At 36.5% G+C, this 72,089-nt stretch overlaps 1 long non-coding RNA gene across 1 annotated transcript; it reads right to left on the bottom strand.

The window, feature by feature from the left end:
• Positions 1-22,703: 22,703 nt before the first annotated feature.
• On the bottom strand, positions 22,704-27,057 carry LOC122425426. The gene is made up of 3 exons (XR_006264844.1): positions 26,932-27,057; positions 23,747-23,749; positions 22,704-22,724 (listed from the first exon to the last, which is right to left on the bottom strand). It is a non-coding gene; the product is annotated as an uncharacterized LOC122425426 (long non-coding RNA).
• Between the last annotated feature and the right edge of the window lie 45,032 nt (positions 27,058-72,089).

Raw genomic sequence — 72,089 nt, 5'->3', positions numbered from 1 at the left:
CCAGGACAGTGTCTGTTCTAATTCCAGAAGTTAATTTGACAGAAATGTTTTAGGTATTGTGTATAAGAGAAATATGGTGACCTAGAATAAAAATCACAGTGGGAAAAAAAAGAAGCTTTGTATCAATTTCCTTTCCAGTACATGCTTTGATTAGACAAGCACCAGAAAGTCATATTTGGCACACTGCTGAAGTTCCTTGTATATAAAAAGCTAAAAAGGTTTTCTGTTCATTGTTCAGCCTAGGAGCTAGGTGCGGATATTCAACTGATTTCTTTCTTTCTTTTTTTTTTTTTTAATTTTGAGAGTTCCCCTTGTGAATAAGCTCTTCTGAATCACAAAATTCTCTGATGAGCAAATAATAAGAGGGGATAAGGTGGGGACAGAGTGGCAGAAGAATGAGGAACAAAGAGGAGAATCTTAATAGGTTTTAAGAAAAAAATGAAAGTGTTAGTGGCTTAGCCATGTCCAACTTTTTGCAACCCCATGGACTGTAGCCTACCAGGCTCCTCTATCCATGAAATTCTCCAGGCAAGAATACTGGAGTGGATTGCCATCCCCTTCACCAGGGGATCATCCTTATCCAGGGATTGAACCTGGGCCTCTCACATTACAGACAGATTCTTTACCATCTGAGCCACAGGGAAACAATTATTCTCTAAGTCCATATTAATTACTATGTGTTCAGTTAAAAGCAAGTGCAACCTCAATTAACCAGAGTTCAATTATCAAGAAATTCATATATAGTGAAACAATTTTGGGGGAGCATTTCTCTGTTAAAAATCTTATTTCTTTTTGGCTGTACTGAGTTTTCCTTGCTGCATGTTTAGGGCTTTCTTTAGTTGCAGTGAGAGGGGGCTGTCTACCTGTGGGACACGGGCTTCTCATTGAGGTGGCTTCTCTTGTTACAGGGCATGGGGCTTCTGTATTTGTGGCCCATAGCCTTGGTTGCTCCATGGCATGTGGAATCTTCCTGGACGAGGAATCAATTGAACCTGTGCCTCTTGCATTAAAATGTGAATTCTTAACCACTGAACACCCACTGAAGTCTGAAACTTTTTTTTTTTTTTTTAATTTACTCTAGTTCCTTGGATAAGCTAAGGATATATATATTTTTTTCTTTCTTTCTCTTCTTTTTTTTTTTTGGTTGGAGGATAATTGCTTTACAGGAAATAACAACAATAATGACATCAACAAAACAGCAGCACCATCAGCAAGATTCTGGTTTTCCTTTACTGCCATCTTCCTTGACACCTCCATTTTCTACCCTGTTATTTCTCCTGGGAGGTTGACCCAGGTGACTGTATCACTCAGACATCCTTGTTCTCATGACATAAGTGGGTTCCACCAATGAAAGTTTCTTGTTGTTCATTGTTCAGTCACTAACTTGTGTCCAACTATTTGCAACCCCATGAACCGCAGCATGCCAGGCTTCCCTGTCCTTTTCTATCTCCCAGGGTTTGCTCAAACTCATGTCCATTGAGTCACCGATGCCATCCAAACAACTCATCCTCTGTCAAAGAGATGTTGCTAGCAGGTGATTAAATGGCAGGAAGAGAGTCACGTTAGGACACTTTCCCTCCTAGTTCTTTCCCTACGTCACAGTGATTGCTGCATTTGGTGCCTCTTTTATGGCACAATTTCTGTCAGGCAGCGTCTCTTCTTTGGTCCAACTCTACAAACATTATTAGTCTTATTTAGTCTTATTGCTTTCTTCTGCACTGTTTTAACATTCTTGTAAGAAATACAAGTATGGTTTTCATCAGGTTCTTAGTAAATAAGGTATCTTTCATCTCTATTAAATATCTTTATAAAAAAAAATCAGGCTAGAAGGAAGAAAATGTTAATTCTCTATTCAGTACTTCAAGGATACCAATCCCATTAAAATCATGTTTTCTCAATCTTCCTGCTGTAAATGGGGAAGAATCAATGTGTCCCAGCTCCTGTCATGGGATAGAGAGCCTCTAAAGATGGTCAGACTCTCCACCCCACTCAGTATGTACTTGCAGCTTTTTTCATGTTGAAATCTAAACTGTGTCTGTAACTCCTTTGACTAACAATGTAGAAAAAGTGATCTTTTAGGACTTCTATGCAAGGTAAAAAAAAGTTCTACTCTTCACTATGTATAAGTTGCAGACTATCCTGGTGGAGAGAGAGACCAAGTAAAGAGGACCTAGAAAGTGAAATATGTCATAAAAATAGAAGGCAACCAAGGAACTCTGAGGTGCCAGATGTCTAGCCATCTGGCAGTGTCTGCCATTTTGCTCTACTGTATGAGAAACCTTGAGAAAGACTAACAGAGAAACCTCCAAGCTGGCTCCAGCCAACACACGAATTTGTGAGACATAATAAAATGTCTATGGTTTAAGCTACTACACTTTGGGGTAACTCATAATGCAGCATTAGGTAACTATAGCATTATATATTCCACTTACTAGCTGTGTGACTGTGAAAGGTATTTCTGCCTCATGAGGCTCAATTTTCCCATTTTCAAAATGTGAATGACAATAGTTAAATATATTATAAGTTACTTTGAGATCTAAGCTAAAATGAAGTAAAATTTTTAAAGTAATCATTCAGCATAGAGCTTAGGACACAGGAAAAACAATATTTTTTCTTGTTGCTATCATTATCACTACATTTTTTTTTTTCATTTTTTACCTTTTCTACCTAGAAAAGGAGGTCTTGGAATTCCCATGTGACTTAGTGGTAAAGAATCTGCCTACCAATGCAGGAAACAAAGGAGACTTGGGCAGGATCCCTGGGTCAGGAAGATCTCCTGGAGAAGGAAATGGCAACCCACTTCAGTATCCTTGCTGGGAAATCCCATGGACAGAGGAGCCTGGTGAGCTACTGCCCATGGGGTTACAAAGAGTCGGATGGGACTGAACTCCTTAGCACTAGCATGAGCAGGGAGGTCTTCGGGTTAATAACAAAGTACAAGTGAATTAAGATAGTCATAGTCCAACAAAGGACTGCGGGGATAGGAAAAAGGAAGTGAGTAAATCTAAGGCAGAAGTAAACAGAAAGAAAAACAAACAAACAAAAAAAAACTTATGTAAAATGATTTTATTGTTTTGTATTTAGTCATTCAGTCTTTTCTGAATTTTTGCAACTCCAAGGACTGCTGTCCTCCAGATTCCTCTGTCCATGGTATTTCCCACACAGGAATACTGGAGTGGGTTACCATTTCCTACTCCAGGGGAGCTTCCCAACCCAGGGATAGAACCCAGGTCTCCTGTAAGTTTCCTTAATTGCAGGTGGATTCTTTACCACTGAACCATCTTGAATCTACTTAAATGAGACTTCAATGATGATAGTTTGATTGGGAAAGACAGGTCTAGGGGGGAAAAAAAAAAACACCGTTGACAAATGTAGAAACCGGGACTTATGGATACCAATGCATGAGATATTTTGAATGTTAAAGGAAATGAGTGAAGTTGTAGGTAGTTGGAGAAAAGACATGAGGGATGGGAGTATGCGTGTTGGTAGGAGACCAGGTCATAAGAAGGCTGGAATGATTTTGAAATTTGTATATTTTACTCTAGATATTGGAACATATCCTGGAAGCACAGAGATGTTGCAAAGTAGGTAAAAGCTCTCAGCTGTATGAACAGTGGCTAGAACAGAAAGAGATTAAAGATGTGGAGGTAAGGGTAACAAGTAGAGAGTATCTGGAATTAAAGCAGCAGAAAAGCAAGTGGACAATGATTCTTGATAATCAAACATATTTTGAGGTAACATTGGTATAATTTGATAACCACTGCATGAAGAAGATAAGCAAAAAGGGGAAGGGAAAGTGGCCCTCAGTTTTCCATACTGTGGCATTTGCTAAGACAGGAAATGCAAAGGGAGGGGTAAGAATATCTTCTAATATATAAGAAGGGTATGGGTAAGAAGGATAAAAGAGTCATCATTCTTTACTGAGTACTTAATATGGGCTAGATACTTTTACAAAAACCTTTAAATACAAAAGTTTTTCTAATTATGTAAAATAATTATATGGATAACACCAGTGTTTCAATTAGATTATTACTTGAACAAGATATATATGGCTTGAATGGCAAGGTTTTATAATTTTGAAATCCATATATATTTCTTATTTAGAAGTTGGATATAAAACTCAGAATAAGAATGGAAAGGCAGATAGATATAGAAAATGTTGTTGCAGCAATCTTGGGAATAGGTGAGAATGGGTAGAGTAAGAAATGAGGATCTCAAGGACAGAATTCTTTCAAATATCATCAGTTAAAAACTCAGAAGCAGCTGAGTTATGGTATAAGTGAAGGCAGTACTGACCCAGAGGCAGAGATCAGCAGAGAAGGAAGCCTGGTGTGATGGGAGAGGACTAGAAGAGGGCAAACCAGAAGAAGGGAGCTGACACATAAATGATATACAGTGAGGAGGCCAAGGAATGAAATGTGACCTTTAGGTTGTTAGCTAGAAGATATAAATAGTTGGAACCGTCTGGAAAATCTTAGTGACCCGTTAGGATCCCCTACCCACTTAATTAGCTAGATTTACATAGCAGGGAGGAAGGAAGAGGACACTCCAGTTTTGGGTTGTGGCATTAATAAAGTTACAAAAGTAGAAAAGCAGGAAGAAGATAAGGAGTTGTGCTATTACAAACTCATCTTCTAGGCAGGCAGGTTTTCACCATTCTGGTTTCTGTTTTGCTTTGAATCAGGTGACTTTTTCCTGCATGAAGAAAGACCACATTGTCCACCGAAATTATTTGACTGTAGTTATGCAGGGTTAAGCCATGTCGAGAATGTGAAGGGCCTGAGACTTTCCCCTAATTGTAAACTTCCAGTTTTGACTGCCACTCTCATGTGGATGTCGGCAGAAGACATAAGACTCTTGGGTCAAAGGCAAAGGATCTTCTTAAATATGTTAATAGCAATAGTTAGAATATCAGCATTTTCTTATGCTAGTTCCCTGAGCCCCAGTTTCCATAGGACACTGCAAAGAGGGCCACGTGACTCTGTGTATACAGTTGGCCACATTTCAGTAAAGATGTTCTGAGTTTAGGGAATTCAGATGTTTTATAACAGGTGGTATGTACCTATCTTTTGTTTCCAAAGGGAAACCTTAATTCATTGTACTGAGCAATTTGCCTCCAGAAGGAGATACTATATCTCCCAAGGCAGAAAGCAAATCTGCTCTGAAGTAACACATCCAATCTTCTAAGGCTGTTGAACAGATAGTCTGGAAAAAAGGTACTCAGCCCCTCTCCTTGTAAAATGTACAGAAATATGAGAGACCCATGGAGAACTGTCTCACAACAAGCTGATGAAGCCCCCAATCCTGAGTTCTTGGTTGTGCCAAGTAAAGAAAATGACTATCCGTGCAATTTTTATATATAAAATTCATATGGATCCAGAGACTCAATATCATTCATATACTAATACATCTACTCTCAGCATACAAGCTAATTTGTATAATTTGTTTACAAACCCTGTACTTCTGTGTTTTAAAATCTTTTGCATTCATAAGTGTTTCATATTTCATTTGACAGTCCAAAAATTTTTTGAGGTCTATATGGGGAAATGGGCCTCCCAGGTAACAATGGTGGTAAACAGTCTGCCTGCCAATACAGGAGATGTGGGTTCAGTCCTTGGGTGAGATTCCCCTGGAAGAGGAAATGGCAATCCACTCCAGTATTCTTGCCTGAAACATTTCCATGGACAGAGGAGCCTGGCGGGCTACAATCCATGCGGTCACAAAGAGTCAGACAGGACTGAAGAGACAGCATGCACATGTGCATGTAACTGCACAATAAAAATGATGCTATGAATTAAAATTTTATTCTCATTTTGTTGATTTGGTTTTGGCTATGCTGGATCTTGGTTGCTGGGTGGGCTTTTCTCCAGTGTGGAGAGTGGGGTCTGGTCTGTAGTTGTGGTGCAGGGGCTTCTCATTGCGGTGGCTTGTCTAGTTGCAAAGCACAGGCTCCATAACACACAGGGTTCAGTGGTTGCCCCTGTGGGCTCAGAACTTGCAGTTCCTAGGCTCTCGAGTACAGGCTCAATAGTTGTGGTGAAAGGACTTAGTTGCTACACAGCATGTGGAATCTTCTCAGACCAGATATTGAACCTGTGAGTCCTGTATTGGCAGGCAGATATGTTACCACTAAACTCTTATTCTCATTTTAAATGTTAACACTTTTCACTTGAGGCTCATCATGGAGAAATGGCATTCCAGAAAATCCTGTTTGTTTTTACTTGTCTCCATCTCCAAATACCTTCTTTAGGCTCCTATTTCTAGAGCAATGACTTATTGAAATATTTTTAAATGCCAACTTTAAAGAATTTCCATTTTTAATATTTCACGTAAGACCAAGTCAAATTTTATGACTCAAAAGTTAAGGAGATTTTGAGGTCTCTTTAAAATTCAAATACTTAAAAATCTAACTTAAGTGACTTTGTTCTTTCAGTAATATCATATACAAATAAAGTAATGGTAGTTGTCCTCCACATCATGAGGAATGGCTATTGTCCAAATCCTTAGACAGGCATATATGCAGCTATCAATATAGAATCTATATTTGGAGACCACAGACTTATGAAAAGGACTTTTTCTAAAATGAATACTCTAGTGTTCTACAGAGACAGTTACATCATTGCAAGCCTCCTTCCTTCCTGCTCTATTTCCTATGACATACTGGTTCTTGTCTGATAGTCCTAAAAATGCCAGTTGCCTCATGTCATCACCCTACTTTCCAAATGTCTCTAGTTCACCATTGTTTACCTAATAAAGCTCAAGCTTCACAGCCATTCCCATCACAATTAGCACACAACACAAGCTTATCCTGTTGGACTTTCTAACTCTGTATCCTCTTTTTCATGATGTGGCTTCATTACAACACGTAAATTCACATTTACAATGTTCAATCAAACATCCATCTTTATTTTCATGCATAGGAATACTATCACCCATAGTCCATAGTTATGGGGATTTCAACATTGTGATAAATCATTTTCTCCTCAAGAGAGACATCTCTTCTCTTGACCTGTATTTACTAGCTGTCTACTATAATCTTAAAAATAATAATTAATCAGTTTATGTATGCTTTTGGTTTAAAACTCTCTCCTGTATTACTGATTTTCTCAGCTGAAGTCATTATCACCCATTAAACAGCTCAAAATAGCTTTCTAGCTTAATTAACACAGACTTCTGAAAACTTATTTTACTTTTTTTTTTGTTTTTCAACCTATATTAAAGTTAAGTAAATATACATAAAAGTACACATATTACAAATCTTATCTTAAAGTTTTTTCTCACAAATGAACACACCCCAGTAACCAATTCCTAAGATCCAGAACATCGGTACTTCAGAAGTCCTCTTCACATTCTCTTCCAACATTTCAAAGATAGCACCCAAAAATTATGATTTTTGTTGTTCAGTCACTAGGTTGTGTCAAGATCTTTGCGATCCCACGAACTGTAGCACACCAGGCTTCTGTGGACCTCACCATCTCCCAAAAGATGTGTGATTCCTTTCAGAATGAATAATAATAGCCAATTCTGGGATGTCTTCTTCCACTTCCCCTTCAAAACTTTCTTTATTCAGTTTTCTGTGTTTTATTTCTTTCTGTAATTCATACAGAAGTGCAGATTTTTTTTTTGTCTCAACTTTTGCTTTATACTTTGGAACTTCTTATCTTTTATTTTAAACTTTGGAGAATAATTTTTTTTGATACTTACATTTTATTACACTTCTTTAAAACTAGTAATTGCATTTTAATTTCAAAATATTTTATTGTTCTTTCATTCTTTTCCTTTTGCATCATGTTCTTTTTTATGGGATGCCCATATATTCTGAAGTCTATATGAGAATACGAAAAGAAATATGTTTTTAGTATTTTCAGTTCTTTTTTTAACCTCACAGATTTACTTTTTCTTTAAAGGGTCACTTTTCTATTGTTTTACTCATTCCTTTCCCCACAAATATTTTCTAAGTTTTTCTTAATTATATTTAAGGAAATAAGTAAACAACAGTAGAAAATCTACCTGTGATTTAGACCAAAATTTGTTGAATAACTGATTTTCCTTCAGAATACATAGACCAGGAGCTAATATTTCTCATTTCAGATTCTTAATTGCCAGAAATGTATAAATATGCTTTGCATCTAAATGCCATCACCAGAGAATTATTTTATGATCTGATATACAAAATTTACTCTACTTATGAATAAAAGAAACATCCTTAGGTTTTGTTATTGTAGCAGTGATAAGTTTTTTTAATGTTTATTTGTCTTGTTTTCTTTTTCTTGAGCAGCAACCCCTGATTGAAGTTTCTAATTTCCTCCGCTCCTGAAACTGCAGTAATTTCAGTGCAGGATTTTGATGTGTTAGAGCCACCAGGTACCTGGCAGAAGCAAACAAAATTTTCTTTAAATAATAATTATAATAATGATAATAATAGTCCTAGACCCCAATAATAGTTTCTATAATTTTACACTGAGTGTCTGACACAGTCAAGAATAATCAGATACATAAGAAAAAACGGTGTTAAATTGTATGGAGCTAATAATATAGCCTCAAAATAAAAGAAGTAAATATGGAGCCAGAATTAGAAATAATTTCATGCAATTACTCATAGAGTAACCAAAGAAAAAATATTATTAAAAGATAGAAGTTTTAAAGAACACATTTAGTATATTCAACTTTTGTAACACTGTACTGGACAACTACAGAATAGACATTTTTAACAGGGACATAAAGTAGGTTTTAAAATTCTCAAATAATTTAAATCAAAATCTTGGTAGTGTTTTCTCCATGTATGTCTCTGTTATACACAGTTTGCTATATAGTTATTTGCTGTATACAGTTCTAAAACTTACATGGGTATGCAAAGCAGCAAGAATTGTGGAGACACTCGAAGAAGAATAAGGAAAATAAGGAAACTTGCTCTACCAAATATCAGTAATTATTGTAAGATTAAGGTGATTGACCATTAATGTCATGATCCCAACATGGGTTATTCATGTTTAATCCTATTCTCAGTTTCTATGTGTAAGCAATATTCTTAATAGAGAATTACAGGAGGACAAAAAAAAAGATGGGTATAATAATAGAGGAATAGAGAAATAGAATAAAATAGAGACCTCACAAAGAGTTATTTAACACCTGATTTAAGAAAAAAGTGGAACTTTTGAACAACAGAAAAATACAGTAGTTCCATCAAATGGTGCTGAAATTATTAGACAGTCATGATATTTACTTCATACCATATAGAAAAATCAATTTCATATTAATATATTTAAATGAGCACACAAAACAATACACCCTTTGCAATTAAATAAGAGAAAATCTCCAAATCTCCAAGGTTTTGATATAGAAAAATACTTTTTCAACAGGATGCACACAATACTAACCATCTCTCAGCCCTAAAAGGAGACTGACATATGGAACTAAATCAAAAGTGAATGTATCCATCAAAAGACACAGTTAGAGGACAAAAAGACAAAACACAAAATGGAGAAAGACCATCAGGAACACAATAACCACAGAGGACTCAAGTCTGAATAAATAATACACTCCTACACGTTAATAAAACAAATCCATCAAAACAAAAACAAGCACGATAATTAAACAGACATTTCACAAAATATATTAAAAATTTCCAAAAAAGGCCAAAGCTGCTCAATTATAATAGTCATCAGACTTATTCAAACTACACTCCCAACAAATAAATTCTTTGATAAAAATGATATTTAGAGCACTTTTCTGTAAGTATTATATTCCTGAATATGAAAACTTTTCATTAAAAAAGGAAAACAATGATACAAAATTTTCCCCTGCTATTTATCAGTATGTAACAATGGGCTCATTGTACACTCATTGTACACTATATTTTACATTGTCTTTTAAATAAAAAAAACTTATATTGGAATTTAGTTGATGAACAATGTTGTGCTAACAAGTGTACAGCTAAATGATTCAGTTTTACATATACATGTATCTATTATTTTTCAAATTCTTTCTATTCCTTTATTTTAGATTTGAGCTCATCATAAACACTTCTGTGCTTGTTGAAAATATTAAACAGGATTATTTGCAGTAAGTGTTAGGTAAACATGTGGATTGAAACGGGAAAATAGAACAATGCATCAAACATTTATCCCTTTTCTAATTTTATTTTATGTTAGTTTCGGTATTTTATGCTGTTTGCAAAAGAGAAGGGAGGAAGATAGGATGTTTAGAAAAAGAATAGATGCAATTCTTTCATGGCTCACAATACTGATAGTTCAGGGTTCAGGTTACATTCTTTAAAGCCAAATTTTTAAAAAGTCTTATAAGTTGAGGGTAAAATAATATTGTCAAAAGTGGCACTGCAAGTTCTTGGACACCATTTGATATTAAAGAGTATATCAATAGGAAATCGATATTTAGCTGATGTCTGTTCCTTTTAAATATATATATATTTACATCAATATATATATCAAATATGTTTATCATATATATATATATATTTACATCAATAGAAGCCAAAGTATTACAAAACAAGAAAGTTCATTTGCAAGAACTGTATCCAAATTTATTCGAAAAATTAACAAATACAATAGCAGCAAGTTCTTTGCACTTCCTTTCACTTCTTATCCCTCTCAGTATATTTTTTTTCCTCATGAAAATATTGAAAATTATTTCTTCAGCCGTGTTGTATCCTAATCAAGATCTATTTCTCTTCTTTAGGATTTACTATATTGAGTTTCTAAAAACAAATGATAATGATAGGATTATAATAATAAATGTCATATTATTGTTAATAATATAATCAAGAATACCAAAAACAATAAAACATATATAAAAGAGTTTCAGACAGTGATGACTGGCTGGTCATTCTGGAATACCAAGAAAAGAATTATTTATTACCTTAAAACAGCTGAGATAGAACAAAGCTTCTGAGAAGGAGGACTTAAGGGGTCTTTATTTGGGTTCCTGAGTCTGGCTTTCCTGCAGCTCTATTCTCTGAAGCAATTCACTCCCACATCCTCTGTGCACACTCTTTATGAGCACCTGATACCCCAATTAAGTCCTACACCTGCCATGGCCAAACTTCCATCTCACAAATTGTCACCTTTAACACTCTCAAAAGCTCAGGGGAACATCTGTGCCCAGAGAATCAACACAACATGGCAGCTGTCCACAGGCGTCTGAATTGCTAAGACAAAAGTACCATTTTGCAAAAACACATTTATCTTCCTCTTCTTGGGGTTAGTAGGGCATCCGTTGTCAGCCTGACTAAACATATTCACCTGTGTGGGACTAGGTAGAAGAGCTTCTTTCCCCTAGATAATGATCAGTGACTGAGAGGGTTAGAATAAGACACACAGGCTGCGATTATTTCGTGTGTTTCTTTTGAAACGGGACATAGGTAGGGGAGGGCAGAAGTGGGGCTGGGAGGTGGATTCTGCTCTGTATTTTATAGGACCAGGACGGAGTGTTAGAGAGCTGTTGCTGGATCATGCCTCTTTTAAAGTCTAGAACGGACGGTCATGAGAGCCAGATCATTGCAACTGTTTCAGATCACAGCCCGGCCATGTGTATTTTCATTATCAGAAGACTACCACCGTCAATACGACAGACCATAATCGTGTCTAATTCAGATGAAAAATGGGACTATTTCATTTAATTTTTTAAAGTGAATTCATAATACTCTTTAGTTATGGTCCACAGACTATGGAGATCTTGTGTAAGTTATCACCTCTAATCAGGGACAATATCCTAAGAAATTAAATCCTAAATTGTGAGAATTTCCAAAATTTGATCTGTCACACCAAATTTGCACTGATGTGCACCAAGTTCATTCCTGTATTTTGATAACTCTAGTCTTGATGAAAGTGAAAGAGGAGAGTGAAAAAGTTGACTTAAAGCTTAACATTCAGAAAACTAAGATCATGGCATCTGGTCCCATCACCTCATGGGAAATAGATGGGGAGACAGTGGGAACAGTGTCAGGCTTAATTTTTGGGGGCTCCTAAATCACTGCAGATGGTGACTGCAACCATGAAATTAAAAGGCACTTACTCCTTGGAAGGAAAGTTATGACCAACCTAGATAGCATATTAAAAAGCAGAGACATTACTTTGCCAACAAAGGTCCATCTGGTCAAGGCTATGGTTTTTCCAGTGGTTATGTATGGATGTGAGAGTTGGACTGTGAAGAAAGCTGAGCACCAAGAAATTGGTGCATTTGAACTGTGGTGTTGGAGAAGACACTTGAGAGTCTTTTGGACTGCAAGGAGATCCAGCCAGTCCATCCTAAAGCAGATCAGTCTGGGGTGTTCTTTGGAAGGACTGATGCTGAAGCTGAAACTCCAGTACTTTGGCTACCTCATGCAAAGAGTTGACTTGTTGGAAAAGACCCTGATGCTGGGAGGGATTGGGGGCAGGAGGAGAAGGGGACGACAGAGGATGAGATGGCTGGATGGCATCACCGACTCAATGGGGATGAGTTTGAGTAAACTCCAGGAGTTGGTGATGGACAGGGAGGCCTGGCCTGCTGCGATTCATGGGGTTGCAAAGAGTCGGACACGACTGAGCAACTGAACTGAACTGAACTGGAGCCCTCTAACTTTTTCACTTCTTATACTTTTTCCTAGTTTATTGAATTGAGACAAAACAATGCAATAATCAGCAAAAATACTTGAGTTATGTTATAAACAGTAGTCATTTCTGAAAGAAATATGTATATATAGCCAGACTCTCTGTATTGTTTTTATTGCTATCTGTGATTTTGGACACATTTTCTTAATTCTTTTGATTCAATTTTCTTTCTTTCTTTTTTTTTTCTTTCAACTATAATATGTGTTTGGAAATACTATCTAACATAGAAGATCTTTGTGAGGATCAAAGTAGATCATTCAGCATAGAGGCTGACACTTGTACCCATAAGTTATTGCTGTTGTTCTTATTATCATCACATAATTCCACATTCATTATTAACTCAGATCTCCATTCTATGTGTCCTACATTTCCTAGTTCACTTTCTTTTTTTTTTTTTTTTTATGTTATCAAAGGAGAATCACATAGTCAAATCATTGGATCATAACTGTGTTGAGCATGCTTACTAGGGCTAATTACAAGGAATAATGACTAAATTAAAATGGTTAAATAATAGATTAAGCAAAAAAAAATTTGGCAAAATATTGACTAGCAATTTCTTGGTTAGTAGGATTCTGGTTGCTTTTAATTTCTTTCACTGTATTTTCCTGCATCTCATTATTATTATTATTATTTTTCCCAGGAGTTGTATTTTTTTTTAAGGAAAATAAAGAAAAAAACAGCACTTTTTATAAAAGAAAATACATGTAGCAAATGGCATGGGATTTATAACATTACTCAACTTATCCTTTGGAAAGAGTAATAAATTTTCCTAGAAGTCAAATTCAAGGATAAGATAAAATGCACAGTATTCTAGGTAGAACTAATATCCATTTGCAAAAGCATGTGAATTGAACCACAGTTTTTATTTAGAAAGTGAATATATATTAAGTCAAAATTTGAGAAATAAACTAAATGGGAATTTTCACTCTTCAATATTATTTCTGGTTGTTTTTGGATAGAATGTCATCATGTCCCCTGGCTTCTCTTGGAAACTATATAAAAATATTTGTACTCAATTGATAGTTTATTTTGTGATGACTACAGGTCAGAAAATTTTATTTCTTCATAAATAAAGTTGATCAGTTTCCTATTCTTGCATCCCGCATTTTATTTTCTGATTTATTTTATTGTTTTGATGCCTGCTTCCAAAAGAATTTATGGAAACAATATTGACTTGTGGATTCATTTGTGTACTGACTACAAAATTATGTATTAAATACCTTTCATATTCCAGCCACCATACCCAGATGTTGAAGAAAATAATAATGTTCAAAATACATACCCTTTAATCAAAAATTTAATATCAAATGAGTTATAACAACAAATATTTAAGTCACTGAGATGAATCCCAATAAGGTGATTACTACCTCCTAAAAACACAATGTCTCTAAAAATTCATTTGCAATATTTACTATAACATTTAAAAGCAAGAATAGACCTTTGAGATTTAAAACCCCAATTAAAAAAAAATCTTTTGATTTGCATTTAACTTCACCTTGAAATTTAGACAATTTACCTAAGGGATTTAGAGACATAATTTATAAATCACTCAATAATTTCTCAAATTGTTTTGTATGGAATATTTATATGAAGCAATTTTTTTTTTCTGAAAGTAAATAAAACAGGAAACAAATTTACACAAAAGTGAAGTTTGATGAGTCATACATAGGCATTTCTTTGTTTCCACAAGATAATTCATCTTAATTCAAATATTTCAGTGTACCCCTTTCACCTATATTCCCAAACATCTTCTAAGTGTCCTGAGTAAAAGATAGTAAAAATACATTAAAATTTAAATGAGATCAAAACATTAAATATTGGCCACTTTGAAACAACTGAAGATATTATAAAATACTGCACAGTAGAATATCTCCAAGTGTCAACAATATTAGAGAGATTAATTACTGGGTTTAAGGAAAATTACTGGGGAAAGTTGAGATGAGTCTTGGTCAATTAATTCTATTTCTATACATGTTATAAAGGAATCATGTCTCTGTTGTCATATCCCTCTCTTTAACAAAAGGTCATTTGCTTTCCTATATAACCTTGATTTCTGAAACACTCTGCTTATATCCAGGAAAGATTGCTCATCTGCTCTATACACTATTATAATTCTTTCAAAATATTTCAAAACTGTGTCTATCACAGGGCTGAGTTAGAACATTAGCCAGACTCAGAGGAGAGCTTGAATTTCCATTATCATGTTTCTCTTTACATGAACTTGCCGACAAGCTCTCATTACGAGAAAGGAGAGACGTTTGCTGCCATAGAATGATAAAATTTTTTAACCTGCAGTCTTTATATTTTGTTTCTTCCCTTCCTCTCCCTTTACTTATTTGGGAGCATTTCATCTAAATCATTGCTAGTTGGACAGTCCTTTGTGAATCATAATCTGCTCTGATACCACTATCAGTGAAAATGGTCCTGTCAACATTTATGTCAACGCTGAGGTTGTGATTTCTGACAGTAATGTTTCTGGGCTTGATCTAAAACTCTCTGTTCAGGTTGACAGAGCTGCCTGTCAGAGTTCCTTCTGCCTGACACTTCTAAGTGACTACGGACTTGGTGGGACTCACTGTAAGAAAAACATCTAGGTCCATGGCTCATCTGAAAACACTGTCCATGTTACCAACTGAGAAATGAATAAATAAGAGCAAGGACTTGGGTCAGCCAAAAGTTTTTGTATAATGTTCATAAATATCTGTGGAAACAAAATACACCAATGGTGATTTTTTTCCTGAAGGTTGGATTGTGTCACAATCCAATGCATAAATCTGAAACCCCTTTGAAGAGCATTGGTTTTGCTTCTCTTTCAAACAGTAGTTTATTTCTTGCTTCACATTACAAAATTATATGCTAAAATTTTATGATTTTTATGATTAATGTGCTTCATTTGGAAACTAATGCTATTAATGCTCATCACTATACCCTAAATGTGTTGTGTTCCTTCTTGCATTCACGTTTTTGGTCAAATATTTCATCCTCCAGAAGTACTTCCACGTCTCTGTAACTTTTAAATTAGCAAAATTTAAGGAACTATAAGATTACCAAAAGACTAGAAATTGGTACGTTCATATATTACTTTTGACAATGTAAACTGGTATAAGCCTTTTCAAAAGCAGTTCAGGATTATAAAACAACAGCTGGGAGGGTGGAATGTGTACATACACTGTATACACACCCACAAATTTGCCAATAATTCTACGCCTGGCAATACATTCTAACAGGATAATTCAAAACAAGATAAAAGTTGTATGCACCAAAGCATTCATTGCAACATTATTTACAAAGCCAAAATTGGTTATAAGAAAATATCCAATAAAAAAGGGCTAAGCATGTCATATTATTTTAAGCTGATGAAATCATAGAAAATATTAAAAGGCATTAACCTCAGTTTATTATTTTTTCCCTCTGTGTCCACACCTCCTCAATCTTTCTTTTGAACTGCATTTTCTGGTAAAGTCCAAATATAAACATCATCTAACTATTATGAACTATTCTGGGTTATGCAATACCACTGAGAATCATTCCATGATGGTACACTTCCAACTGTATTATGAGAATGACTTGAGTAGAAACACAAACCCTTTGTGGATAAGAGCTGTGTCTTTTATCACTGTATTCCAGAGCCTAGCATATTATAGACTATTAGTAAAACAATTACTCCACATTGGACACAAATGGCTCTTGTTTTTTGGTAAGTAACAAAAACAAAATATCAAAGAATATTTATATTATTATAAAAGATTTAAATGTATTAATTATAAGAGCATGGAGTCAAGATGTACAAAGAAGAATGAAAATTGTACCAAAACTAGATTGTTGTGATTATCAGTAGTTTATATTTATCATTTCTTTCACTGTTGTTATAAACAAAAATTAAAAAATGATACTATGCTCAATAGTTAATTGTGTATAACAGATTTATGAATTATGAGTCAAATTGTCTAAAATAAAGATGCTATTTAACATTTTTTTTAAATTTTCATTTTCTGTAAGTCTAAAAATTTGGTCCCTTGACTAAATCAATAAATTCATTTTAGATCTAGCTTCTTAATATACGTAATAAAGATAATACCAGTGGGACACTATTTATTATAGTAGTAAAAGTATTTACTAAATGTGCACTCAAATAGCATGAAGGAGCTCTTAGTAATACAAACTCATCCAAGAAACAAGAAAAAAAAAATTCCAAGTAAACAGCCTAATCTTACACCTAATATATCTGAAAAAAAAAAAAGAACAATAACAACAACAGCAAAATCAAGGTTAGTAGAAGGAAAGTAGTAGTAGAAAGAAATAAGTAGTAAAGTTGAGCACAGAAATAAATAAAATAAAGATTAAAAATATAACAGAAAAGGTCAAAGAAACTAAGAGCTGATTTCTTGAAAAGATTTAAAAAAAATTAACCTTGGGCCAGACTCATTAAAAAAATAAAAGACAAAAGAATCAAGCAAAAAAAAAATATGTATATATATATGTATATATATAAAGAAAAATTACAATGGACATCACAGAAATACAAAGGATCATAAGAGATTACTATGAGCAATTACATGACAGGAAAATGGATAACAGAAGAAATAGATAAATTCCTAGAGTACCAAGGATGAACAGGACAAAACACAAAATGAGAACAATTTCATGACCTGTAATGAAATTGAATTAGTAATACAAATAAAACAAACAAGCCAAAAAAAAAAAAAAAAAAGCAACAACAAAAACAAAAGTTCAGGACCAGATGTTTTCACTTGATAATTCTATCAACAATTTAAAGAAGAGTTAACTACTATTTTTCTTAAACTATACAAAAAACGAAAAAAAGGAAGAAATGCTTCTGAATTCATTCTAAGAGACCAACATTATCCTGATACCAAAATCAGATAAAGAAATTTCCAAAAGAAAAAAAAATTATAGACAAATATATTTGATGAATGCGTTACTATATGAAACATCCTTAACAAGACAAAAATCCTTAACAAAACAAAAATCCTTAACAAAGCAAAAAATCCTTAACACAAATAAAAAAAAATCCTTAGCAAATCTAATTCAACAATATACCAAAAGAATCATACATGATGATCAAATGTGACTAATTCCAAGGATACAAAAATGGGTGGATGAAGCATAAACTGGAAGCAAGATCGCTGGGAGAAATGTAAATAACCTCAGATAAGCAGATGATGCCACTCTAGTGGCAGAAAATGAAGAGGAACTTAAGAGCTTCTTGATGAAGGTGAAACAGGAGAGTGAAAAGCTGGCTTAAAACTCAGCATTCAAAAACAAAGATCATGACATCTGGTCCTGTAACTTCATGGCAAATAGATGGGAAAACAATGGAAACAGTGACAGACTTTATTTTCTTGGCCTCCAAAATCATTGTGGATGGTGACTGCAGCCATGAAGTTAAAAGATGCTTGAGAGTCCCTTAGACAGAAAGGAGACCAAACCAGTCAATCTTAAAGGAAATCAGTCCTGAATACTCATTGGAAGGACTGATGCTAAAGCTGAAACTCCAATACCTCACTGTTAAAGACCCTGTTTCTAGGAAAGATTGAAGGAAGGAGAAGGGACCAACAAAGGATAAGATGGTTGAATGGCATCACCAACTCAATAGATATGAGTTTGAGCAAATTCCAGGAGATAGTGAAGGGCAGAGGAGTCTGGTGTGCTGCCATTCATGAGGATGCAAAAAGTCAGACACAACTGAGCAACTGAACAATACAGCAGACTGTAAATCAATTAATGTGTTACACAACATTACCAGGTTGAAGAATAAAAATCTTCTGATCATCTTCAATAGATTCAGAAAAATCTTTTGCTAAAATTCAGCATTCATTTATTATAAAAACTCAACAAGATGAGTATGGAAGCAGCATGCCTCAACATAATAAAGATCATGACAAATGTACAACTAACATCATGTTCAATGGTAAGAAGCTGAAATCATTTCCTCTAAAATCAGAAACTAAACAAAGATACTCACTCTCACCACGTTTACTCAACATAGTAGTGGGAATCCTAGCCGTAACAATCAGACCAGAAAAAGAAATAGAAAGAACCCAAACTGGAAAGGAACAATAAAACTCTCACTGTTTACAGATGACATACTACTATATATAGAAAATCATAGAGATGTTAAAAAAATTAGGACTAATAAATGAATTCACTAAAGTTATAGAAAATAAAATTATATACATAAATCTCTTTCATTTCCATATACTAACAATAAACTATCAGAAACAGTTTAAGAAAAAAATTTCACTTACAATCACAAAAAATAAATAGCAAAATACTTAGGAATAAACCTAACCAAAGACAAAAGACTTGTACTCATAAAACTATAAAACATTAATAAAGGAAATCAAAGAGGACACACATACACACACAAAGGAAAGATATACCATACTCATGAATTGGAAGGATTAATATTATTAAAATTATCATATAATCCTGCAAAAGCAATCTGCAGAATCAATTAAATTTCTGTCAAAAAAGAATGGCATTTTTCATACTTCAACAAATAATTCTAAAATTTGTATAGAAACACAAAAGACCCTGAATAGCCAAACTATTCTTGAGAAAGAAGAACAAAATTGGAGATACCAGCCTCCCTGATTTCAAACTATGCGTCAAATCTACAGTAAACAAATGGTATGGTATGTTCACTAAAACAGGCAAACAGATCAATGAAATGGAATAGAAAACCCTGAAATGTAACCACAGCTAATCTATGACAAAGTAGACAAAAATATACAATTGGAAAAACAGTCTCTTTAATAAATGTTGTTGGGAAAAATGGATAGCTATATGGCAAAAGAATCAAACTGGATGAATTTCTCATACCATATACAAAAATAAAGTCAAAATGTGTTAAAGACTTAAATGTATGACCTGAAAACATAAAACTCTTAGAAGGAAACAAAGGCAGTATACTTTTTAATATCAGTCTAATCAATAATGTTTTCACTATGTCTTCTCAGGCAGGAGAAACAAAAGCAAAAAATAAACAATGGTCCTCCATCAAATTAAAAAGCTTTTCCACAACAAAGAAAACTATCAATCAAATGAAAAGACTGCCTATTGAATGGGTGAAGATATTTGGAAATGGCATACCCAATAAAGAACTAATATTCTAAACATATAAATATCTCATATAACTCAACATCAAAAACAAACAAACCAAAAGCAACCCAACTGAAAAGCGAGCAGAGAACATGAATAGACATTCTTTTTTCAAAAAAGACATAGAGATGGTCAGCAGGCAATGAAAAGATGCTCGTAATGCTAGTCATCATGGAAATACACATCAAAATGACAATAAGACATCACCTCAAATGTGTAAGAATGACTATTATAAAAGAAAAAAAAAAGACAATCAATAAATAACAAACTTTGGCTAGGATGTGGAAAAAAAGAGACCCTAGTACACTGTTGGTAGGAATGTAATTTGGTGCAGCTTTTATGGAAAAAAAAAACAAAGCAAAACTATGGAGGTGCTTCAAAAACTAAATAGAGAACTACCATATAATCCAGAAATTCCACTTTCTAAGGAAAATAAAAACTAAATCTAAGAGATATATGAATGTCTATGTTCATTGTAGCATTTCTTTTTCATAAAAATTAAGATATGGAAGTAATCAAAATGTCCATCATTGATGAATGGGTAAAGGTGTGGTAAATATATATATACACAATGGAATTGGACAGTATCTTACTAAGTAAAATAAGCCAAACAGAGATAGACAATTTTTCTGTTGTTTCACATATAAATGGAATTAGTAAAACAAATCAAGTGAATAAATAGAACAGAACCATAGATATAGATAGCAGGTGATTGCCAGAGGAAAAGTAATGGAGGGAAAAGAAATAGCTGAGGGAGAGTAAGAGGAGTAAACTTCTAGGTAGAAAATAAATGAGTCAAGGGGATGAAATGCACAGCATGTGGAATGTAGTAAATAATACTGTGATATCTTTGCATGGTGAAGGATAGTAACTAGACTAATCAAGGTGATCATTTTACAATGTATCAAAATATTGAATCACTATGTTCTGCACCTGGGACTAAAATAGAGTTTTAGGTTAATTTTACTTAAAATAGGGCTTCCCTGGTATCTCAGGTGGTAAAGGGTCTGCCTGCAATGCAGGAGACCCAGATTTGATCCCTGGGCCAGGAAGATCCCCTGGAGAAAGAAATGGCAACCCACTCCAGTATTCTTGTCTGGAAAATCCCATGGATGGAGGAGTCTAGCAGGCTCCTTGGGGTTGCTCCATGGGGTTGCAAAGATTCAGATATGACTGGGCAATTAACACTTACTTACTTATTTAAAGTAACCCAAACAAACAAATTTATAGAGAAAGAGATCAGACCTGTTGTTTACCAGAGATGGAGAGTAGAGGGAATTAAGTGAAAGTAGTTAAAAGGCACACTTCTTGGTGTAAGATATATAAGTACTAGGAATGTAATGTACAACATGATTAATACTATTAAGAACACAGCTTATTATATATGAAGGTTGTAAGAAGAATAAATACTAAGTTCTCATAAAAATCAATTATTTATTTCCTCTTCTTCTGCAAAGGCTCCATTCACTTTGCAGACAAGTCACTCATATTAGGGATATTACTCTATGCCTAAATATGTATTTAAGGTTTACTACATAAAGACACTGTGTCAGTTGCTCAATAAATATTTGTTGAATGAACTAAGGATAAATATACAGAATTATGCATTCTAAATAAAATCTACAACTTGCAATAAATAATTTAAATATTTCATATCTAAAAGCTACACTGGGACTTTTTACCAAGTACTAATGGCATGCTAGATAGAGAATGATTGAAAAAGTGAAAAACATAGTCTCGGCCTTCAAGGGTTTGAGATTTTCATTGGAGGACACACATACGTGAACCAAAGGACAAATTATGCTGTAAAACATGTTACATTATATATTGACGCTTGCACAAATGCAATTATTGACTATAACCCTGGGAAATGACTTCACAGCAGAGATGAACTATAATAGGGGCATGTTGATTGAGATATTAAAAAATCATAATTTCTTTTTTGAGTGCAAAGGAAAATGGGACACAAAAATCAGCATGAGAAAGACATTGAGAGAAAAAGGTGTTAATCAGGTCCTGGAGAAAATAAAAAGAAAAAATTCCTGTCACCCAGGAGAGGAAAGTAATGGAGGTTGAATATGGCAGTAATGCCATTCTTCAGGTGACATACAAATATAAGTGGCAGGGGAGGTTTCTCAGGTGAATAGAACACAGAGGCAGGGAGCTAGTGCCAGTAACACTTAAAACAGCAAGCTGAAGATGGGTTATGTTGGGAAACACTCCAAGGAACAAAAGAGTGAGAATAGGACTGAGAGATAAATATCAGTTCTGCGGCAGGGGCGGGGGGTGGGGGCGGGGGGAAGGTGCGTGCAAAAATCTTATCTTTGATTTTAGTCAAGATGAAGATATAGGTATAGCATTACTGGGCTATGACACTGCAGCTCTGGGAAGGGAACTAATTTTGTTTTACTCGGTCATTGAAAGAGGATGAAGCTTGAAAGGACCTACTGTTGGGCTTAGCTGAGGGAAGCCATTTCCCCATTTATTTGCCATGAAATGATGGGACCGGATGCCATGATCTCAGTTTTCTGAATGTTGAGTTTTAAAACAACTTTTTCACTTTCCTCTTTGTCTTTCATCAAGAGGCTCTTTAGTTCTTCTTCACTTTCTGCCCTAAGGGTGGTGTCATCTGCATATCTGAGGTTATTGATATTTCTCCCAGCAATTTTGATTCCAGCTTGTGCTTCTTCCAGCCCAGCATTTCTCATGATGTACTCTGCATATAAGTTAAATAAGCAGGGTGACAATATACAGACTTGACATACTCCTTTTCCTATTGGGAACCAGTCTGTTGTTCCATGTCCAGTTCTAACTGTTGCTTCCTGACCTGCATACAGGTTTCTCAAGAGGCAGGTCAGGTGGTCTGGTATTCCCATCTCCTTCAGAATTTTCCACAGTTTATTGTGATCCACACAGTCAAAGGCTTTGGCATAGTCAATAAAGCAGAAATAGATGTTTTTCTGGAACTCTCTTGCTTTTTCGATGATCCAGCTGATGTTGGCAATTTGATCTCTGGTTCCTCTGTCTTTTCTAAAGCCAGCTTGAACATCTGGAAGTTCATGGTTCACATACTGTTGAAGCCTGGCTTGGAGAATTTTGAGCATTACTTTACTAGGGTGTGAGATGAATGCAATCATGTGGCAGTTTGAGCATCCTTTGGCATTTCTTTTCTTTGGGATTGGAATGAAAACTGACCTTTCCCAGTCCTGAGGCCACTGCTGAGTTTTCAAATTTGCTGGCATATTGAGTCAGCACTTTCACAGCATCATCTTTTAGGATTTTAAATAGCTCAACTGGAATTCCATCACCTCCATTTACTTTGTTAAATGTGATACTTCCTAAGGCCCCTTGACTTCGTATTCTAGGATGTCTGGCTCTAGGTGTGTGATCATACTGTCATGATTATCTGAGTCATGAAGATTTTTTTTTTTTTTTGTATAGTTCTGTGTATTCTTGCCACCTCTTCTTAATATCTTCTGCTTCTGTTAGGTCCATATGATTTCTGTCCTTTATTGTACCCATCTTTGCATGAAATGTTCCTTTGGTATCTCTAATTTTCTTGAAGAGATCTCTAGTCACTTCGTGGCAAATAGATGGGGAAACAGTGGAAACAGTGTCAGACTTTATTTTTGGGGGGCTCCAAAATCACTGCAGATGGTGATTGCAGCCATGAAATTGAAAGATGCTTGTTCCTTGGAAGAAAAGTTATGACCAATCTAGCCAGCATATTAAAAAGCAGAGACATTACTTTGCAACAAAGATCTGTCTAGTCATAGCTATGGTTTTTCCAGGAAAGGAGTCATGTATGGATGTGAAAGTTGGACTATAAAGAAAGCTGAGCACTGTAGAACTGATGCTTCTGGACTGTGGTGTTGGAGAAGACTCTTGAGAGTCCCTTGCACTGCAAGGAGATCCAACCAGTCCATCCTAGAGCAAATCAGTCCTGAATATTCTTTGGAAGAACTGATGCTGAAGCTGAAACTCCAATACTTTGGCCACTTGATGTGAAGAACTGACTCATTTGAAAAGACCCTGATGCTGGGAAAGATTGAATGCAGGAGGAAAGGAGGATGACAGAGGACAGGATGCTTGGATGGCATCACTGATTCAACAGACATGAGTTTGAGTAAGCTCCGGGAGTTGGTGATGGACAGGGAGGCCTGGTGTGCTGCAGTCCATGGGGTCGCACAGAGTTGGACATGACTGAAGTGACCTAGCAGCAGTCAAAATTGACATTAATGAGCATGGTTGAGGAATAAAAATTTAGAATTAGTTTTGATATCTGATACTGAGACTATTGGCAAAAATAAGTTGATGGTATCATTTTTTAGTGTATATTTTTACCTCCACTTAAAATACAAGTTCATATTCTGCTTCACTAGTATAGATCTAGTCATTTTCAACTGGTAATTACAAAACTCCTTCCTCTTCCCCAAGGAGAGATAATCCATTTTGCAAATATACAAATAAATAAAGGCACCAGTGGAGCTAGACCTAAGAGCTTTTAGAGAACTGATAAAATTTGATTAAATTCTTCTTTTGCTGTTATTATGTTTTCATCACCTTTGTCATTGTGTCTACACTTCTGAACTCCACTTGGGAGCAGCAGTAACAAGCTATCACAAAACTGGCTTTTCTCACTCTAATTCCAACATGCCAGAAGCAGCAAACACAAGAAATCTCAGGAGAAAACTCCTTGTCATACAATTTACTGCCCAATTTTACAAACCCGAGAGGTTTAGCTACTAGTGTTTTCCAGTGTTTCAAAAAGCTTACTAGTTTGGGGCTATTTATCCATAATAAACTTCTAAATATGCAAGATCAAAACCATGGGTTTTCAGCTTAGAGTAGACTGATGAATATTCTTTGATGGTTTCAGGGAAAGAGAGGAGTTCAATATTAGAAAATGCCATATGATTCAACTTCTCTGTTACTACCTAATATTTATAGTGAAAACTACCATAGCAGAGCTAAAAGAGACCTTGGAGGTAATCTGATTTAATGAGCTCATTTTGCAAAACGGCCTGAAAATGAGTTACCCAAGATCACACAGTTATTTAGGACAAGAATAGAAATGAGACTCTAGGTTTATAGCTTTGCACAGGTATACACTCCATTCAAAAATCGAATTGACTTCACTTTAAAAGGAGCCCAAAGCTGTTCTACAAAAGAAGTAAAAGGCATGATATTTTTCCTCAATAGCCTTACTCTGTCTGCAAAATACACGGGAACAAAGCAGATGATTCTTTTCAACTACATTTGATTCTAACCTGAACCGAATCCACTGAAATAGTAAATGCATACTCTGGAAAACTTGTTAAAAGTGGTCGTTAAGTTGATCCTTGAAGGATGGCAAAGAGATGTATGGGTAGATATGTGGTTCTTTACTATAATATATGAGTGAAAGTGTGCAGGCTATGAAATTTTTAAAAATAGGAATGAATATTGTGTTGTTGTTGTTCAGTCACTAAGTCGTGTCCAACACTTTGCAACCCTATAGATAAGAATATTATATATAAGAGTAATAAAGACAGGAGAAAATGTATATAGTTTATATATACATTTATAAATATATATATATTTATAAATGAATAGGATTTAAACAGTTTAGTAAATAAGGAAAGGATTTTAATTTACTTCTAAAATCTTCTTCTGGACTTATCAAAGTAGCCTTTAGTAAGGTAAAATTGTACCTGTAAATATCAAGAAGTAGTACAGATCCACTTTAAACATGTGAAGTTTTAATGCAGTCACATGTGAGAAGATAACTGTATAGTTCTTTCTTTTTGACTTTTTTACATTAATACTTTTTATTTTGAGATATTCAATACTCACAAGACATTAAAAAAAAAAAAGTACAGCTCCTAAGTAATTAACTTCCCCTCACTTTCTCCAGTGATAATATCTTATGTAAGTATAGTATTAGAACCAGGATTTTATGTTATTAAAATACTATTATTTATGCTATAATTCCATTATTTAATTATCCATTATGAAATATGACTTAATGACTGACCAAAGAACCAGCAAAAAGAAGAAAATTATTTAATACCTGTTCTGGTGATGGTTGTTCAGTCACTAATTCCATGTCCAAATCTTTGTGACCACAGGGACTGCAGCACACCAGGCTCCTCTGTCATTCACTAACTCCCAGACTTTGCTCAAATTCAGGTCCAGTGAGTTGGTGATGCTATCTCACCATCTCATCTTCTGCCTTCCCTTTCTTCTTTTGCTTTCAATCTTTCCCAGCATCAGGGTCTTTTCCAAGGAGTCAGCCTTTTGCATCACGGGGTCAAAATATTGGAGCTTCAGCTTCAATATCAGTATCAGTATTTCCAATGAATAATGAGGGCTGATTTCCTTTAGGATTGACTGGTTTGATCTCCTTGCAGTCCAAGGGACTCTCAAGAGTCTTCTCTAGAACCATAATTCAAAAGTATCAGTTCTTTGGCACTCAGACTTCTTTATGGTCCAAATCTCACATCCATACAACTACTGGAAAAACCATAGCTTTGACTAAAGAGGCTTTTGTCAGCAAAGTAATGTCTCTGCTTTTTAATATCCTGCCTAGGTTTGTCATAGCTTTCCTCCCAAGAAGCAAATGTGTTTTAATTTTATGGCTTTGGTCACCATCTGCAGTTATTTTGGAGTCCAAGAAAATAAAATTTGTCAGTTTCCACTTCTCCCCCTTCAACTTGCTTTGAAGTGATGGAACTGGGTGCTATTATCTTAGTTTTTTGAATGTTGAATTTCAAGCCAACTTTTTCACTCTCTTCTTTCACCCTCATCAAGAGGCCTTTTAATTTTTCTTCACTTTCTGCCATTAAAATGGTATAATCTGCATATCTGAGGTTGTTGATATTTCTCCAGGCAATCTTGATTCCAGCTTGTGATTCTTCCAGCCAGGCATTTTGCATGATGTACTCTGCATATAAGTTAAATAAGCAGGGTGACGATCTACAGCCTTGACGTACTCCTTTCTCAATTTAGAACCTGTCAATAATTCCATGTCTGTTACTTCTTGACTCAAATACAGGTTTCTTGGTAGACAGGTGAAGTGGTCCAGTACTCCCATTTCTTTTGGAATTTTCCACAGTTTGTTGTGATCCACACAGTCAAAGGCTTTTGCTTAGTCAATGAAGCAGAAGTGGATGTTTATTTTGGAACTCCCTTGCTTTCTCTTTGCTTTGATCTGAACATGTTGTCAATTTAATCTCTTGTTCCTCTGCGTTTTCTAAACCCAGTTTGTACATCTGGAAGTTCTCAGTTCATGCACTGCTGAAGCCTAGCTTTAAGGTTTACGAGCATAACCTTACTATCATATGTGTGCATGCGTACTAAGTCCCTTCAGTCATGTTGGCTCTTTGTGACCCTATGGACTGTAGCCAGCCAGGCTCTTCTGTCCATGGGATTATTCAAGAAAGAATATTTGAGTGTTTTACCATGTCCTCCTCCAGGAGATCTTCCTGACTCAGGGCTGGAACCTATGTCTCCTGCATCGGCAGGTGGGTTCTTTACCAGTAGTGCCACCTGGAAAGTGCTACTAGCATGTGAAATGAGTGCAATTGTATGGTAGTTTGAATATTTTGGGACATTGCCCTTCTTTGAAGTTGGAATGAAAGCTGATCTTTTCCAGTTCTGTGGTCACTGCTGAGTTTTCCAAATTTGCTGACATATTGAATGCAGCACTTTACTAGCATCAGCTTAAGATTTTTTTCAATACCTCAGCAGAAATTCTGTCACTTCAACTAGCTTTGTTTGTTTGCTTTAGTTAGGGTTCCTTCAACTCAAAAAAAGGTTATTAAAAAGATTTTTAAAGACAATTTTTAAAGGTGTGATAAGGATTAAGAGAAAAATGGCATGAGATAGGGCAGCTTCCTATAGGTAGCAAGGGTAACTTTAAGCTTAATGTGCAAATGAGGGAGAAGTTATGAGACCCAAGAGAGCGACACTGATGCAGTGGTACATCACACAGGAGGTGGTCACTTTTGGATAAGAAATGCAGCTACTATATGCCTGTGGCCCTTCAGAAATGAAGCTGGAAAATATATCCCCTTACTCATCTCTGCTCAATCATTCTAGTCTTCTGTTAATTCCTCCAATTGTACAAAACAACCAGAAACCAGAGGATAAGAGAGAGCAGTTGACCAATTCAGTACAGGTTATCTTCCCTAAACACTGCAGAGTGAGAAGAACAGACAATAAGACCAGCGGGGGTGGGGAGGAAATAGAGGATGTCCAGTAAAGCACTTCAAACTCAAAATAAAAAACCCTAAGTATTGTATAAACTAACTATACATTAATAGTCAATTCAACAATGTTTGGATTTGTGGGCCAACTTGATTGAAGATGTATACTATTAATTTACCTGTATCACTGCAGCTTTACTATCCACGTTCTAACTCTTCAAGTAATATCAGGGTATAAAATGAGATTCATGTGAGATGAAGTTTAGATCTTATGTGGTTAGCAATAGGTCATGACATAAATACTAATAATTGCATCAGAACACTCTCATCTTGTATCTTCTCATCTTTATGAATGCAAAGAATTCATAAACAATTGGCCTAGTTTTTCCTTCTGAAGTTTAAATAATCTTTCGCCTTACTCTAAGTTTATTTTTGCTGAAGTTACTAAGATAATTTAATGAGGGAAGGATTGTTTTCTTAGCAAACAACACTGGAACAGCTTTATATTCATACATACACACAGACACACAATCACAAAAAGAAAGCAAAGAAACAAAGCAAAACAAAAATTTTGATCCATATATTAAAATTAATACAAAATGGATTACAAATTTATCATCAAGAAACTTGATGAAGAAAGTAGGAGGAATCTTTGTAACCTTGAATTGGTCAAAGTGTTCTTAGTTAAAAACATGATTGATTAAAAATAAAAAACTGTACTTTATCAATATTAAACATTATTTTCATCAAAAGACACTGACAGAATTAAAGAACAAGCCATCACTAGAGACAAATAAGTTTGTAAAACAAATATCTAATAACAAATTTGTGTCCTAAGTATAGAAAGAATGCTCAAAGCTCATAAGGGAGAATTTTTAACATGCAAAGTATTTGAACAGATATTTGAATGGAAAATAAGTATGTGAAAATATGTAAAATATAGTTAGTCACCAGGAAAATCTAATTTAAAAATTACTACCAGATACCACTGCACACTATTAAAATGTCTAAAATTGAAGATACCAATAATGCCAAATATTGGTAACGATATAGAAGAATCAGATTGACTGCTTTGGAAACAGCCTTTACTTATTTATTTATTTTTTTGAAAGGCTAAACACATGCTTACCATATTATCAAATATTCTACTCATTACTAAACATTTATACCTCCATATTGGGGTAGTTCATATTAAGACTTGTACAGGTATGTTCACTGTGGCTCTATTTATAATAGACAAAATCTGGGAATAATCCAAATAAGTAAATGGATAAACAAATTGAATAAATATAATGTAAAGTATTCAGCAGTAAAATATCAGGTACTATTGATTCATAACATGTGGGTAAATATAGTAATAGATATTTGAATATATACTATATAATTCCACTCAAAAATAAAGATCTAGTAAATGCAATCCAATCTATAGTGACAGAAAGCAGACCCATAGTTTCCTGGAGACAATTAGGAGGCAGTACCAAAAGGGGAAAGTTAATCTTTGGGAAATTACAGATGTATTCACAATATTAATCATGGTTGTTTCACTAGTGTGTACATATCTCAAACCTAAATAACTTATGCTCTTTTAATATGTTCATCTTATGGTGTATTGATTATATCTCACTTATACACAAATAAGTATTTCTTACTTCTTTTACTCATTTCCATTTTTACCACAAAGTCCATTCTATCTTCTTTTTCAACTTTTCAACCCTTCTATTGATATAAAAAGACTTGCATCTCATAAAATAACAAGATGTAAGTTAAGAGATTTAAATTAAGTACTAATATATAAAGTCTGATATAATTAAATCATAAAATAATTTATCAACTGTACCTGACTATTATGTTAAAAGCATCAGTCTTTGTTTCCCTCCCCTCTAAGAGATTGTAAAATCTCTCAGTGCTCTATGAACTTAATTTTAGTACATTTTTAATTTTAGTACTTAATTTTAGTACAATTTTGACAAGATAACCTTTTGAGATGCAATTTTAAATGATCAAATGACACCTAATCTTAAAAAAAAAAACACAAAAAAACAGGAGTTTGGTACTGAAAACAATACATAAATCTGTATTAAGTTTTGTAAGAGCTGTAGAAACTCATTATCACAACCATGGGACCAAATAGGCAGGGAACTACCTGCATCTATAGTCTGGGGCAGTAATGGTGACAACAGCATAGATTATGATTAGGGCAGCTACAAAACCCCGGAGAGATGAAGGAGCAAGGCATAGATGGAAGTCATTTGACTATTTCATCCTATAGCCATGTATCCCCTTGCCCTTTCTACTCACCTGACACGCCTCCTCCTTTTAGCCAGTCAACGGAGTGTTTTATTCTGTCGTTAAAGGGTTTCCTGTTGCTCCTTTGTGCTCTCCTGGCCTATCTCTCTTTCTCCTTCACATGGCTACCTCAGAAAGGTAGCTTTCATGCCTAAACGATGGGGTAAACACCAGTGTGAGAGACCACCGATTCCTATTCAGAAAAATGCTATTGAAATTCTAGCTGGTTTCTTCAAGATCTCACTGAAGTGTAGCTACTTCCTCATTCTTTTTGCTCCAGAGGAAATTTTTTTTTTTTTTCTTAAGACGCTAGCTGGTCTGTTAAAACCTTTTTCTCTTAAGTTGTACCACTGCATGGCTTCCTTTATGAGCATGGTTAGATAATTCTTAATGAATCCTCCTTTATCACAAAGACTCAGCTCTTGTGAGAAGGATTTGCTACTTCTAATTCTGTATGGAAACAAATGGGTCACCAAACTGTTCTGTGCGCTTACTGACAAGATATGTTGTCATCATTTAATTATATTAAATTCTCATTTTTTGAAAGTCTTCTTTAAGGTATGTGACTAAACATATTGGGTAAAGGGAAATGAGGGGGAAAAAGAAATATACATATATATATACACACACATATGTCCACGGTCCTGAATTGAACTTGAAGAGGCAATTATTTAAAGGGCTGAGCTCTGGTTGAGTTTGTGTCAGGTAACATGAGGCTTCAGAGTGGAATTCTTTATAGAAGCCAAGTGCTTCTCAAAACTGGAGGATACAAGCATGTATTAAAATGGCCAGAAGGTCGTAATTATCCAGCATTTAGGGATGTTGCCATTTGAAGACAGATAATTTAGAATTCTACTTGAGGAAAGGCTCTGAAGAGCTACACTGTGCATCACTGATCTTCCTCTGAAAGCGACTCCACTTTTGGCCTGTATGAATCATTTGTTAACTAATCACACAGTCTCTTCCACAGTGGTCTTAAATTTTAACTAAAATATTTCTTCTGTATGCTTATCTTGTGTTTCCCCAAGCAAATTATAAGATTCTCAGGGGTAAAGCCCAAATACGCTTGGCTTAAAAAAGGAGGTTGAACATGCCCTTGCTTATGGTTTGTGGCCAGTAAATATGTTAATTGTTTATGTTACTGAAACTTAGAATTAATAGTGCTTGTATGACAAATAAGCATGATATAATTAAATTTAAAAAAAAATTAAGGTACAGTAAAAAGAAGTCTTGCTTAAGGGACAAGGGTAAAAGGGGCATAAAGCATCCTATGTTATGGACACTGAATTAGTTCAAAAGATAGGGAAAAATAATACTACTGGAAAAAGGAAACCCATGTATTTAGGAGGCTTTACTGACTTTTGAAGTTAAAAGAATGGAACAATAAGTACAGTATCAAAAATTCATGGATTTTACTAACTTTCCTAGATCTTATGAGAACTTGCATCTTGGGTCTTAGACTTCATTTATTCCTATGATCCTGTTCGACTGAAAAAAAATGAGCACATAATAGATGACATCTATATTTCCTGTGGCTGCTATAATAAATAACCAAAAACTTGGTGGCTTATAACAGCATAAAAATGTTCCCCTTTTACTACTGTGGAGACCAAAAGCCTGTATCATTGGTACAACATCAAGGTGTTAGCAGAGCACACATGCTCTGGGATTTCTAGGAGAGAAAGTTTTCCTTTCCTCTTCCAGCTTTTGGCAGTCCCTAGCTTTCCAAGCATGTGCCTGGATACTAGGAACAGTGGTTCCACTGCCTCTCCCCTTCTGCCTATGTGTCAAACCTCTATGTGCTTGTCTCTTATAAGGACCCTTGTGGTTGCATTTAGGGTACACTCAAATAAACCAATACAATTTATTGATCTCAAGACCTTTTGCTTAATAACATATGCAATGATTTTTTTTTTTCCAAATGAGGTAACATGTACAGGTTGCAAAAATTATATTTTGATATCTTTTTTTTTTTTTTCTTTTTTTTTTTTTTTTTGGGCCCGGCGGCGCGGGGAGGGCGCCCGCACCCCTGCCCCCGCGCCACGGGCCATATTTTGATATCTTTGAAAGTAATTATCAGCCTATCATAACAGCTGTCTTTGCTGTTGCTGCTATTAAAAGTAACACATTTATAACTTGGCTTTGTGATTAGACAGAACTAAGTTCACATCTTTGTATGATCAAAGTCATATCAAAGATTATATATCTTCATGCTTCAATGTCCTCATCCATTAAATGGGAGTCCTGTCTCACAATATTGTCATAATTATTAAATAGAACAGTGTATGTAAAGCTTCTGCACAGTTTGGACTTAGCAAGTCCTCTATAAATTATAGTTTGAATTATTTTTATAAAATTAATAAACCCTTGGACTTATTCAAAACAAAATGCCAGCTAGTCTAAGCGTTTGCTGTTGTTTTCAGTCACTCAGTTGTGTCCAACTCTTTGCAACCCTGTGGACTGCAGCACTCCGGGCTTCCCTGTCCTTCACCATCTCTCAGAGTTTGCCCAAACTCATGTCCACTGAGTTGGTGATGCCATCCAACCATCTCACCCTCTGTTCACTTTTCCTCCTGCCTTCAGTCTTTGCCAGCATCAAGGTCTTTCCCAGTAAGTCGGCTCTTCACATTAGGTGGACAAAGTATTGAAGCTTCAGCTTCAGCCTCAGTACTTCCAATGAATATTCATGGCTTTAGGATTGACTGGTTTGATCTCCTTGCTGTCCAAGGGACTCTCAAGAGTCCAAGTGTTGCAAACATCATTAATCATGGTGACCATTTGCAAAATCTTACAATTTAATTGGTACTAAGTCACTTCAGTCATGTCCAACTCTTTGTGCCCTGTGGACTGTAGCCTGCCATACTCCTCTGTCCATGGAATTTTCCAGGAAAGAATACTGGAGTGGCTTGCCATTTCTTCCTCCAGGGGATTTTTTCAACTCAAGAGTTGAACCTGCATCTCTGTGTCTCCTGCATTGGCGGGTGGATTCTTTACCTGGGAAGCCCACAGTCTAATTGGTGAGATAAAATTTATATGCATAAAAGAACACCAGAAAAGTAAGAAATTCATATGGGAAAACAAATGCTATAATTGTTCAAAATAAGTATTAATAAAGGATATGACTGGTTTTTGTATGAAAGATTTGGATTGGTGGGGCTGACAGGCAGGCAATGCAAAGTCCCATGGGATCAATGCTCCTATGGTAGTAGGGAAGAGGAGTAAGGTTAGTAGACCCAGATGTACTAGAACACAGCAAGTACTTGAAAGGTTGAAATAAAGTATTAGAATGGTAGATTGGTAGGCTAACGACATATAGTGTGGTCAGTACACTAGCCCAGAAGATCCATGAAGTCAATGGTCATTCCATCCTACCTCCTCTTCTCTCTCTCTTACACACACATCAAATGCTTTATCTCCTAGTTTAGCGCCTAGTTCCTGAGACTTATTCAAATAATGTTTGCTTTATGATTGAAAGCAAAGATGAAAGAAACATAGAACAGAGATTAAAACAACAACAACAAAAAGGCTCCTGAAACTTGGATTATTTGGACAAATAGGATAACCTAGTGCTTCTAAACCATGGCACTATTGACATTTTGGGTTGCATTAGTCTTTGTTGGGGTGGGGAGATGCTGTCCTGTACATGATGCAATAAAGGAATTTAACTATCCCTGGGCTCTATCCACTAGATGCCAGTTTCACTCTTCCCTACCTCGTAACATCCAAAAATGTCCCTAGACATTGCCATGTGCCCTGAAGGGGGTGAGGGCAATATCACCCAGGTTAAGAGCTATTGAATTAAACCAAGTTTTATTGGGGATTAAGTTGAAAAGAATCTCAAGTAAGGGAAGCTGCAGTAAAATCAACCAAATATACTAATTCCAGAAGACATATTGACTTTACCTAGTGAAATCTAGAACTCAATTCCCCTAGCAATTATAATAATATTATAAAATTTCAAATATTTAAAAAAGTGCAATGACCACAGACTGAAATGTTTCTTTAGGTAGTGTCACAGCTAATACATTTTACAGGGAGGATCTCCATGAAAAAGGAGGCCCCTTGTCGGCCAGGGTTGCTTTGAGGACTGTGTCCTGCAGTTCTGCAACTCACACTTACTCTACAGAGGAGGACAAGCTCATACACCCAGGAGCATCGGCACCCGTCCTGTATTCAAAACTAGGCTTGATTCAAAAGGAACAAAGGAAACACAAATATTGATTTCTATTGCACTAAATACATTTACACATCAAAGGGAAAGAACACAGGAAAGTTTCAATTTGAGTTACATACTTAAAATTCCATTATTAAAAAAAAATTACATATTCTCCAGCAAATTTGGTTATAATATATCTTTATGCTGTCATATCCAAATGGTTTCTTTCTGTGTGCTGGGTGTTCTGGAATACAATGAACTGGCCATGGCTGTTGGAAAACAAAATATGCAATTGCCTACTTAGCATAACCATACAAAGACATGCATTTTGAAACATTCTATACTATAAAAAATTGATACTAGAAACTCCAGAAAAAGTTACTTTTTGTTAACTCTTGGTAATAGAACAAAATGTGAACCTGAATAAATTGTTTGCAGGTATACAAGAATCCCTGCATTTTAAACATTATTTGAAATAAATTCTTGCTCCAGATAAAATTATGAAGCTACTAAAACTTTTTTCCATTTCTTCTTCAATACCTTATTTTCCTTGTTGAGTGCAACAATTCCTAGACATCTAATATTTTATGCTTTATGCAGTAATTTATTCACTTATTGAATAAGAATTTATTTAATACTTGCAGTACACCAGACAAAATATTCAGCAATGATATTATCAAAATGGAAAACATACAGCGTCTCTGTTCTTCCTAACTTTGTTTTTCTCCTTAACTAAGATTTTCTTGTTCAATTTGATTTCTTCCAAAAGTAGTTTTCCCTTTACTCATAGATAGTGAAAGTGTTGGTTGTTCAGTTGTGTTTGACTGTTTGTGACCCCCCTGTAGCTCACCAGGATCCTTTGTTCATGGCATTCTTCAGGCAAGAATTCCAGAGTGAGTTGCCATTCCCTTCTCCAGGGGATCCTCCCAACCCAAGGATTGAACCTGGGTCTCTTGCACTACAGGAAGATTCTTTACCATCTGAGCCACCAGGAAAGCCCCATTACCCACAAAGTTTTATTCTATTTAAATATGGTATGATGGATAAATGACTACTAATGTATTTCTTAATGATATATGGCTCTTCTCTGTTAACAAAATCATAATAATAGGATATTTCTGAATTACAAATAATAAAACATAGAAGGTCTATATCATCATGACTTGAGTGAGGCTGTCTTTTCATTTTTTGGAAGTGAGACTTATTCTGCGTCACTCTAGTCACCTGCTCTAGGGATCCTGTATTTCTGATTACTTGGACTATGTGTGCTGCGTGCTTAGTCGCTCAGTCATGTCCGACTCTTTGAGACCCCCTGGACTGTAGCCTGGCCAGGCTCCTCTGTCCACGGGGATTCCTTAGGCAAGAATACTGGAGTGGGTTGCCATGCCCTCCTTCAGGGGATGTTCCCAATCCTCCAGGGGAACCTTCCAAACTAGGGATCTAACCCAGGTTTCCAGCATTGCTGCAGATTCTTTACTGTCTAAGCTGCCAGGGAAGTATATGCTTCCCCAATTCACCTTGTTTAGGACAATTTTTCTAATTTTTTGAGAGGAAACACATTGAAGCTTTTGAAAGTGAAAGTCAGTCAGTTGTGTCCAACACTTTGTGACCCCATGGACTATACAGTCCATGGAATTCTTCAGGCCAGCATACTGGAGTGGGCAGTCTTTCCCTTCTCCAAGGGGCCTTCCCAACCCAGGGATCAAATCCAGGTCTCCCACATTGCAGGCAGATTATTTACCAGCTGAGCCACAAGGGAAGCCAATGAATACGGAGTGGGTAGCCTATCCCTTCTCCAGTGGATCTTCCCGACACAGGAATTGAACTGGGGCCTCCTGAATTGCAGGCAGATTCTTTACCAACTGAGCGTTGAGAGAAGCCCTGAAGTACTTGAGTGTTTGGACGAAAGGCGTTAACAAGTGATGGGAAAACAAGCAAAGAGAAAGCAGATATATGAACTGATTAATCAGCTCTGTTTCTGATATACACTTAATTTATTTTTGGTCAAAACATTAACTTCTTAGTGACCCAATCTCCTTGAGCATTTGATAGCCCCAAGAAGTATTTGTGTCAAAGGACTTAGATGTAAGTGTCGGGGCACTTAGATGTAAGTGAAGAACAGTGACTATTTCCAGAACTGTTCTAGGCCTTGCGAAAATATAGAAACTATGTCATAACTCATTTCTCTTAGCGATGCAAGCATGAAATCCTCCAGAGTGTCAAAGTGGTTAGGGATCAACATGAGTTGCTTTGCTCAGAGATGGCTCCATGGTGAGCTTTGATATATCTTTTAGCTGTCTATATGTCATAAAGAAAAGAATTATGTGAAAATAAGCTTTAAATGATTAAATCACTCCAGTTTGCTTTTATTTACAGTTGTATAGCTCCTGAGGACACTGTTTGAACTGAATGCATTTTGAAAGCACAGCAGTACAATTCCCATGTTCAGTTTGAAATTACACACTGCTATATAGATCTGTTACCTCCATTGTTACCATTTCCTCTATCTGGTTATCTACCATTCACCATTCAGTAGATAATTGCCATCTTATTATATTTTTATCTTAAGATGGAACAGGCTAAATAAAACCAAAGGAATGTGAAGAGAATCCAGACAATTCCATTTCATTGTACCACAATGAAATGTAATTTGTGTTTATCAAGGTTGTGAACCATTGTGTGTATTCAAGAACACTTGGATCTCAGTCCTAGTCAAAGGTAAGTGAAAGAATAAAGTATTATTTTACTGAACTTCAAAAAATTGATTCATGTTTTCCCAATTTTTTTTCCTCCAAGTACTCTTAAAGTCCTTAGGATTTTTTTCCTTTTATTTTTATTTCTTTAATTTATTTATTTTAATTGGAGGCTAATTACTTTACAATATTGTAGTGGTTTTTGCCATACATTGACATGAATCAGCCATGGGTGCACAAGTTGTTGTTGTTGTTGTTGTTTTTCTTTTAAAAAATGAATTTATTTATTTTAGTTGGAGGATAATTACTTTACAATATTATGATGATTTTCATGATACATCAACATGAGTTGGCCACAGTTACTTTTTAATAAAAAAAAAAGAAAAAAAGAAAATGCTCTAAGAACTCAGATTGCCCACAACAAGGCTGCAGGAATATGAATCACAAATTAGTAGTTTTTTCAAACTTGATTTCCAAATATCTGAATCTTTGTATTTTGAGATGGTGGGAAGGCCATACTTCATTAGGCAGTATGTACTTGGGGCCTGAACGGTATGCTGAATAAAAAGTTCTCCCTTATTAAGCAAGTATTGCATAGAGTCAGAAGTCTCTAAGAGATTCTGGCACTTTTTTTTCCTACGACTCTGTAACACATGCTTAGTCAGGTACGGTCATAATTTGAGAGCAGTCAGATGATTCTCTATTTGAATTCATTCTGTTGGTATTTCAAAATTACAGAATGCTTATCATTAGATACCTCTGTTAATTAAAATATTAATGTCTTTTATAAAAAGCAAATATATTATTAGACATTAATATCATTTACTGATTAGTTAATCAATTTAATCCCTACTGAAAGAAAGACCATAAGACAATGGGAGATAGGACCAGGGCAAGAACATTTATGAGATTAAAGATCAGTGAAGGCCTGAACCATTGCTGGGAGGAAGATTCAGATAAGGCAGCACAGAGGAGGGGTTCTAGGAAGGCAGATGATATTCTGGGAGCATTGAGGCTTTCAGATCTGTCTCAAATTTGATACTGGGTAACTGTATATGCTGAGCCAGTGACTTAACCTGAAATGTATGTGTGTACTGAGGGGTAGAGAGAGTCAATATCTACATGACTCATATAGATTTGTGTTCTGATAACTTAGATTTACTTTGGAGGGAAGATATGAGACAGAATCCATGATGTTCTATGGACATGTAGAATACCTAAGCTTCATCAAACAACGTGGCCACACTTCGGGGAACATGTGTTTTTGAGAGATACTGAGAAAATAAAGTAAAACAAAATGAAATAATCATAAGAGTGATGATGATGATAATGTTGATGCAGTAGCCAATGCACAGAACAAGGCCCTCTGAAGATCAATGATAGTGAAATGTGAAAAAGCATAGAGGAAGGACAGCTGTTGGCCATGAAAAGTGTCCTTGAACATGTCACTCTTGTCTTTCTCACATACATCCCTTGAGAACAGTGATGGAATTCCAGCTGAGCTATTTCAAATGCTGAAAGATGATGCTGTTAAAGTGCTACACTCAATATGCCAGCAAATTTGGAAAACTCAGCAGTGGCCACAGGACTGGAAAAGGTCAGTTTTCATTCCAGTCCCAAATAAAGGCAATGCCAAAGGATATACAAATTACTGTACAATTGCACTCATTGCATATTCTAGCAAGATTATCCTCAAAATTCTTCAAGCTAGACTTCAGCAGTATGTGAATTGAGAAATTCCAGATGTACAAATTGGATTTAGAAAAGGCAGAGGAGTCAGACATCAAATTGTCAACACCCTCAAGATCATAGAAAAAGCAAGAGAATTCCAAAAATATTTGCTCCTGCTTCATTGATTAAGCAAAAGCCTTTGACTGTTTGGATCACAACAAACTGTGGAATATTATTTTCTTTAATTATTCATTTTAATTGGAGGCTAATTACTTTACAATACTGTGGTGGTTTTTGCCATATATCGACATGAATCAACCATGAGTGTACATGTGCTCCCCATCCTGAGCCCCCCTCACACTTCCCTCCCCATCCCATCCCTCTGGGTTGTCCCAGTGCACTGGTTTTGAGTGCCCAGTTTCATACATCATACTTGGACTGGTGATCTATTTCACATATGATAATATACATGTTTCAATGCTATTTTCTTAAATCATTCCACCTTTGCCTTCTCCCACAGAGTCCAAAAGTTCGTTCTTTATATCTTTGTCCTTTTGCTGTCTTGCATGTAGGGTCGTTGTGAATGTCTTTCTAAATTCCATATATATGTGCTAATATACTGTATTGGTATTTTTCTCTCTGAGTTACTTCACTCTGTATAATAAGATCCAGTTTCATCCACATCATTAAAATTGATTCAAATGTGTTCTTTTTAATAGCTGAGTAATATTCCATTATGTATATGTACCACAGCTTTCTTATCCATTCATCTGGCAATGGACATCTAGGTTGCTTCCATTTCCTAGCTATTGTAAATAGTGCTTAGATGATCATTGGGGTACACGTGTCTCTAACTGTGGAATATTCTTAAAGAGATGGAAATACCAGATTACCTTACCTGCCTACTGAGAAACCTGTATGCAGGACAAGAAGCAACAATTATAATTGGACACAGAACAACAGGCTGGTTTAAAACTGAGAAAGAAATATGTCAAAGCTGTATATTGTCACCCTGCTTATTTAAGTTATATGCAGAGTACACCATATAGAATGCTGGACTTGATGACTCACAAGCTAGAATCAAGATTGCCTGAAGTAATATCAGATATGCAGATGATACCCCTTTAATGGCAGAAAATGAAGAAGCACTAAGGAGCCTCTTGATGAAGGTGAAAGAGGAGAGTGAAAAAACTATCTTGAAACTCAACATTCAAAAAACAAAGAGCATGGCATCTGGTTGCATCACTACATGGCAAATAGATGGTAAAAAAAAAAAAGTGGAAACCATGTCATATTTCATTTGCTTGAGCTCCAAAATCACTGTGGATGGTGGCTGCAGCCATGAAATGAAAAGACATTTGTTCCTCAGAAGAAAAGCCATGACAATATAGACAGTGCATTAAAAAGCAAAGATATCACTTTGCCAATAAAGGTCCACATAGTCAAAACTATGGTTTTTCCAGTAGTCATCTATGGATGTGAGAGTTGGACCATAAAGAAGACTGAGCAGAAGAATTGAGACTTTCGAACTGTGATGCTGGAGAAGGCTCTCAAGGGTCTCTTGCACAGCAAGGAGATTGACCCATTAAATTCTAAAGGAAATAAACTCTGAATATTCATTAGAAGGATTTAAGTTGAAGCTCCAGTACTTTGGCTACCTGGTGCAAAAAGCTGACTCTTTGGGAAAGACCCTGATGTTGGGATAGATTGAGGGTGAGGATAAGGGGGTGACAGAGGATGAGATGGTTGAATGGCATCACTGACTGGATGGACATGAGTTTGAGCAAACTCTGGAATATAGTGAAAGATAGGGAAGCCTGGTTTGCTACAGTTCATAGGTTCGCAAAAAATTGGACATGACTTAGGGTCTGAACAACAAGTAAAACATTAAATAGAACAACAGATGGTGTGAGGGAGGTCAACATCAATATTAACAACAGCTGACTATGTTATATAAAATCAGAGACTCTTCTAAGCACTTTTTATGGAAGGGCCATTTCAGACTGCTTTAAAAGGCTAGGGAAGAGAATAAATTACAGTCATCTAGAGAGACCATTTCCAAAGATGTTAGATGTTAGTGTTAGTCACACAGTCATATTTGACTCTTTGCTACCCCATGGACTTTAGCCCACCAGGCTCCTCTGTCCATGGAATTCTCCAGGCAAGAATACTGGAGTAGGTTGTCATTTCCTTCTCCAGAGGATCTTCCCAATCCAGGGACAGAACCCAGGTAACCTGCTTTGGCCACCTGATGTGAAGAATTGACTCACTAGAAAAGACCCTGATGCTGGGAAAGATTGAAGGTGGGAGGAGAAGGGGTCGACAGAGAATGAGATGGTTGGATGGCATCACTGACTCAATGGACATGAGTCTGAGTAAGCTCTGGGAGTTGGTGATGGACAGGGAAGCCTGGCGTGCTGCAATTCATGGGGTCACAAAGAGCTGGACATGACTGAGTGACTGGACTGAACTGAACCTGCATTGCAAGCAGATTCTTTACTATCTGAGCTATCAGGGAAGTCTTTCCAAAGATGAAGAATCTAGTACTTTAGCCTGACTTTCTGGACATAATGATGGAAAGACACACCTATTTCATGTTCTAAATAATAAAAACAAATACATTATTGTCATGTCACATTACCAATTCACACCAACTTTGCTTCCTAGAACATTTACATGCTGAAAACTTTAATTTTTTTAATCAGTTCTCAAAATAACTTCAGGATTAACAATAATAAAATTTATACATGAATGATGCAATATCTCACTGGAGGGTCAAAACATAGATTGCCTTTTAGCAGAAGCATGCCATTGTATTATTTCACTTTTAGGAACTTGATCCAAGATAATATAAAGAAAAGAAAATGCAAGTTGTGATAGATGAGAATGCCTTTCTAAGATTTATATATATTAGTGCAAAATTTTGAAATAGCTTCAATATCTAATAGAAAGGGATAGATTATTTACATTTTGATACAAGGTCATGCTCTTCTTAATATCATATTTTCAAAGAATAATCAATGATTTTCAAAAATCTCACAATATAATAGTAGGCAAGTAAAAATTGAGAGAAAATTATAATTATAGGATTGTTTGGTCTTGACTTATGTACTCATGTGTATGGGCTTCCCTAATGCTCAGTGTTAAAGAAGTCACCTCCCAATGCAGGAGACATGGGTTCTATCCTGGGTCAGAAAGATCCCCTGGAGAAGTAAATGGCAATTCACTCCAGTATTCTTGCCTGGCAAATTCCACAGACAAATGGGCCTGGGGGGCTACAGGCCATAGGGTCACAAAAAGTAAGACACAACTTAATAACTAAACAAGTCATGTGTATATATGTTTATATTTGTAAAGGTAAATGAATGAAAGTACTAGGGGGTTTTGGCAACATAGTTATGCATGATTTCTATTTTCCAAATTTTGACCACAAACATCATTTCTATGACTAGAAAAAGTCTTTTGAAATAAAATGTATTTAACAACATATATCAAGTTCCATGATAATTTTCTTCTCTCTTTTCCACATCTGATCATCTTAGAGAATCAAGGAAGATCTAACACTGACTTTCCTTGGATTCCCTAGGAATCTGTGACATTCTTATTGCAATCACTTGGGTAAATCCTTGAGATGATCATATACATTTGGGATGATCATACAGATTTCTTGAGAGCATGTCGATGGCAGCAAGTTATTCACAGCCTCAGACTATATTCATGAAATCATGTGCACTACTGCTAAACCCATGCTCATCTGATTCTGTGTCTAATAGCATGTAACATATTTTTCAGTAAAGTTTAAGTCATAGTAATCAATAAAAATGATGAGGGGGAAAAAAAATAACTGAACTCAATTGTACTGATACAGTAGGTCTTTATGAGTTTCTGATAGGGAAAGCAAGTTGCGAGCAAAACTAGGAAGGCCATAGTGTTCAGCATGATAAACCTTTCAGAACGACTTGTGGAGCAGAACCAATTTCAAGTGTGCAGCCATGTGGGTCTGTCATAGTATCTGTTTGCAATTCTCAGAATTAGAGCTGCTTAATAGTACCATGAGAAGTAGAAAAATTTCTCTGACCCCAATTATCTCTGAATTGTATCTGTGCTATCATGATAACAGGATTTAAAAAAAAAAATCTGAAAATGTCATGGACTTGCTTATGTTATACAAGCAGATTCAGTATGGCCTTGTTCCATTGCAATTCATATCTATCTCAAAGCATCTTTCCCAACCACCCTGATCTTAGTGTTCTTTCTTTCTTCTTTCTAACTGTTGTTATTACCTTATTAGTGTATTCAGATATTTGAATATCTTATTTTGTACCTTGGGGGTACTTATGCATTTTTTCTCTATGTACATCCTCTTTATGAATTTTCTAAATTTTAACTTCTTTTTTTTTTTTTCTTTATTTCTCTCACCAAGAAGAGATGTTAGAAAGTAGAAAGTTAGGGCTCTTATGAGCAAGGCCCTCATCCATTCCCAGGAAGTAACAGTAGGTAGAAAGAATGGCCGAAGGACTTGATATGTCATTATTTATCTCTTCTGTTATTTTCTTTCTCTCTTCACTACAGTTTAAGTTGCAGGAGGGCACGGTTTTATTTTATTCATACTGGCTGGGTGTAATAGGCTGATTTGTGAATATTCAGCCTAAAGGTTACAAGTCCCCCTTGTATTTATTAGAGAACTGTGCTAAATTAATTCATTTTCCCAGCCCCCTGACACTGACCTGATTACTTTCTGACACTCAATAGTGACAGATGAAGTGTTTTTCCTATTCCACTTTTCATCATGCTTTGTGATCCAAGACATCAACTTTAAGCTTGTTTAATTCTAAAACAATCACAATTGACCAGACCTTCTAAAAAGAAAAAAAAAAAAAAGTCATGGGATTGGCCACAAAGGGGATACTCACTAAATACCTATTGTGTAAAATGGCATGCTTTACTTAGACACCAGTCATAACAACAAAGAAATTCCTAAGTGTATTAGACACAAAGTAAAAGACTTCTAATAAAGATAATTATTATTATTTGATAATCTGTCTTTGGTTTCAGTTAATTTACAGAAGAAGTGGATTATGCATTTTCAGTGAGCTTTCAATTATGTAGCTGTAGATAGTAAATATGAGATATGTACATATTGAAGAATTAAGATGATTCTGACTTCCCCTGATACCTATTATTTGGTTTTACTGAAATCCTCTCTCTGACCAGGGAATTGAAAAATAAAATACATGATCAAACAAAACCTAAGGAGGCTGTTTTCTGTTGCTGAAATCATACTCCATAAAGAGCATGCTCACACACTCTCAGATAAAGTTTTGCTTATATATTTCAATGCCATGTGTGTGTGCTAGTTTATCACTGAAGATGGCATGTCTCTCAGAGTGAAAGTTTTTCAAGTTGAAATGCCTCAAAGTCTTACCCAGAGCTAGTTATAGGAGCAGGCACCAGAAGCATCTCCAGATTGCTAGGCTACTGTCTGAAGACTTTTTTGTCTTTGTGATCCTTATTCTCAACAAGGAGAGTTATTGCTCATCTACTCCAAAAGATTTACTTTTGTCATCCTCAAAATTAATCACAGACTTCCTCATTTGAAAATGTCCTTAGGGATCACTTTTGCCAATCCCTGGCCTTGAAACACGATATTCATTTACTCCATGAATAGATGACCATCTAACAAATTCTGGAATGAGGATATTTAAAAAGCAGAAATTCAAGGCTTGCATGTTAAATGTAAAATAGCAGCAAAAGCGAAGAGGAACCTGAATTCAGGAAGAATAAAGGACCATTGACTTTTAGAAAATTTGAAAAAGAAAAATGATACCGAGTCTGATACTGAGTTGATCAGTGTCAGGAAACATCACCTTTTACATGAAAGTAAATCGACAAAACCCCCTCCTTTCCACCTGTGTCTCTTTCACAGTCCAATTAAAATCACGTTTTCTTTGAACACAGGAAAAAGAAGGAAGCGTCTGGGCACGTAAGGAACATCAGTCGTCTGGCTCTGCCGACAGGTGCATTTGTCAAGCCCTGGGGAGCAATGACGGTGCTTTCACTTTATTAATTGAGAAGATTATATACCTACGATATCCACGTTTTCTCTTTCCCGTTCTTGGAGAGGAGAAAGGAGGAGAAAAATGGACATTTTATGGTTAAGCAGGAAAAAGAAAGCCCTCTTTTCGGTTTTATTGCATTCTAATTAAGCATGAGGGGAGTGAGAGGTCCTACAGCAATGCGGCAGGCTCGAAGCACTGACAAGGTCAATTATCTCCTGATAAGCCCTGCGCCAGCAAGGATTAATAATATGACTAATATTAATTGAATGTGAGTTCATTGAGTTTTATTTCTTATTTTAAAGTTCTCTTGGCTGGTGTGCACACCATGGTGTGTGGAGATGATGGATGGAAGTGATGGAGTCACTAATAGGCCCTTAGGCCCCCACAGCCTGCTGGGCACATAGAGGATGAAAATTTGATTTTCTTTTTCGGTTTCTGGCCACCACCATCCTGGCAGAAACTGAGAAGGGTCTGGTTTTATAATGTAATTTGTTCCATGAATGAAGAACATGCAAGAGACTTCAGATCTATGAATTCCAAATTTCCCAAAAGAAACCGAAGTGCAACTAACTTATGATATCATTTGAGGTGAAGTAGGGCTGGTTGATTTGTATAGAAAGAAAATAATCGCAGGTTATACTCTTGTTAATTGACTCCATCATCACATATGAATTGGTTATTATGAATAAATATACATAATGCTTGCTTTAATTTTGTGCATCTTTGTTATGAAGTTGGGAAAGTATGTCCATGGACGAGACTTGCTTTGAATAAATTGAAAAAATGGAGGCTAAACTTTATTGAGTACTGTGATCTTTTAAGTGATTTTCCTGACATGAGGATTGAGATGCTGCTATTTTCATCCAATTTCTCCCCCACACATGATATTGCTTTTATATCTAGAGATAGTTGACCTCCACTCACTGATCCCATGGATTCGCATTTCTCCTTTGTAGAGTTGAGAAGGGATGTAAGAGGTTGCCATACCATAAAGCACTGAGAATATAGTAATTTCTTGTTTTTAAAACTTTGGGTTTATAAAATGATATAACACTTTGTTTTTACCAACTCTTTGTGTTTGAAATGCATTTTTAAAGGATATAGTTAAAAATGAATGCTACTCATGGAAATGAAAGTAAGAGAGCCAATGAAAATTATTCTAAGTGCAAAAAAATCACAAAGGACCAAAAAGTGATTTGACTTCAACTTGTTGAAGCCTCAGAGGCATTAATTGTATAAGAGATTTTAAACAATGTCAACCTCCAATTTAACTCATCTTTAAATTATTCCTACCTGTCTCAGCTAAATGTGAAACCTCTCTCTGCCAGTCGAATTAATAGTCTTTAACTTTAATTTGGCCACCAGAAACTAGCTTTACTCTGCGTATCTTTGTCATATTGCAGTTCAACCCATATGTAAGTGTGTGTTTTATCCTTTATGAGTGTCATCTTATCTCCTCAAAAGACAAACTCCATTTCCTTAACAGTTTCATATCCTCCAGAGTATCAGGCAAGGCAGAAGATGCACTGGGTGCTAAATACTGAATTGAGTAAATAATGCTCCCCCATTTTCAGCGTTAGGACTTGGTGGGGAATCAGTGGCAGGCACACGAAAGGTGCAAGGTGCATGTGGAGGTGTTTTTCCCCAGGTGACCCTGATATCTCTAAAGAATCATCTGGATTTAACAAATAATGATCATGCTCAGCTAAGGAATAGGAATCACAGGATATGGTAACTACTATTCAAAATTAACACACCATAGCACAGAGGAAGAATAAAGGGGTGAGGGAAGAAATGACTTTTACTGCAAAGAAGAAAGGAGAGGAGACTCATTAGTGGCAAAACAAAGCCATAAGCCAGACTCCTCCAGAGGCACCAGAAGTTCAGAGCAATGAAAAAGGCGCTGGAGAGGTTAGTGCCATCTGTAAGTTTACATGTTGATAGCTTAGGGGGAAACAATTACAATTATTCAGAAATACTGATGAGAAAGTTCATAATTAAGAAAAGCAAGAATTAAATAGAATATAAGTAGCTGGATGTATTGTTCTCTGTTTTGTTTATATCCTGATTTTTCTTTTGATCTACCATTTAGCATCATCCAGGAAGATTATGAGATCCAGGACCTGATGATTCAGTTTCTGATACACAACCTTCCCTGTGATTTTGTCCACATATTTTCCCTCCTCTGTGAATGGGGTTGCCAACTACACTCGCCAAGAAGTGACAGCAGTCGGCTGCTAGAATATTAAAGTCTGACGCCTGTGACTGGGGTTCAATGAAAATACATCAGGGAAGATGAAACCCTTCCAATTCAGTTGCACATATTGCTCTGCAATTTTCAAAACCAAAGTACCTGGAGTCTTTATTGAAACACATTGCAATGTCCCATCACCCGTGTCTTTCAGAATGTGATCTGACATTGCCTTCTCCATTTCCCATTTTCTCAGTTAAATGCAAAGTATATTTGTAAATGATACTTATTTTGCTGTGAATCAGGTTTGTTGCTTTACCTCTGCCCTTTCTTAATCCTTTTCTGTGAAGTAGATATAAAAGAACAATTGATGTAAAAAGCAAAAAGTTCTACATTTTGTCTGATGGTTGAAGAAATATGACCGATTTCTCCTGCTCATGGGTAAATATTGGAATATATATTTTCTCCTGGTACCTGAAAGCTATCCTACTCATTTTGAAGCCTGTCTCCTCAGAAAGGGAAAGAAGCAAAGTTTCCCTGTCACTTCTGCAAAGTTCTAGCAAATTCTCTCCATATCTCTCCCTTCTATAGTCCTAAAAATGAGATGCTTGGGCGGCATGATGTGAAAGGCTCTTCTTGTGGTGATAGGTGGACCATAGCCAGCTTTGAATGGTGCATAAAGCATTGATTTTGAATAATAAATTTGCAACTGACGATCTTTGTGTTTTGGCATAAATTACACACACTTTCTGAGCCTTAATTACTATTCTTAAGATAAGAATATTAGCATGCACTCTAGAATGTGAGAATTAAAAGGAATTTAAGGAAATAATCCATGCACAGAACCCATTTCTAAGAAAAGTAAGAAACAGATAGGGGCCACTTAATGTATCTGGAATCCAAATCCCTTCATTATAAAGTGAAAGTGTTCGCATAACATTGAGCACTTTACTGGGCCTGACCCTAGCCCTGCGCTTCATCAACAGTAGCTCGTGGAGCATTCACTTCAGTTCTGTGATGTTTTATCATGACTGTTTCTGAGAGACTAGGAAACTGAGGCTCAGAGACAGAAATTAGGTGCCCTAAGTTATACAACTGGCTGTTAGGACTGAAACTCTGTGACTTCAGAGGGTCACTCACACTCACTGCACACATTTTATAGGTGTTACTACCACATTTAATAGTTAAATAATACATGCATTTTGGTGAAACACTGTTTAGGATGAAGGAGATAGATTCATGCCATATGAACACTGGAATACTTAAAAACATTACTGGGAAATTTATCTCAAACTTTAGCTGTCAGAAACTATCTTATGCAAAGGTGAAAGTTTACTTTCCAAGAAAATCTGAATATTCAGAAGGTCTACTTAATTGATGTTGTTATGAATTGAAACCTTTCTTCAGCATGCAATTTTTTTTATTTTTTCTGCATCTGGTTTGTTTCAGTATGACATGATAACATATACAAAAGTCCTTTGAAAAGTACAAAGGCTTATGTTTGTGTCAGTTAAATCAATGGCTTACTTGCCAGTAGGTAATTTTAAACCATTTCAGTTCTTTCTTTTCATTCCTAAAGAAAAAAGGATAAGGGAAGGGAGTTGTTTTTTTGTTTTTGTTTTTTTTTTTTGAGCAAAGGTTCTTAGCAGGAAGGAAAACAGTTTCCATGCTTTTAATTCTGCAGAAGGGAAACACTTATAGCCTCCTCAGGCCCTTACTTGTACAGTTGTATATAAAGTAAGACAGCAGATTAGAAACACAGAAGGTATGCTGATAAATGTGAAGAGTTCCTGGTGATAACAAACAGCAGAGGGAGGTGGTAGAGCTAGTAGCGTGGAATAGAAGTTCCATGAAATTCAGAATATAGGACCATCCCCAGAGGATAGGTATACAGACTTGGACTGCCTAGAACCATGATTTGTATTCCTGAAGATGACTGAGACAGCAAAAAAGCATGAAACTATACTTGTAGTCACTATTTAGAAGGCAGATTCTTACTAAAAATAAGTCCCCTCCCAAATTTTGACATGAATGTTTCCTTTTTGTGCTTTGTATAAAGAAGTAATCTTAATTGCTTGAAAAAATAATATCATGACTGAAACCTGTGTTATTACAGCTTGATAAGCATATGAACTGAGTCTGTATGGCAGACTGATTGACTTACTGCCTGAGATAAAATGTTGCAGCATGAAGTCACCTTTCAACAGAGTGATTGAATGTGTCTACAATAAGCAATCCCTATTGGAGATCAGGAATAAAAGTTGTTGATTAGCAAGTACTCTTTTCAACAAGGAAGTGGTGACCATCACTGTCATCACAACAGGTGGGTTCAGATAACTCAGTTGCCAACTCCTTCAGTCGTAATACTGATCAACTCCATTAGAGGAAACATCAAATTATTTGGCATCCTTTAAACCAAGCAACTAGTGTATAGTGTGATTGTATGTCTTTCAAAATTGTAGCAAGTCTAAAGAGATTGAGAACCTAGAATGTAGAGAAACATAGAGAAATATAGGTATGATGTGATTCGATTAAAAGCTTATTTCAGTCTAGTGATCTTATCTGGTTTCATTATTTCAAATATCACCCACATGCTGACAACTTGTTTGTCGAGCCAGTCTTTTCTCCCGTCTTGCCTCCAACCATCTAATCAACAGTTCTTCTTTGGGTATACTCTAGACATGTATAAAATGGGGATGGATGGGGGCTGGGTTGCTCCTTAAGGATGGTGAAAATTCGGCAAAGGAGAGAGGGAATGCACACAGATACACCAGCACACAGTTATACAAGAGCACACCATAGACCAACCGAGAGAAAAGGGAAAGTCACGGCACAATTATAATAAATGGGGATCTTATTTCTCAGAGGGCAAAATAGTGTATTCTATCTCCAAATATGATAGAAGAAAATGAATGAGAAATTCTTCACTGAAGAGTCCTGATTAGACACAAAAAAAGAGAGGAGCTAAACATTTCAGCTTAATGGCTTTAGGAATTTTCAGATTTCAAGTGTCCCAAGGTTCTGATTGATAAAGTAATTGCCCAGTCTTCAATAGAAGGCAGCAAGGAATTGAAAAGCACCTTCAGAATTTGGGGGCACTTTGTACAATTTATATGCTAAGTCAAGATCCAGTTCAAGAATCAGCCAGGGTCTTCTATCACCATCCCCTACCCCCACCTTGGCATGTTCCTCATTATATTCAAGTGGCTACAGTTTTTATTATTGCATTCCACATTATCATCATCTAAATCTTTCCCAGTGGCAATAAGCTTAGAGGTGATAGGGTAGCAGGAATATTCCTTTACGTCTCCTCTTTACCCCTAATCTTTGCATTGAAAGAACAAGCTTGAAAAAAATAAGAAAATTTCCAAAGATAGTCTAAAAATCCCAAAAGGTAAGATATAACCATCTGGAGTACAACAAGCACGTCATATTTTCTTTCTTTAGCAAGACAGTTCCAATTTTCATGGAAGGCATCCCAGTAGGCAGAGACCTACTAGCTGTTTGTAACTCCTTAAAAAAAAATTTAAAAATAAAAAGTAAAGCCTCAGTGTTTCTTTAATGTCACAGTCTGCATTATAAGCAGAGAGTTGGCACATCTCTCATTTTATTCATTCTAATTACAATTGCCTTGTCACTGAGATGCCAACCTGACGAAGAGCAAATCAGGTAGCAAATCCCCAGGGGCCGCTTAGGAACGGGAAGGCTGTCTCCAGTGGAATCAGTGTGACAATTTCTTCTTCCCTTCTTCAAAGTTGAGAGTCCCCCTGGACATATTCACATTTGATTATTTTCACTAGGCTCTCTGTCTTCAAATGCTTGATTAGCATCTCACTCACCTAAGAAATTAGACTAAAGTGTGTGACCATTAAAAGGAAAGAAAAGTACATGCATGGGTGTCTGGTCATGTGCTCATGTGTGAGGCACACCCATAAAAACCCTTTTCTTAACTGAGCACCTAGCTGGCATCAATGCCACTGGGCAAGGGCCACTCTGTGTACTTCTGTGCGTGTATGTGTTGCTATTTATGTTTATAGAAGGTGATCTTTTTACACATCTCAACCTAGAAATATGAAGTCAGAAGTTTGAAAACTGTAGACAAAGGTGTGCAAGTTAATGCCATAGGCATCCGATTTCTCTCTTTTCTGACTTTGTAGCAGCTGTGCTTAGAGATAAGACAATTATGCCTACTGCTACTAAAAATATTTCATACCAAGCAATTTTCTCTGATAAAACACATTTCTATAGACTGGTACAATTAACATTAGAGGGGAATTAATATATCAAATTAAAGCTATTCTGTGAATATTGCCAGGATAGTCTTCTCTTAGTCCATCACCAGGCCTTGTTTGTGGTTGATCAATAGCCCAGGAAATAAGATACAAAAGAGACATAAGAAGCAGAATTCTGCCTTCAGAATCATTCCTCCTACATCTTCCCTGATGCTTTCCTTAAATACTACTTTGGTCAATAGGATAATGATTCTTAAAATTTGGTATATATAATGAGCAGGTATCTCTGGTCCAGATATTCCACTCTACTATAGGTGAGATATAGCCCCCAAATCTGTATTTTAATAAGAAACAGGGGTGATTATATTAGAAACACTACCACAGTTGTCACAGTTCCAAAATTTCCTAATGATAATGCCTGTGTCATAAAATTGTTCCATGGCTCAAGTAGGGTACACTGTTAATTATGATGTATGCCAGCTCTTCCCAAGTAATTTTTAAAAAGACGATTGGGTACTAACATTTTGTATTTGCTACGCAACCTCCCATACATAAGTGCTCAGTAAATACTTTCTAGTATGAGCTGATTTAACGCGGAAACCACAGCCATTTGCATGTGTCTTTTTTCTAGAAGCTAGTTTCCTTCACCAACACATAGACTGTATTGCTTTAGAATTCTAAGTTATTTCAGAAAAGCATTCATCTCTTCAAGGAGATTGGTCACAGATGACTAGCTCTCACATGAGACTGGATTTCTCAGCTACATCTCTAGTTTAGACTAGGTGAAATAATTCAGCATTTCTGTCCAATGCATGGTTGATGGTCCGGTTCCTTCACTCATGACCACCTGCGCTGCCCAAGCTGAAAAAAATACACCTTTTCCTAGAACTAGAAGGTCAGCCAACAAGAACAGAGTTATATCAGCCAGGATATAGACAGAATACTGAAGCTCTGGACATTCATGTCAAAAAATAGGTTCATATTCCCCTTCATGCTAAGAGATCAGCAAATTGAATTATGAGTCTTTCATGTGACAATTCTGTGCCTGGTGCCTTAGCGCTTCAAGGAATGATGCCTTTGCCCTCAAGTAGCCTGCAGTTTAATTTGGGAGACAGATGATACATATGTATAACATAAAGTTAGAATAAATATTTAAACAACACAATGATAGAAGGGCACTAATCATGTTATTATTTACCAAGGAACAAAAATGTTCTTCTAGAAACATTTAGGAAAGAAAGAAACAATTTTCAAATGGGGTGATCTGAAAAACCTTCAAGATTGAGGTCGGTCTGGCTGATTGGAAAAAGCAGATAGGTTTGAATATAAAATATCTTTGTCAGCCAGAGTCGAAATGAGCCTAGTCAGAAAGGTAAGGAAGGCAAAGCTAACCTTCTTTCTTCCTTTGTCCCTACAATAAATTGGCACTCATTTAAAGAGCTGCCAGCTAGCCCATCATATTAGAGCTGCCTTCTCTGACCCCACCCACTGATAGATTTCAAGTCATACATTTATCTGTTTCCTAACTCTTACAGAAAATTGTGTTTGTATACCATATTGTACTTGACTGTTCCATTGCATATTGCACATTTTTTATGTTTGTACTTCCGCCTCTTCTCACTGAAACTTCTCTACTGTGTTTCATTTTCATGGTGTCAACTAGCATATCAATTAATTAATCTTTACATAAATAACAAATGAGAAACTTAAGGGAAGTCTGGATAACTAATCAGATACACAATAAGTTTAGGACAAAAAGACAAAAAGAGTACACTTTTCAGAGAGACTGGGGGAGAAGTTTCAAGTTACGTGGGGGGAGGGCCTATGACCCAGGTAAAGTAAGTTCTTATCAGCAGATGTACACTCAAATCTAAGCAGGGTTGAAGTTCTATTGTTCCTTTCACCAAATTTCTAGATTTTTCCATATTCTACAAACAGGCACATTTTGAGTAGAGGGACTAAGGTGCATTTTACCCAAAATGACTGTATCTTCCCATTATTTATGAAGGAATGGTCCTTTGAGCCTTTCTCATAAGATTCCACCCTATCGCTCCCAATTGCAATGCTATTGCTCAGTTGTCCATGAAGTTAGCTTTATTAATAATTCTCCTCACTCACTGTGTTTTTCTCTGTTTGGCCTTTGGCTCAAATGTTCTTTTGATATGCCCAAAGCTATTCCTCCAGACCCAGATGGAGCTTGGAGAATTTTCTAGACATTGCTGATTCTTCTCATTTCCACAGCTGCGGATGCAGAGGCACAGGCATTAAGCATGTGAGACTGATTTGATTGCATGTGTACCATGTATGTGAATGACTGCAGAGTTAGATGAGCCATTACTTATTGTTGTTCAGTAGCTCAGTCATGTCTGACTCTGCAACCCCATGGACTGCAACATGACAGGCTTCCCTGTCCTTCACTATCTCCCGAAGCTTGCTAAATCTCGTGTCCATAGAGTCGGTGATGCCATCCAGCCATCTCATCCTCTGTCATCCCCTTCTCCTCCTGCCTTCAATCTTTCCCAGCACCAGGGTCTTTTCCAGTGAGTTGGCTCTTAGTATCAGGTGGCCAAATTATTGGAGCTTCAGCCTCAGAATCAGTCCCTCCAATAAATATTCACGATTGATTTCCTATAGAATTGGCTGGTTTGATCTCTTTGCAGTTCAAGGGACTCTAGAGTCTTTTTCAACACCACAGTTCAAAAGCAATAAAACAATAAAAATATTTATTTAAGTTTGTACTGTTTGAAAAAAGGTAGACTTTTGGTCTGAGGAGTTGGAATTAGTTTGTTGTGAAGCCCATAGTCTTAGGGGCTGGAAGGGGCCAACCTCAGTGGGGCATCCAATGTGTCTTTATAGGTCAACACAAGAGTTAGCAGAGGTAACAAAGGAGGTTCCTCATCAAGACTGCTTAATTGAATTGATTCTTCCCAAATAAAGACTTTTCCATAGCAGGGGGTAAATCATATCTCAGGTGTCCTTTTCCCCTCCAGAATAAATATATGAGTTGCATATATTTGTGCAGTTTAGGGGATGTGTACAATGCAGACAAACATTTACAAACCACTGCCCTTTGCAGAGATGGACATTTGTCTATCCCTATAAGGAGGGAGTGATTGTACATATATGAGCCTCAAACTTGTAGAAACCATAGACAAAGAAAGTTCTCTATTTTCCAAATTACTTCCAGTTTCAGTTTAATAGCAGGTGAAGCAGTTCAGTCTGCTTGGGCCTGAGAAAATAGAAACTCATTTGTGGCAGTTAGTAGATGACTCTGGTGATCAAGAGATGGTTTCAAATCTACATTTCCCCTCAGGTAACCATCCAAATACTGGAAATGTGTTCCAACTATCAACACCATGTTTAAAAGAGAAACGCAAGTGTGACTCAAAGCTAATATAAATCAATCACTATTAAAGCCTTTTGGAATACAGCTCTCTTCTCCTCAGCTCTTCATGTCAAATACCAATGAGTATGTCATATATTATTATTACCTAGAACCTTAAAAGAACGAAGATATCAACAGCCATTTAGATAGGCACCAGGAACAGAAATGAGACTAAAGTGAGTGAAAACAAACCTGACCAAATGGCAGTTTTGTCTTTTCAGGCATCCTTAACCATGTCTTAGAAACTATTAACTCAGTTAAATAATAAATGCACTCATAGCTGAGGAGGAAATAAAGGGGATCAAACGAGGAGGGAGGTGTGAAGAAATGGAACATTTTCCATTCTTAGAGTGGTACTCTTGGGGATCAATAAGTTTAGGGGGAAAAAACTGGAAGGGCGTTATAGATGCAGACACCTGCAAAACTGACTTAATCGCAAACTAGAGACACCAAAGAAAGAGTGGGAAGTTTCCTCACATGGAAGGAATTCATGTAAAGTTTAATTGAGACCTAGAAATGGGCCTCGAATAGGAATGATTCCCTGATAATGCCAGAAATGACAGAAAATGTGTTAAAATAATTTATTGGGTCCAGTTGTACTTGATCAAATGATTAACGGTATTCCATCTGCTTTCTAAATATCCCCACCTTCCACTAATTCCTCTGAAATTTTGCCATTTCAGTCAAGCTGAAATTTATTAGCACCCACTTACTGTGATTTACATTCCGAATGATTTGCACGCCTCTTTCCGGGGCTATTTGCATGCCTTTATTAGGAATGCAGTTTATTTGGGGGCACATTTGATTTATAAGCATTTGGCAAGTCTGCCCTTCTATTCTTTCTTCTTTTTGATTTATGCAAGGGCAGAGTTATGTTCCTGGGGCTCATTCATTCCCTAGAAAATTAATTTTTTTAACTGAAATCTTCCATTTGATAAAAAAGAAAAAAAAATGCAGCAAATTAGATTCACTCTATTTTTCTTGGTTATAACAAAAAACACTAGTTAGAATCAGGACTTCCCATTGGTAACATTTCAAACTAGATGAAGTTTATATACAGTGGCTGTGGGCTCAACATTCTATGCTGATGATCTCTTATTTTAAACGTCAAAATACATACATATCACTTTAAGTAAATATTCCCATATTTGGATCCTCCCCCCACCCTAATTTTTTCTCTCTCCTCCTCTTCAACATTTAGAGGACCATAGCTCACTGCCTGCCCTTAAATGTCAAGAAGAAAATGATCTAATAAAATTATACCACCAGAGTGAGAATGATACCTGCCTCCATGAGGCACTGGGATTTGAAATGGAATGGTTAGAGAAACAATGCCTCAATTATAACTTCATAGTCTATAATGAGCCATTCATATACATTATGTAATTTGATCCTTGAAACATTTTTCAAGGTAATTATTATTCATGTTTCAGTTTTACATATGGAAAATATGAGTCTGGATAAAAGAAGTAATTTAGGAGAAGACTGTGGATAGTGGATGTCCCAAGCCTGGTCACCTATTACTGAACTCCCTAGATTCTCACTTGAGCACTGGGTTCTTAGTGAGTATTTAGAGACAGCAAACTAATAGTGGAGTTTTGTTTCTGGAGCAGACTCTGAGATGCATTTTCTCCTGGGTCAGGCAGCTTTCTTATATCTTTCAAATCTAATTACCTGGGTGGCTTCCTCTTCTGTGTAAAAGTAAGTGAGGAAGAGGAGAAAAAAATTGTTTGAAAAGGGTTGAATGCAACTACAGGGGAGTCTAATTTAGGAGGTGATCTCACAAGGCCTCATGCCCACACAAAAAAAGTCCACAGCAGGTCATTCTTGTCAGGTTCTCCAGCCAGCTCATTTCCATTTTTAGTCTACAGCTGCTCAGTGACCTTGTCTTGTGGCACAGCCGGACAATTTTACCAGAGAAACAGAAGCCATAATAGCCTAATTATACAATTACACATTCACTTAACCTCTAGAGAGCTTAAGATTTTTCTGAGTACCAAAGAAGTGGTTGGCTGAAACTCACTTTGAAATATTGTCTCAGAAATAAAAAACTTTGTTCATATGTGGAACATAAAATTATAAGCAGAGTTGCACTAATAGACATAGTGAGAAAAATAAAATTACTGAGGAAAATTCACAGTAATATAGCCAGATTTAGAAATTTATAACCAAGTCTTCAATATTTATCAGCATAAGACTCTTCATAATAGAACTGTGTCCAAACATTTTCTTATTTGAGCAAGTCATCGTAAGGACTGTCATCTATTCTCTATGTTTTATGTTTGCTCTTGTTTAATATAAAGAATAAGAAAGGCTAGGAAACAGTGGTGGCTCCTGGGGGGAAAACATTAAAAAGAGGAAGAGAAATCATATTATATAAAGCACTTCCTTCCTGCTTTCGTCTATCTTAAAATTGATGAATTCATGATTAATTGCCAAATTTTCTTTCTTGTTAGTTCTGGCATGTGCTTATATTCACAGCTGAATGTGGAAACTTTTTCTGTGAAGAGTCCAATAGTAAATGTAGTAGGTTTTGCAAATGATGTATTCTGTCTCAGTTCTTGACTTGTTTCTGCAGTTGTGACACAAAATTAGCCTTGAAAAATATGTAAATGTATGGACATGGTTGTGTTCCAATAAAACTTTGTTTACAAAAAAAAAAAAAAAATTCAACAGCCTGGTTGTGATCCATGGACCACATTTTGCCGTCTCCTGTTCTATAGAGTCCACAAGATATCAGAAGTTATGCTAATGCATGTTAGAGGAAGGTAGGCCATTGTTTCTTTTCCATTATGTCCATTTTCAAAGTTGTTATAATAAAGTTAGGGAGTTTAACAAGTTTAGTATTTTTCACAGTAAATCTGAATTTTAGTATAAAAAGGCCTCATTATAGCAATGTAAAATAAATAAACACACAATTTTACTGAGCAAATCACAAATATCCTTAACAACTTCAAGGAAAAACCCATTATTTTTTGCATTGGGTTACTTTACTTGATAAAAATTTGGGCACTGTAATGCATTTCTGATATTGCTATGAGCAAACACAAATCTCTGCCTTTACAAAATTCTCTTCCTTGTTGTACCCTGCATTCACAAGGCTTTTTGCTCATGCTTTTGCTTCTCTTTTGGTAATCCTCCTCACCTAGAATATACCTTTCTCTTTCTGCTAGATCCATTTTGATGCTTCATGGCTAATCTATGTCCCATATTTCCCCTAAAGCACAGTTAGCTACCTAAACCGGCCATTCCATTTTTATCTTCTCTACACTGTTTTCAAATCTAGCTCAAGCCCCTTGTTCCAATGGTCTCAAGGTGCGCACCAGTGTCTTCATATGTTTTCATAAGTAGTTTTCTGTACAGAGAGAAAGCATTAGCATTTTAACTCATCTATTTCCCTGGAAAAGGTGAATTCTGTAGAGTAGTTCTGCTACCTATTATATTTCATGTAACAGTGAGCATCTGTGAGATGACTGGACAGACTATAAGGCTAAAGTTGGAGCTCGAGACACTGGTGATTGTTGCTACAGTGTTGTTTGCAACTTTTTTGCATTAGTTGACTCACATGGAGGTCAAACTATAATTTCCATCTTGTTGTACAAAGTCCTAATCATTTCAGCTAATTTACCCTATTCTTGAAAATGAACTTGGATATATATAACTAGCACTGATATCATCTCTACCTTATGATTTCAGAAATAAAAGCTAAGAAATTTTAGAGAACAAACCCAAATGGCATAGGTGTCACTTTTATTGTAGCCTACCTACAATGCCATATGGTCATTCAAGTGTTGCTTCTGGTGGACAGGTTGCCACTTTGAGGATAAATGTGATACTTACTATCAGAATTAAATGATAAAGGATAAAATTTCCTCCTAGAAATAAAATGACACAGAAAAAAACAAAAGTAAAGAAATGCCAAAACATTCTTGCCGTAATGAGTGTAACCAAAACAGGTGCTTCCTCATGGGCACTTTGCAAAATACACAGCCTATTTGAAAATGCTCATTACATTCCCTTAATGTCTCTACCCTCATTCCTTGATAATTAAGCAATCAAATGCATGGTGATGATAACAGGGCCCCATGCCTCAAGTGACCATCCCCCGTATACTCCTCATTCCTCACCTGAAGCTATCAGCTTCCTTTTAGGCAATTGCCTAAGACAGCTGGAATGCTGAATGAAATCTCTTAAATATGAGGTTTCAAAATACAGCCAAACGATTGCAAAAACTGTAATGGGCTGTGGGGTGCCTAACTCCTGGGGTTTTGGCTTCTTTTAGTTTTGTGGAGATGTCTTTTCAGGTTTGGTGCTTCCACCACATCTTCAAAAGTTTACAATCTAGTTTCCCTTTTGAGAATTAGAAAAAAAGTCAGATTTTCTCATATTTACAACATCTCTTTTCATTTCAGTTCAGTCGCTCAATCGTGTCAGACTTTTTGCGACCCCATGGACTGCAACACACCAGGCCTCCCTGTTCATCACCAACTCCCGGAGTTTATTCAAATTCATGCCCATTGAGTCGGTGATGCCATCCAACCATCTCATCCTCTGTGGTCCCCTTCTTCTCCCATCTTCAATCTTTCCCAGCATCAGGGTCTTTTCAAATGAGTCAGCTCTTCCCATCAGGTGGTCAAAGTACTGGAGTTTCAGCTTCAGCATCAGCCCTTCCAATGAACACACAGGACTGATCTCCTCTAGGATGGACTGGTTGGATCTCCTTGCAGTCTAAGGGACTCTCAAGAATCTTCTCCAACACCACAGTTCAAAAGCATCAATTCTTCAGCTCTCAGTTTTCCTTATAGTCCAACTTTCACATCCTTACATGACCACTGGACAAACCATAGCCTTGACTAAACAGACCTTTGTTGGCAAAGTAATGTCTCTGCTTTTTAATATGCTGCCTAGGTTGGTCATAGCTTTTCTTCCAAGGAGCAAGCATCTTTTAATTTCATGACTGCAGTCACCATCTGCAGTGATTTTGGAGCCCCAAGAAAAGAAAGTCTGCCACTGTTTTCACTGTTTCCCCATCCATTTGCCATGAAGTGATGGGACCAGATACCATAATCTTCGTTTTCTGAATGTTGAGCTTTAAGCCAACTTTTTCACTCTCCTCTTTCACTTTCATCAAGAGGCTCTTTATTTCTTCTTCACTTTCTGCCATAAGAGTGGTGTCATCTGCATATCCGAGATTATTGATATTTTCCCTGCAATCTTGGTTCCAGCTTGTGCTTCATGCAGCCCAGCATTTCTCATGATGTACTCTGCATATAAGTTAAATAAGCAGGGTGACAATATACAGCCTTGACATACTCCTTTTCCTATTTGGAACCAGTCTGTTGTTCCATGTCCAGTTCTAACTGTTGCTTCCTGACCTGCAAACAGATTTCTCAAGAGGCAGGCAAGGTGGTCTGGTATTCCCATCTCTTGAAGAATTTTCCACAGTTTGTTGTGGTCCACACAGTCAAAGGCTTTGGTATAGTCAATAAAGTAGAAATAGATATTTTTCTGGAACTCTCTTGCTATTTTGATGAACCAGTGGATGTTGGCAATTTGGTCTCTGGTTCCTCTTCCTTTCTAAAACCAGCCTGAACATCTGGTAGTCCATGGTTCATGTATTGTTGAAGCCTGGCTTGGAGAATTTTGAGCACTATTTACTACCAGGTGAGATGAGTGCAATTGTGTGGTAGCCTGAGCATTCTTTGGCATCACCTTTGTTAGGGATTGGACTTCAAGCCTAATAATAAAGGATACCTTGGGTCTTTTATCCATTTTATCATTTTTGATATATATAATGATCATTTTATATGGCTAATAACTGAGATTAGGTGGAAAAATGATAAAACCTCACAAATATTTGCTGCTAAAAATGGGGGAGGGAAGGAATTTGGGGTATATTTTTAAGTCTAGCAGCATGTCTGGAGGGATGGTAGGGGACAGTTGGAGAATGCTCAGAGCAGAATCCTCATGTAAAATACAAAAGGAAAAGAAGAATGACATATATAACATACATAAGGAAAATCATTGTGACAAGAGAAAGGCAAACTAGTAGAAGCCATAAAACATTAGGCAAAAGGCATCCTTAACTGAGCAGACAGTGCCTATAATTATACATCCTTAACCAACAAGCTATGTAGACTTGAAAAAATATTTTAAACAGTTCTGTAGTTTGTTATCTTTATCTGTCACCTAGGAATAGCCATAATAACCCATATGTGAGAAACAGAGACTATTGGTGTCACACACCACTGGTTATTTCTTAAGAGCCATCCCACACATCTTCCTTTGTAAAGATCTCAAACCTTAATTAAGTATTGGGTGACCATGTCATCCCTGGCACTCTCTGCTATTCTAGGATGACAGCTTATCTGAAGCAATCTTGATCAGTTATTCTGATTGCCCACTCTGAGTTCATTCAAGGGTATACAACACAGTCAAACCTGGTCAATGATATTGGAGGAAATATCCATTGGGAAATTTCTGGAAAAGCCACCTGTCCAAGGTAATGCAGTTGTAGGGGATTGAGCCAATATTCAAGCCCAGGAAATTTGACTTGGTCTTCTTTTGCTAAGTGAATAGCAGGCACCAAGAGGTTATTTTCTTCAAGGCTATATATTGTCACCCTGTTTATTTAACTTATATACAGAATATATCATGTGAAATGCCAGTCTGGATGAAGCACAAGCTGGAACCAAAATTGCCAGGAGGAATATCAATAACCTCAGATATACAGATGGCACTACCCTTATGATAGAAAACAAAGAAAAACTAAAGAGCCTCTTGATGAATGTGAAAGAGGAGAGTGAAAAAGCTGGCTTAAAACTCAACATTCAAAAAATGAAGATCTTGACATCCAGTCCCATCACTTCATAGCAAATAGATGGGGAAATAGTGGAAACAGTGAGAGACTTTATTTTTTTGACCTCCAAAATCACTGAAGATAGTGACTGCAGTCATGAAATTAATAGACACTTGCTCCTTGGAAGAGAAGTTATGACCAACCTAGACAGTATATTAAAAAGCAGAGGCATTACTTTGCCAACAAAGGTCCATCTAGTCAAAGCTATGGTTTTTCCAATAGTCATGGATCGATATCAGAGTTGGACTATAAAGAAAGCTGAACACTGAAGAATTGATGTTTTGAACTGTCATGTTGGAGAAGACTCTAGAGAGTCCCTTGGACTGCATGGAGATCAAACCAATCAATCCTAAAGGAAATCAACCCTGGATATTCATTTGTAGGACTGATGTTGAAGCTGAAACTCCAATACTTTAGCCACCTGATGCAAAGAACTGACTCATTTGAAAAGACCCTGATGCTGGGAAAGATTGAAGGCAAGAGGAGAAGGGGACAACAGAGGATGAGATGGTTGGATGGTATCACCGACTCGAAGGACATAGGTTTGAACAAGCTCTGGGAATTGGTAATGGACAGGGAAGCTTGGTGTTTTGCAGTCCATGGGATCACAAAGAGTTGGACACAACTGAGGGGCTGATTTGAACTGAAGAGGTTATTTCTCTCTGACTGTACAGAAAGCATTCTCAAGTTGTGATGTAAGAAAAAATAGATTGGAAAGTTCATTAAATGCAGATTCCCAAGTTCTATTTTTATTTTATTATTAAGCATTCTGGTTATTTTGCGATGCAGGTGACCTTGAGTTCACACCACGAGATGCACTCCTTTAGAGGATTCACTAATTTTTGCACTGTGAAAGGAGTTGAGGGATGTGTAGTTCATTAACCTTGATATATACAGTGGTTTATTCAGTCTGGGGAACTGTATCGTTTATCTTAAGTCCCATGGAGGTAAGTGCATGATTTTTAAATGGTCTGTTTGGTTAATAATGTGAGATTTCTTTCCCTTGTTTAGACAGTGTATGTACCAGCTGCTTATTATTTATATTGGAATGTGCTTAATGTAGCTACTAGGGTAGTCATTAAGAATGCTAAATTCATTTTCTTTTTCTTCTAGAACAGTGTTGCCCAGTAGAATTTTGTGAAACATTAGAAATATTCTAAGTCTGCCAATGCAGAGGACACAGGAGATTTGAGTTTTACCGCTTTGTCAAGAAGATCCCCAGAGTAGGAAATGACAACCCACTCTGGTATTTTTTGAATGAACAATCCCATGGACAGAGGAGCCTGGGCTACAGTCCATGGAGTCACAAAGAGTGACTGAGCATTCATGCACAGAAATGTTCTGTATCCTGGGTGTCCAATACTAGAAGAAGTTAGCGACATGTGGCTTTTGTGCACAGAAAATGTGCTTGATTCAACTGAGGAATTAAATTCATAAATTTCATATAATTATTATTTATTTATATTTAGATATCCATTGCAGCTAATGGCTATAATATGCAGCTTTAGAATAAGGTGTGTATATGTATATATATATATATATACACACACACACACATACAGGCAGGTTTTTTAGAAACTTGGAAAATTATTTTATCTTGCTGACAACTCTAGTTTGTAGAATGATTTGTGCCATGAATCTCACTTCTCTTGAGAATCTCACACACGATTCTAAGCTATTATCTTTGTCAAGGTTAGGGAATTGTCTTCACAGTCTTGCTATTCCCAGGCTGCCCCATCTCTAGGAAGCAATGTAACTTCAAAGTCAGATACATTCATGGAAGTCAGCCTCATGGAGTCCTGACAAACAATAGCCTGGTGTCCCGATGAGCCAGCAGAGTGCTCCCAAGACAGGACCCACCTTTACAGAGAGATAGACTCATACTCATTCATTATTCTGAAAGATTAGGTACCAAATACCTCATTAGATAAAGCACAAGCTGAAAAACAGGTAACAGCTGGAGAAAAGGGAAAAAAAGTGATTTGTAGATGAGAAAGTGGGGAGGGCAGGAACTAATTGGTTCTGCTCTGAATGGGTCTGTCTTTCTTTCCCAATAATCCAGGGCTGCATTTTACTAAGAACTGGGCTTCCAGATTCTTGCTGCAGTAGTCAGGTAGTACTCACCATTAGAGTCCTAATGGAATTAGTAGGAATGACAGACTGCTCAATAAATAACATGCTGGTTTCTTCCATTTGAATGAAAATTGACTGGCACAAGTGATTGATTAACATTGACAAAGCCATATGTGTTCCAATCATATTCCTTTTGTTCATACTTTCAAACAATTCAAATTGTATCCTTCTTCAATTTCAGCATTAAGATTTTTGTTATACATTTTTTTTTGTTCTCCCCTTAAGAGCTTGAGGGAGGGGTAGTTTTACAGAAAACGGCAACACTTTGATTCTTAAGTCCCATTGGCTGTGTGACCTTGGGAAATTAGTTAACTTTTAAGTCTCTGTTTCATGTATAAAATAGTATCTTCCTTATAGGTGTAACGTTCAACAGTGTCTGGCTTTAAAGAATGAAGTCATCACCATTAATGCAGTTTCTACAAACCCTCCAAGCATTTCCAGTCTCACACACTCACAATCGTATTAGGACTCTCTCACATTTATGGATGTAAGGTGGTCTATTGTTTCAAATTTAGTTATGTCTCAGCTAGACTGTAAACTCTCCAAAGGCAGGCACAAGTTGTAACTTCAGGAGACCCTCTCAGTATTGTGTGTAACAGAACACAGCCCACTCTTTGTCTCTGTCAGCAGATATTTTTCTTTTCACTTCATTCACAGCTGTTGGAGGGAAGTGTGAAGGGTGCTGGAACTATTAAGGGAATTGACTCCTTGAAAGAGCTTGTCAAAATTCAGATAATCATCAGAGTCAAAGTTTGAGGTGCAATGCTGGGCTTTAAAAAAGGGAGATTGTCTTCAATACTGGGACTGGAGAGAAAAGCCATAATCTCTCCTTGGGCAGGAGAACACTATTCCTGGGCTCTGGGAGAAAATATTCTCCATTGACAGTAGAAGAAAGTCCTAAGAGGAGCAATGCTGTGCACTTAAATTAAAATTTTAATCTCAGTGTACAATTCTTATTATAACACAGCACTAGAAAACCTGACAAAATAGCTGCTTAGAATTCCAAGGTAACAGAAATCCAATTTTAGGGAAATGAGCCAAGAGGGAGTGTATGAGCTGAGGACAAGGAAGGTCAGGTGGATTCATGGTCAATGTCAGTGTTAGGTACTTTGAGAAGAAAAAATATTGGTGGGGGTTGGTATCCATGCTTGGTTGGAGCCTAAGTCCTAGGTCTAGATGAATAACTTTAGCTTATGCTTCTCTTGGTTGTGAAAGATTGTCACTATGAGCCATGAACAACTCCGGGATTCTTGGTGTCTGGGGGAGGGGAATTCAATCTGGGGCTAGTGATGAGGCTTCATCTCTCAGAGCTTTTGTGTAATAAAGTTTTATTAAAGTCCAAAAAGATAGAGAAAGTTTCTGACATAGATATCAGAAGGGGACAGAAAGAATCTCCTCATGCTAGTTTTTAGCAAGAAGTTATATGTCTATATATATCTATTAGCAAGCTGCTAATTAGAGAAAGGAAATGTCTCGAAACAAGAGGGGCACCAGGCTCCTCACCCACAGCATGCATTTTGAGATAGCCTTGGCCACGGTGAGTCATCCCCATAAAACAGTTGTCATAAATCTTGAAGAAAGGCAGATTTCCAAGCAAATACATAGTTTCATTAACATAGCTTAAGAGAACATTTCCGTGAGTAAAACACACTGGTTTGTTGAGCCATTATCCCTTCTCAGTCTTAGGCAGAACTGATTTGAAGAAAGACAGAGTCTAAGGTAAATACATAGTTCATTAACATAGCTTAAGAAAAATATTTCTATAAGAAAAACACATTGGTTAGCTCAAAGTTTGAGAGAAGTTGAGTTCAGGTGAAACCAGGTGTCATCATGAGAACAGAGTTTTAAAAGAAACCTCCTTAAAAAAATGTCTGACACTTGTAGTTTGTTTCCTCCTTCCACTTAAAAGAGAGAGAGAAAATCTGACACTTGCAGCCTATTTCCTCCACCTGGGGACCCCTAACCTTCCTATCTGTTACTCTCTCGGTTGGAAGGTAGGGAAAGCAATGCACAGATCTAACACCGGATCAATTCCCTGCCTGCTTAGGACTAACTAACTCAGGTTCTGGTGCAGGAGAGAGCCTAGAGGTAGAAAATGTCCCTGAGAATCTCAGCTGTGAGTTGCTGGGTAAAGCAGATACAAAGGAATCTGTGTAAAGTGTGTGTTATCCTCAAGGAATGAATAAGGGTCTCCTGGGTACCGATCTCCTGTCCTTTAGCTGACCTTTACCTTTTATAAAGGTTAGCTCATGTGTAGTTGGCTGTCCACATAAGAGAGACTGAACAATGTCCAGCTAGTGGGATCATGTAGCATGGCTGCTAAAATTGTAACCGTGGGGATAAAGTAGTAACTCAGGACCAGGAGAACGTCCACTCGCAGAATGCTGGTGAGGCTGATAGATGTCACTGCTATCCAAAATTTGCCTGATTTCCAGTATACCCTGGAAACCCCTGAGACTGAGTCCCAGTGTTTCAACCTGACCTCCCTCCTACCTCCAAACAACCTGGTCTATGTTTTTGAACATCTTTCTTATCTAAATCCTCACTCTGTGATGTGCTTTCATTCTGATTTCCCTTTCTGCTCTTCCATTTCCCTCTAAGACTACAGGAGTTTGAAAAGAAGACTGCCTGTTCTTAACTCCCATTCTCAAGTGCTAAAATTTGCTGAATCTTCTAATTATGATATTGTCTGGAATTATCAGAGTATGCAGCAGTAACTTACTTTTCCACTCACCACACACACACACACACACACACACACAGGTCTATTTTCCCTGAAAAGGAGTTGAACTTCATTTGTTTGTTCCCACTGAACTTCATTGTCCATCTCTGACATTGCATTTTGGACAAAGATTTGCAGGTTTTGAAGTGGTTAAGAACACAGAATCTGGCATCAGAAAACCCTCGTGCAGAAACAGGACTCCATTAGGTATGAGTTGGGGTTAAAATTGAGCAAATTGCTGACCTATTTAAGCATTTGATTCTTCCAATCTATAGTGAAGAAAATAATGGTAATCTATATCATTGTGAAGTTTAACATTCCCTAATGCTTAATAACTACTCAGTCAATGTTGCCTCTGTTATTACTTAGTATTTTTAGCATTATTGTGATATGTTTTCTATTATCTCCACTTTCTGAGGTCAGATAGGACCACTGGACCAAACTTTTTATCATTGTTTGTTAATTTAACAAATTGCTTCACCTCTATAAAATCAAGATCTTTCATCTAAGGATGCACTCTTGTTTGTCTTAAAAGAGTGTCACTGGCATAAAACAAAACTCATAGATGAGCACATTTAAATATTTAAAACTGTTATGTATGACTTTCCCTATACCTCTTCAACACTACACACCAGATCCTTTAAAGGACATTTCACTTAGCTTTATACAATCACTATTCCTTGATCCAAAGTAAACAACAACAAAAACAATAAACATCAAGAAGCCCAAAACTCAGTTTTATTTTTCTCAGTGATTTTCTGGCTAATGATAACTATCTAGCTAAATTATGCTTACCATTTAGGGTAACCAGTATATCAGTAACATATTTCATAAACATTTTCACCTTATATTGATTATTTAATTCACTCATGGGGTAGGGGTCAGATTTTATAATTAATTTGCATATCAGGAATGGGAGGCAAGTTAATACATGATTTGCCTAGAATGACAACATGATGGAAAAGTTAGATCTTAAACCAAACTTGTTACCCATCAGTCACCAGATTCCCAAGAGCTTGTGTATTGTGGACTTATTACAGTCTATAATTCTACTCTGAGTAGAAGGGTAGAAAAAATACTCACTCAAAAGCAAGCAAGAAACCAAAGTGGCTTAGATGATAACACTGTGGGCTTCAGTGAAAGTGATGCCATCTCAATAAAACAGTGCTTTGCCACTTACTTTGCTTTTCAAACACCAAACTCCAGCCAGACTGCCACGTATTCTTCCAGCTGAATTCCCTCTATCCTGCCTTTCTCCTGCCTCATAAACTCAGCCAGACTAATTTCCTCAAGCTTTCCCTCAAAGCCCTGAGGAGTCTTCCTTGCTATTTTTCATCTTAACACTCATAGTGGTTGGCTGGAAAATGGCTGGGCAAAATTTCTTTTCACTTCCATTTCTGAGCAGGCTATGAGACTTCCATATGGGACATTTTCTTTCCTCTCTCTGACTTTCTGCCTTTTCTTCCTTGTTTGTATAGTCACACAAGCTCATTCCTCCTTTATGGGGTTAACCCTCCCTGTCCCATCCTTGTTAAAGTCTTCTCTCCTTACTCCATCTCTGAGCTCCCAGGACCTTTAACATCTGACCCCAAGGCTGACTTCTTATTCTTTAAAGATTGGGTTATTCTCCTATCTCTTATATTGTAGTTGTGCTTGTTTTAACCAATTGAATCTGAGAAGTGTCTTAGAGCAGAGATTCTCTTGGACAAATCTTCTATTCCTACAGCCCAATAACACCAGCTAAGAGGACTTTACAAATCATTTGAGTAGTCTATCCATATTTTAAAACTGCAGTCTTTTAGTTCAAACATAGAAGCTTGCAGTTAAAACACACTAGATGTGGGTAAACAGTCCATACTAAGCTATTCTGTTCATCTTGTTTCCCCATTTATCTAGACAATCCCCAAAACTCTGAGGAACAGATTTTGAAAACTCTGAGAGGAATCAGGGTATCTGCTCAAAGACACAGAGTTGCTATCTTACACAGGGTTGACATGTCATCAAACTCAGAATATGTACTAGTTAAAGTGAATGTGTGGGTTGATTGTCAGTTGTCGTGTAGCAATTACTTAAGCTTCACTTCAAGGACCACAAAACTAGAGGGAACCACAATTTATATCAGGAAAAAATGTATACTGCAATACTTAAAAGAACTCAGTGATACATATCTATGTCTGCTAAGATTTTGAGAGGCTTGGAATATGAGACAGTCCATGTGTATTGCCCAAAAACACCTGGGGAAGTCAAGAACCTCCATAAACCAAGAGCATCTCAGAGTCTTCTTTGCTTACTGCTTTGATTCTAAATATTTTCTATTTAACATCCCTATTCCAAAAAGCTGCTTAACCAAAGAAAATGAGCAATGGCCTTGAAAGTGAAATTCGTATTTCTCAGGGGTCAAGAGCCCTCTACTGGTCCTCTGCTCTCAACCAACTAGAACTGCAGTGGGAATATTCTTCCTCCTCTTTGCAATGACTCTGAAGGAACTAAAGATATACAGTTCCATTTGTTCATTATGATTAACTCAATTCTTAAATAAACTGAGCAATTTGTAACAGAATTGTTAGCACTACAAAGAGTAATTAGCAGTTTTTTTTTTTCTTTGCTCAATTATTTATTTAACTATAGTCTCCTTTATATTCGTAAAATTTGCCCTGTTTAGGTACCTCCTTTGCAACTTGTAAGCCTGATGGTTAAGAGGCCTGAATAGTGGCTCCTGGGTAGCTGTTGATTTTCCTTCTCTAAGAGGTAGTAATTGATACTTGAAATTTAGAAACCTCTTAATTATTACCCTGAAACCAATTGTCAGGTAGATGTAGAACTCAGGACATTCTATTTTGAAGGTGACTCAGTAATCCACACTGTAAACCATAATCTGGATTTCTCTAGTATCTATTTTGCAGTCTATCATCTCTCTCTTTCTGATTTGCAAAGGAAAAATGTCAATATAATGTGTGTGAGGCAATGTGCCTTTAGAACAATTGTGTATCTGTTGCAAGATGATCCGTATCCATGGAGTACAATAGTAACGTAGGCAATCCACAAAACTGACCTCTCTAATGTGGAATGAAATTTTACTTTGGGATTCAATATGTATATTTTAATAATATTTTCTCTAATATTTCCTGGCATATTTTCCCTTGTACTGATCTAGTTCTGTGACCTTTAGTTTTTCATTGATGTAAACACATCACTTAATAATCTCTATTTATTGACTCAATTTCACTGAAAAACTATAGATACACATAATCTGTCCCTTTGAGTATATGCACCTGCTGCTGCTGCTGCTGTTGCTAAGTCGCATCAGTCGTGTCTGACTCTGTGCGCCCCCAGAGAGGCAGCCCACCAGGCTCCTCCGTCCCTGGGATTCTCCAGGCAAAAACACTGGAGTAGGTTGCCATTTCCTTCTCCAATTCATGAAAGTGAAAAGTGAAAGTGAAGTCACTCAGTCATGTCTGACTCTTCGCGACCCCATGGACTGCAGTCTACCAGGCTCCTCCATCCATGGGATTTTCCAGTCAAGAGTACTGGAGTGGGTTGACATTGCCTTCTCCCGAATATGCACCAACCACCACCAATTGTCTTTCAACTGACAAAAAAGAAAAACTTTGGGTTTTACTTACAAGTTAAGTTTAATCTAATCATTATATAATTACTTTTTTTTTCTGGTGCAGTTTTTATTTTGTACAAATAAATATACAATATCTAGATTCAGGATTTTTAAAATTATGATTCCAACTTTTTACATTTTATTTATTTATTTTTCTCTTTTTGACTTATTTTTTTTTTCTGGTTTTGAGTGGCAGTTTATAGTTTTTATTTTTTATTCATTTTTTCCATTTATTTTTATTAGTTGGAGGCTAATTACTTTACAATATTGTAGTTGTTTTTGTCATACATTGACATGAATCAGCCATGGATTTACATGTATTCCCCATCCCGATCCCCCCTCCCACCTCCCTCTCCATCCCATCCCTCTTGGTCTTCCTAGTGCACCAGCCCAGAGCACTTGTCTCATGCATCCAACCTGGGCTGGTGATCTGTTTCACCCTTGATAGTATACTTGTTTCAATGCTGTTCTCTCAGAACATCCCACCCTCACCTTCTCCCACAGAGTCCAAAAGTTTGTTCTGTACATCTGTGTCTCTTTCTCTGTTTCGCATATAGGGCTATCGTTACCATCTTTTTAAATTCCATATATATGTGTTAGTATACTGTATTGGTGTTTATCTTTCTGGCTTACTTCACTCTGTATAATGGACTCCAGTTTCATCCAGCTTATTAGAACTGATTCAAATGTATTCTTTTAAATGGCTGAGTAATATTCCATAGTGTATATGTACCACAGCTTCCTTATTCATTTGTCTGCTGATGGGCATCTAGGTTGCTTCCACATCCTGGCAGTTATAAACAGTGCTGCGATGAACATTGGGATACATGTGTCTCTTTCAGATCTGGTTTCCTTGGTGTGTATGCCCAGGAGTGGGATTGCTGGGTCATATGTCAGTTCTATTTCCATTTTTTTTAAGGATTTGCCACACTGTTCTCCTTTATTCCATGCAAGGATTCTTTAATATCCACAAATCAATCAATGTAATACACCACATTAACAAACTGAAAGAAAACCATATGATTATCTCAATAGATGCAGAAAAAGCCTTTGACAAAATTCAACATCCATTTAAGGTAAAAACTCTCCAGAAAGCAGGAATAGAAGGAACATACCTCAACATAATAAAAGCTATATATGACAAACCCACAGCAAGCATTATTTTCAATGGTGAAAAATTGAAAGCATTTCCCCTAAAGTCAGGAAGAAGACAAGGGTGCCCACTCTCACCACTACTATTCAGCATAGTTTTGGAAGTTTTGGCCACAGCAATCAGAGCAGAAAAAGAAATAAAAGGAAACCAGATAGGAAAAGAAGAAGTGAAACTATCACTGTTTGCAGTTGACATTATCCTCTACATAGAAAACCCTAAAGACTCTACCAGAAAATTACTAGAGCTAATCAATGAATATAGTAAAGTTGCAGGATATAAAATTAACACACAGAAATCCCTTGCATTCCTATACACTAACAATGAGAAAACAGTAAGAGAAATTAAGGAAACAATACCATTCACCATTGCAACAAAAAGAATAAAATACTTAGGAGTGTATCTACCTAAAGAAACAAAAGACCTATACATAGAAAACTATAAAACACTGATGAAAGAAATCAAAGAGGACACAAATAGATGGAGAAATATACCGTGTTCATGGATTGGAAGAATCAATAATGTGAAAATGAGTATACTACCCAAAGCAATCTATAGATTCAATGCAATCCCTATCAAGCTACCAACAGTATTCTTCACAGAACTACAACAAATAATTTCACAATTTGTATGGAAATACAAAAAAACTCAAACAGCCAAAGCAATCTTGAGAAAGAAGAATGGAACTGAAGGAATCAACCTGCCTGACTTCAGGCTCTACTACAAAGCCACAGTCATCAAGACAGTATGGTACTGGCACAAAGACAGAAATATAATTACATATATATTTTTTATGGTTAACATGGAATAAAGGCAATGGGCTAGTCTAAATTTTACAGTGATACAGATGAATATGAGACTTTGCCAGGATAAAGTTTTCCTTTATTTGAAACAAAGAGTAAGAGGGTATTAGGCTTCCAACAAACTATCCATCCCTGACATTTTGTGAGTTCCTGATCAGTCAAGCATTTATCCTTTGATACAGGTTTCCACAGATGTGAGTACTCTCAGCCAATCATG

The sequence above is a fragment of the Cervus canadensis genome, chromosome 23 (genome assembly GCF_019320065.1).
Source record: "Cervus canadensis isolate Bull #8, Minnesota chromosome 23, ASM1932006v1, whole genome shotgun sequence".
NCBI classification, from domain to species: Eukaryota; Metazoa; Chordata; class Mammalia; order Artiodactyla; family Cervidae; genus Cervus; species Cervus canadensis.
The sequence above is the reverse complement of the archived record's forward strand: the minus strand, read 5'-3'. Positions and strand labels throughout refer to the sequence as shown.